At 36.4% G+C, this 72089-nt stretch overlaps 4 protein-coding genes and 2 long non-coding RNA genes across 6 annotated transcripts in view; 2 read left to right on the top strand and 4 right to left on the bottom strand.

The window, feature by feature from the left end:
- LOC143621196 (uncharacterized) overlaps positions 1 to 3844 on the bottom strand; it is a 4379-nt gene extending 535 nt beyond the window's left edge. The window contains exons 1-4 of the mRNA XM_077092706.1: positions 3610 to 3844; positions 1144 to 2383; positions 456 to 716; positions 207 to 362 (exon numbers count right to left, since the gene is read on the bottom strand). Of these exons, the coding sequence (XP_076948821.1) occupies positions 207 to 362; positions 456 to 716; positions 1144 to 2383; positions 3610 to 3617 (1665 nt within the window). The 5' untranslated portion in view covers positions 3618 to 3844. The remainder of the gene's footprint in view (positions 1 to 206; positions 363 to 455; positions 717 to 1143; positions 2384 to 3609) is intronic.
- Positions 3845 to 17513: 13669 nt separating this feature from the next.
- On the bottom strand, positions 17514 to 19060 carry LOC143621115 (transcription factor MYB102-like). Its single transcript, XM_077092633.1, has 3 exons — positions 18867 to 19060; positions 18626 to 18755; positions 17514 to 18490 (listed from the first exon to the last, which is right to left on the bottom strand). The coding sequence occupies exons 1-3, from the start codon at positions 18997 to 18999 to the stop codon at positions 17689 to 17691; spliced, it is 1065 nt and encodes a 354-aa protein (XP_076948748.1). The 5' UTR covers positions 19000 to 19060; the 3' UTR covers positions 17514 to 17688.
- Positions 19061 to 43452: 24392 nt separating this feature from the next.
- Positions 43453 to 44815, bottom strand: LOC143621237 (F-box protein At2g35280-like). Its single transcript, XM_077092734.1, has 3 exons — positions 44613 to 44815; positions 44137 to 44329; positions 43453 to 43890 (listed from the first exon to the last, which is right to left on the bottom strand). Exons 1-3 carry the CDS (start codon positions 44813 to 44815, stop codon positions 43453 to 43455), a joined length of 834 nt encoding a protein of 277 aa, XP_076948849.1.
- A 2025-nt stretch (positions 44816 to 46840) lies between these two features.
- Positions 46841 to 48393, top strand: LOC143621114 (uncharacterized). The gene is made up of 2 exons (XR_013151457.1): positions 46841 to 47137; positions 48101 to 48393. It is a non-coding gene; the product is annotated as an uncharacterized LOC143621114 (long non-coding RNA).
- An 8633-nt stretch (positions 48394 to 57026) lies between these two features.
- LOC143621113 (vesicle-associated protein 4-1-like) lies at positions 57027 to 60196 on the top strand. Its single transcript, XM_077092632.1, has 7 exons — positions 57027 to 57495; positions 58502 to 58572; positions 58656 to 58737; positions 58816 to 58934; positions 59035 to 59112; positions 59197 to 59316; positions 59875 to 60196. The coding sequence occupies exons 1-7, from the start codon at positions 57093 to 57095 to the stop codon at positions 59932 to 59934; spliced, it is 933 nt and encodes a 310-aa protein (XP_076948747.1). The 5' UTR covers positions 57027 to 57092; the 3' UTR covers positions 59935 to 60196.
- A 317-nt stretch (positions 60197 to 60513) lies between these two features.
- On the bottom strand, positions 60514 to 61439 carry LOC143621112 (uncharacterized). Its single transcript, XR_013151456.1, has 2 exons — positions 61101 to 61439; positions 60514 to 60867 (listed from the first exon to the last, which is right to left on the bottom strand). It is a non-coding gene; the product is annotated as an uncharacterized LOC143621112 (long non-coding RNA).
- Between the last annotated feature and the right edge of the window lie 10650 nt (positions 61440 to 72089).

Below are 72089 nucleotides of genomic sequence, written 5' to 3'. Positions count from 1 at the left end.
CATCCATTAAAAATAACTTTGTGCTATTTTTAGCCCGTTTAACCCATGGACCCATCCCGTTTATACCTAAACGTGTTTGTAACGAATGCACTATGCCTACAAGAAGAAATCATGCATTCGCAAAACATACCAAACTTCCATTCCGTTTCTTATTCTAGACTTTTGTATTAAAATCCACATACAAATGAAAAAAAATAACAATATACCTCGAGAACCAAAGTGGTGACCATGACAGTAGATACATTTCCATCCACATTGACCCGATGACGTCTCACTTGCTCTAACAACTGATGCATTGCATCCGCAGGGTGAATAATATCTGCTTCTGGAGTACCCCAAAAATCAAATGATTCTTTCACTTCCTATCAACATAAAAAGTCCCAAGATTAAAAACAGTTTCTATCTACTAAAAGTCTAAAACAGTATATCATACAAATAAAAAAAATTCACATTACCTTAATAAACGCTTGAGGATTTGGACAATTCTGTTTCTTTGACAGACTTAACATGCATTTTGCTGCAGTGGAACCATCTCTACGAGCGACCGCTTTGAAAAATTCTATTAAATTTATTCTATCGTTACTTGAAAGTTCAGCAGTCATTCCCACATCAAGAAATACAAGATGTGGCTTTGATTTGAATATCCTTTTACGAGATGTTTTGTTTCGTACTAGAATGTTTCCAGGATGCATGTCTGCATGAATGAAGTTATCAACCTGAAACAACAAAAATTAGGATTTTAGATTTAATTAACATATGATCACACCTGTAAGCGAACCGAACGTTCAATGAACAGTTCGTGAATCGTTAATAAAAGATCGAACATGAACACAAAACTTTGTTCATTTATGTTCATGAATGTTTGTTCATTTATGTTCATGAATGTTTGTTCATTTTCGTTCATTCATGTTAGTTTACATTTTTTTTAAGTTTGCTTGTTTACGTTCATTAATATATTCATTTAAAAACTTTCTAGTTCATTACAAATTGTCTAGTTTTATTAACGTTTTAGGCTCAACATACTCTTCCCTTTATTTTAACCGTTTTTAGCTTTGTTCAGTTATGTTCATTCGTTTACGTTCATGAACCGTTCACTGTTAACGACCGAACATAAACAAACATGCAAGCAAACAAAAGTCATACCAAAAGCATCTTTAAAAGTGCATGAGTCCCGATATGAGCAAGAGAACTTTTAAGCCGTTCGTTTCCTTCAAGTTCATCAACATAATACGCAACACTCTCTCCTTGCTCAAAAGTTTCAACCAAAACTGCAGGATGCACAAGTGGATAAACCGGTTTCGGGAACGAAACATCTTTCCATCTTCTAAAATTGTAAATAAACCGGCTCAAGTTAGCAGCTTCACGAGCAAGATCCACTTGAGACATCATAAATACCGCAAATTGTTGCACACTTTCATCCAATCTCAACCATTTTAAAGTGGGTATAAATTTTGAAACCTTTGCAACTACATTAATAATCTCAAAATCCCTTCTAATCGATTCACCGACTCCCGGATGTCTAACTTTCACAGCAACTGTTAAAGGCTTTATCTGTTTACCACGATACGTGTATCGCAAAACCGCTCGATGAATTTGAGCAATGCTTCCCGAAGCTACCGGAATCTCCTCAAAATGATCAAAAATTTCATGAATTTTACGACCAAAAGCCTTCTCAATTGTCTTTCGCGTGTAGGAAAAGCTATGTTCGGGTGCTTGCGAGTGAAGTCTAGAAAGTTCAGTGCACAGGTCCCGAGGAAAAAGATCGGGTCGCGTAGCTGCCCATTGACCCCATTTTATAAAAGCAGGACCCGCGATCTCTAACGTACGTCTTACAAGGCGTAGCCAGTTTTTTCTTGACGAGGTACCAAAATACGCTGCAAATGGGGCTGTTGCTATCGTGGGGGAGAATAATATCGCTAAATATATAGCTCGGATTATTAATATCGCACTTTCGTATACTGAAATAACTGATGAAACCAAGAATGCGTGTCCGTTTTCTGCATGCGTGTAAAGAGTACTTGTAGGCTGAATATATTCAAGATTTTTCCCTGTTTGTGCAAATGCAGCCTTCCCGCTTACATACGCACAAATACCAGGAATAATGAAATACGAGCGGGTTGTTGCTAAACTAAACGCTTGTGAAATCTTACTTAAGGACGGAAAAGAATTCACATTGTGCGATGAATTTTGGGAAATTGTTCTCCAAGCGTTTTGAGCATGATTTGCTATTCTATTATTGGTTGGAACAACGGAATAATTTCTCGGGGATGAATATAGACTGTTTCTACCAACTGGCACATGTTTGTTGTCTCTGTATTGAATTCTACTGTTCTTTGATCGAACCGATTGCACGTATCTTTTAAAGTTTCTGACTGCCAGGAGCCTGCATTTGTTATATAATAAAAGATTAGTGTTACCGAACTTAAAAACTATGGAGAGTGATTTACATTATGAAATAGCATTAAAATCATTCAATCAAAGTCTCTAATTCATAAGGAGTTTATCTTATCAAGGGATAGAGCAACTCCCTTGAATGATGTCAGAGAAAACGGACTCAAAAACTCGTTACAATAATTCTTTGTTGATCGCTCGTCTAAAGCCTCTAACCAAGCCCTATATTTATAATCTAACCCTAACTTGGTGACCAAGATATTACCATAATATAATTAGGAAACCAAACCAACTTGACCAACTTAGGTCCTTCGGTCCTTCCACATTCACCGACTTGTGAAAACGGTCAGAATGACCAACACGATGTTCAAAATCTCATTATATTGAACATAGGCCTGGCAAACAGGTTGGGTCGGGTGGATTCAGGTTATGAGTCAAAATGGGTTCATGTCAAAATGGGTAGATTCAAAAAAAGTTGTTTTTGGCTCAAGTCGGAACGGGTTCCGGTCAGAATGAGTTGGTTTAAACAATAGGCAAAAAAAATCATAACTAAATAAAATTTCAACTAAAATTCCTTCATTTAAAGTATTTCACAGTTCCAAAATGTTCGGGTCGGAATGGGCATATTCAAAAAAGGGTTATTTTGGTTCAAAGTCGGAACGGGTTCGGGTAGAATGAGTTGGTTTAGCTGGAACAAAAATCATAACTAAAGAAAGCTCAAATAATTCGACTACAATTCCTTCGTTTAAAGTATTTCACAGTTCCAAAATGTTCGGGTCGAAACAGGTTTAGTCACCGGGGATGCACGTGCAACGAAAATGCTTCGGGCCAGAATGAGTCGGTTAACAATCGGCACACAAATCATAACTAAAGAAAATTCAAATAATTTGACTAAAATTCCTTTCCAAAATGTTCGGGTCAGAACGGGTTTAGCATCAGACACATAACCCAGCACTCGCTCAATGTGTAACGGGCGCCGGTTACTCGTCAGTCACGCACATTTCATGGCCCAGTAATACTAGATAACAAAGACATAAATTCAAGGTAACTAGCTAGCTAATGCACATAATATAAACTCACAAATCACAATGAATAGTTGAATACAACATATTCTGAAGCAAACACTAGCTTAATTAATTCATAAGTAAATCAACAAACAGGTATTGCACAATAATACTAATATGTAAAGCTAACAATATGGAAGCATAAAAATATGACCTTGACATAGCGAGAATAATTATAAATTAGGGCTAATAATAATAATAATAATACGTGCAGGATGTGAGCTGCGAGCATCTTCTACAGATTCGAATACCGTTGTTGATCATTTGACCACACAACACACACATTCAATTCAAGCTTCAAGCTTCAGCTTAGATCATCAATGGCGGTCGTTATAATATTATTATTAATAATATCATATGCAATTGGAAACCCTTTTCTTGTTAAAGGGGTTTGTTTGTTTTTTTAAGCAAGTTCTATAACTACTAATATATTATCAAAAAAGTTTTAAAAAATAACCGAAGCAAGCATGATCCGGTTAAGATAATATAGTTTAATCAGATGAAAGTGAGAAATGCGATGGTCTAACACACAAGAACGTGGTTGTTTCAAAAAATATAAAATTGTATTTAATAATTAATATTATTATAATAGTTTATGCTACCAGATATGATCATCGTCATCATCATCGTACTCAGTATATCCCACCAATAGCAATGCTATGGTAGGGTCTGAGGAGGGTAAGATGTAGACAGCCTTACCTCTATCCCATAGGAATAGAGAGGCTGCCCCCCGGCTCGATAGTAGTTTTGCATCAAGCCTTGGACATAAGGCACATAGCACTCAATCATCGGGACACCGGCTGATCGGTGCATGTGTCCTTGTCTTTCGGCTATCAACGCCACCACATGATGCCTGATTAACCTTCCGCCACTTTTAACGTTATTTTCACGAGATTAGTAAAATAACGTCAAAATTAGTGCAATTTTACTTTTGCCCACCCGAGGGTTCACACATATATACATTATATGCGCGCACCGCAAGCAGGGCGTAAGAAGGTTGTGTGGATTTTCTTCTTATATTGACTTGTTGATTGCTGAACGGGATGGTGTGATCTCATCATTGGTTTATGTAGCCGAAAAATATGTTTGCTACTTACGGAAAGTGTCTAGTTAAATATGTTGAAAGGAATCATATAAGACTAATTTAAACGTGATACAGATATCAATTGAGTAGCTTAGGACTGTATAGCTCAATGGTATCAAGGTGAAATTCATCTCAAATGATATGGTTTAAGTCTTGTAGTAGATAAAAAAAAGTTGATGTTAAAAAAAGTGGAGGAACCAACACAAGTGTATTTTGTTACATTTTGTTTTTAGTACAATATGAATTTGACATTTTACAACATTAAATTGTGTGTCTATGAATTCGGTTTTAGTTTTATATAATATACTTAACTTCATATATAATTCAACTAACTTTTTTAACAAGTCCATGTCATCACAATTATTGTTCTTACAAAAACGATTAGCCAATTATCGGATATATTGAAGTCTTGCAAATTCATCAAACCTAGTGAAGTAGTGACTGAGTTCAAGCGAATCGTGAACTAGTCACTGGGCCTATGGGCTGTGGAAAAAATTAAGAGCTGGCCCAAACTCCCCAATAGGCAATAACAAATTAACATATACATATATAAAGGGCCCTGAAAACTTGAGAGCCCAAAGCTATAGTTCAGTTTATTTTATTAGTGGACTGAAACTAGAGGTGGGTAAACTGTGTTTTTTCCGGAACCGGTTTCGAGTTTGGTCAACAAAGTCAAACGATGTAGGTAGGATTCAGTTACAGGTATGGTTAAGTTTTTGACCGCTTTTGCGATTTTCTATTAGGTTTTGACTGGGTTGGGTCCGGGTATTGAGCGTATCAAAGAGGAACAGGTTATGTTCCAAATTCAAGTATAGTTTCTCTGAGAAACTAAAACTTTGTTCATACCCATGGGTAGGGTATACTGGTTTCGAGTTGGGTCTGGAACTGGGTTTTGTGCCCCCCCCCCCCCCCCCTCTAACTGAAAATGGTCATGCTTCATGCCGGTGTCTACAAGGGTCTTAGTAAAGTACCATACATGTCTCCAAGGGTCTACCGCGTCTCATGTACCGGAATTTCCGATCCACTCTGAGCGTTCATCCTATTACCACTCATTCGAACAACGAGAGAATATTAATGCATATGATAGTATTGACTGTAATTATTTTTGAATTTTATCTCCAAGAGACATTCTTTCTATGTATTGTACCATATATACCGGGTCATAGATTATATCATGGTTATCAATAACCGGGATCAATATATCATAAACACTTTTAAAATCAAGTGTAAATCTCACGTTTATTCTCATACATGATAAAAACTTCTTACAAATTACATATGAGGATTCATGATACACTTTGATACACACATTTAGGATATACTTATATACAAAACATGTATCACACTTAATAAAAAAAAATAACTCATAAAACTCACCTTAAATGAGTCAGCCTAACAATTTATGTTATTATGTATCATACTCATAACTCATAAGTTCACTACAAGTCATAACTATTGTTAATTCTTTTTCTTTTTTCTCAGTTTCTATATACATCAACTATCTAGCTAATACTAAAAATAACTTACGATACTAACTTCGTTATTTGACAAAGTATATGAATAGAAAAGTGGCGGCTATCATCTAAAATTTGTCAAAGCATTCACTTCAAAACTACAATCCAAAATGTCACATTTCTCAGCAACTTGGTAAAAAATATGCCTAATTATATAAATACATATTATTTATACTAGCCGATGCGAATTTTGGTGACCCTTGCTATTGTTAGTCTTTATAATAGTCTTTTCTTTCACATAATCATACCTTATTTGCATGAAATATATATTAATAACATGTTATATACTTTGTAATCCCACAAAGAGCAAAGCTCAGACCCTACCATAATTTGCTAATGATGGAATTTACTGAGTACGATGATGATAATGTTATATACTTTGCATAACTTGCAAATTTCTAGCTAGTTATTTCCCATTGTGGTCCCTTTTTAGAGTTTTACTATTTCTAAGTCACCTCCAATTCTCCAAAGTCAAATTTCGCACCCCAAACTCAAATGGCCGTTTGACAAATTCTCAAACTGGCGCTAGAAAAGTAGGATACTACGAGTTGAGATTCTATATTGCAAACAGTTGTTTGAAATGTGTGTGTGTGGTGGTGGTGGGTGGGTGGGTGGGGGGGGGGGGGGGTGTTATGGTTTACCATCCTAACATTAATTCTCAAACGATCATTTGAAAAAACGGTGAGGGATTAGAAGAATATAAACTAATTTTGCAAGATCGTTGATTAGATTATTACAAGTTACAACCGGTATAAATGTTTAATAGTAACGTACTTTAGCAATTGGATTTGGATTAACTAATGCACAACATGTTTATTATATACAACTTACCGAGTAATTTGGATTGTCCTAATTCATCCAACATTAATTCTATGTTATAAAAACAGAAATTTAGTGAAATAAAAATAAATTTATAGAAAATTACGTGACAATAAAGGAACATATACAAGAGTGAATCGAATCTAATGCTATATTAGTTTCCAAACAAATATATTTACCACTTCTTGGCTTCTTGCCTACCTTCTCCAAAGAATCCTAAAAGCACCAACAATTAATTCATATATATGATGTCACCTCACCTCATAATATAAAAAATAATATTTGAATTATGTTCTTTTAGATATGTATACATGTGAAAACATTCATGCAAGAAGTTTAAATTTATTAATTTATTTTAATGTGTTCGAATCATTGTCATAAAAGTCACAAGTCCTTTTATAAACTAGCTTTACTGCATTAAACTTTTAAGTCTACAAAATTATGATTGTAGCATTTGAAATTTGGTAAAATTGAGATAAACACAAATCTTTGTTGAGCCCGGTTTTGTTTTCTTCAAGATATAAAATGTTTGGCAAATAATAGTGAAGGATGAGTCATGTTATCAAGTCGAATTTGTGTTTTTCTACCCACTAAATAAAATAATTGTATACAATAATGATTATACATATAAAATTATAAAGATTTGACTAGATTTGTATTTTACTATGTGAGAATTTCACAAAGAATTAAATTGTTTCTGAAACAAATTCAGAATGAATGATATATCGATGATCGAAACCTTAGGAAAAAGATACAGAAATAACCTTAGAGTATCATATATAAAGTACTTAGATATTGTTTCCTTAAAGGTCGCACTCTGACTCACATGTCGCATCCACTCATGCACAAACAAGCGCGGCGAGGGTAAAGGGGAGACTCGCACAACAATATACATCCATTGATATCAGATTAAAAGCCTTCGATCACAAAGTTTCCCCGAAAGCATCAACAATTCATATATATGATGTTAATATTTTCATTTAATATTTTCAACCTAAGTGTTTTTAGACATGTATACATGTGAAAACATTTATGCGTGATAGAAGCTCAAAATTATAAATAATACATATTATTGTGTTCGAATCATTGTCATAAAAGTCACATGTCTTTTTTAAACTAGCTTGATAACATGTAAGAAAATATAATAGTTTAAGCTTACGAATTCTAATAGTGGTATACGAGTTATTTATACCGAGTATGTTTGTTGTACTAGAGTTCGGCCAATGAACAAGTAAGATGATTGGCTCGATGACCAATCTATTTATGAATAATTGACTGTATCATTTATATAACTTTATAAGCTTTTTGATGACTGATCTATTTATGAAAAACCGTTTGTATCTTTTATATATCTATATGTTTTTACTTACATACATGCTTATCTTGTATAAATCACTGAATTCAGCGTTAATGGGTGTTTCTCAAAGCTTTGCCTCTACTCACCTTCTAAGTTTCCAACGAGTTTATTTACATATTGCAGTTTGTATCTATGATGAGAGTTGTTTAGGAGCACTGGTAACAACTGAACCCGACATTCAAGCCCGACCATTATTAGGACGTAACATACTACTAACATCACATAATCTATGATATGTTTATATCTTGTTCTTATTGGTCTTAAAATTTAAAATATGAGTTTTAAAGCACACATTTAATAAAATATATTTATATTTAAACTAAAAACCTCATGATTATTTTAAAAAGTAATTCATCATTGCCACAAGGAATCATCAAAGTATGAAAACACAAAAAGTTGGAAAATTAAAAAAAGCAAAAAGAGGACAAAGAAAAATTCAAAAAATAATTTTTGAAATTAGGAAAAAAGAATAAAGAAAACATTTTTGTTAATTATATAAATGGAAAGACAAGACATAAGCCAACTTTTGAATATCACCTTTTTTTCTTTGGGCGGTCGGCGACGGAAAGCGATGTTAGTGTAAGTTGTATTCTCCCGCCGGGACGGTGGTTTGGTCAAAAGAACCGCTACACATTATCCTTTGAATTTAATTTCCTTTTTAGTTTTTAGATATATAATCTCACTTTAATGACTATTATATTGTTTTTCACCTTTTTTTTTTGTAACGGCTAACGAATCTTTCAGATGAGGTACTGATAAAATTCATCACGTCAGGATACACTCGCCTTATGATCCGGGGAAAATCCTGACCTAAGGCTAATACTTGTGAACACTTGCCGAATACACGACGGTATGGTGAGATTAAACTTGTTCAGTTTTATGATCTAGCTAGTGAACGTCACCTACTTATTAGAGGATAAATAGAAATACATATTTATTTATGAATAGAATAGATTTGGAGATTTCGTTTATTAGTTTAAATTGATTTGTGATTATCTCTTTGTAGTCTCCCCTATGTAATGGGGTTGTTTATTCAATAGTGATTGATTAGATAATTCTATTCGTCCAGTATTCTCACATCATCACCTTGTGTCGTCGAAACTAAATGATGAGGGTCAGGAATCGAACATGGGTTCTTAATAACCATTCCACCATAGCTCATTGGCAAGCATTTGGGAATATCAAAAACTTGGGGCTAATAATCATTAATCAATTTCATCTAGACATGCTATTAGAATTTAAAAGAAAAAGTCTTGATGAATATGTAATAGTTATTTGCCTCTCCATTTGTACTCTTTACCTTGTTAGATGCATCAATCCACTCGTAAAGGACATGTTCGGTCAAAGAAGTGATGTCTTTTGGCATCCAACGCATCACATTCTAACCCGTCTCTCTCACTATTCTCTTCTTACTTCGTTTATACTTTTATAAGAACAACTAACTTATTCTTACGCTGGAGGTTAATCGCGAGAGCCCACCTCATGCGATGAGCTAATGGCTTGTTTATCTGTGTGCGGATCCATTAAACCCCTTTCAATGGAGCCGTCTATACCATCCCCTATCACTACTTTTTGTAGCAAACTAGCAAAAATTATAATTGCTGGTCTCATCCATAAGCTTAACTTTAATGCTACCATTAGACATTTAGACCTTTACTCACATGTCTCTTTGATACAACAAAGCATGAAGAATATTGTGTTCTAGAGAAAAAAGACTTTATCCTGTTTCTAAACCACTCATTGTGAGTATGTTTAGATCTATGTAGTTGTATGGACTTAAAACTTAATGCAAATGGTCCCTTTACATGATATCATGCTCACATGATGACTAGTTTAGTCAATTACTTTGCATTGATTGTTCTAAGACATTAATTTAGTCTGATTGTCAAACTCACCATTATTTGAACCTTCACAATTTTGGTTGTCTTTTGCTAGTGGACAACTAATAGGATTAATGTTGTAACATCCTAACTTTATGCCAAAGTTTTCTAAATATTTTCATCGAAAAAACGATGGCTGATCAATTTTGACTAATAAATTGTTTCGACTAATTAATGTTAACAAAAGTGAGTTATGAGTGGTATTGGTCAGATTATATGTACGGATTATTATCGACTAATAAATTATTGTTTGGGTTACTAAAATCTAGCTTACCCAACAACACCACCGTATGATAAGTATTTTCATAATGAGTGAAGAAAAAACAATTATTGAAGCAACCATTCGCTCAAAATTCAACTCCTTAGTCGCCAATGTTGTTGTCATTAACAGGGTTTTGCATTACAAAAGCTATTTACCCAGTTGATTGGTCAAATCCCATCAAATCAAATGAACATAACAAAATATTTATAAACCAATGCTATGTAGATATTCAATAGGTAATTTCCAATCTCTTTACTTCAAAAATTGCACTATATATTCTTTTATAATCACAAATATTTATTGTTTCTAACTATATTATATATATTATATGGTTATCCACAGTTATTACCAGGTTCCAATTCAGTTATAAACCAAACAACACCTTAATCTTAGTCCATCTATTATGGTACATCGTACATACGAATGCGACAGTGTGCTCAGTCTCACAACCTCAACAGTTCAGGAGCTCGATCTACATCACCACAAATGGGCGTGAAAGAGTAGATTTCAGGCTCATAACAAGTGCAAGAGAGGGTCGTTTATTTTTTAACTATCAATCAATAATATACCCATTTTTAATCTCTTTTTTCATATTTCACCCCATCACAACACATATTCTTATTGTGAAATGTAAAACCCAAATTACCTATGTGACGGTTACTTAACGACTACGTTAGCATTCAAGATTGACAATCAATAATTAATGAAGAACTCACAATATAAACTAATCTCACTATTATTATAATCAAAAAAATATAATTCAAAAAACCCGATTCCAATAACTCATCTACATAATCCAAACTCGGTCGATGTAAATACCGACACCTGATTTTTTAAAAGGGCTGTGGGGATCTTCTTGATAGCAATTCTAGAACGAATTAACTCATCAAAACGAAAACACACACAAACGAGTATTGAATAACTCTAAATATATTATAGAACAAATCTAACTAAAAAAACCTTATACAATAGCTTATGAAACATTTAAACCATAACTCGATTATATCTCATATGTTCTATAATGTCTACCAGTAACTCGGTTTATATAAACTAACCCTAACTGAATATTAACCAAAACATTACCAATCTTAATTACAACACAATAAAATTCATAATAAATTATAACCTACTTGTCAACAATGATCTCTCAAGTGTATCGACCGAGTCCGAAATTACCAACAAGCATTTCGTATTTCACATATTTCATAACGGATGTCGTTATAAAACCCTGTTATTACAACTGGGTGTGGAATTTTGTTGTATGGTTCGTGTGGAAATTGGATGATAGTTATCCAGCAGCCAATGGTTGATTTTATGTCTAAAATTGTAAGGTTCTAATTTGCTAGGGGTCCACCAGATGTCAATCAAATGAACCAGGTGTCACCTTTGATGACGTGACAGTTGTGACAATTAAGGAAAGCTCAAAATGTCACATGTTTTAAAATTAAAGCACACACAAACCGTGTCCGCCACTACAAGGATGACACGTGTGTGAGTTGAAGTTTATACATTTTTATTAAATTGCAGATGTGACCTCTAATATTTATGAGTTTCTCACTTTTGAACCTTAAAAGATCTAGGCAAACTTTCTTCGATAGTTCTTGTTCACATTGCAATTGGCATTCTGGTCAAATGACATGAAGGTTATGTTTTAGGCTTCATGGTGTTTTTGAGTGAGTTAGGTCTGCAAGGTTAACACCAATATGGATGGTTGATATCCTGTCTTAGAAAGACTCATTCAGGTATTGAGGGTGGGTTCAAACGTTGTTAAAAAAGAGTTCAAGTTCACATTACTTTCAATCTGTTAGATGCTTTACTTAAACAAGTTAAATGTTAAATATTTAACGTGAATTTTTATTAAACGGGTTAGACTTACGACCAAAAGCTTGATTGTATTCATGTTGTGTCAGAATTAACACACCTAGATTACACAATAAAGTTTTCATGTATTAGACCTCTCACTTTGTGATGAAACTTGAAAGTACTAATATTTAAGCATATACATGATATTAGCATAAGCTACTAATTTACCTGAATTGATTCCAACGTTGTATATATTTTATTCTTTTGGTAATTTTCACTTTGACCTTTAATTATTAATCCAAGACGCTTGGCCTTAGAAGCTATAACAAATAGTTTATCATAACGATTTTCACATAAGGACTTTAAACCTTGTTCGTAAAACATCTTTAATCAATGTTTGACGATAACATATTTGATGAACTAGTCCCACTATCCAAAATGTCAAACTTATTCATTTGGTCACCGAGTATCGTAACTACACTAGCCAAATATGTAGAAGAAACGAACGACAAAAGGATTTAACGAATGTTGTTTTGTTAGTGCAAGGACCAAATCGCCAATAGCCATATCTACAAGGACATTCAAGGAAACTTTACTTATCCAATAAAATAATCAAATTGCATAAATACAAACACATGAAAAATAAAAGTAAAAGTTTTTTTTTTTTTTTTTTTTCAAGTTTACTTAAAAAGGAAGTTATCTTTAGCCTTTAGGTAAAACGTGTCCATCTGTGTCACGCCGGCCGGTGGACTGTGGCTGCAAGGTCGCCGGGATTTGACTGTTGGGAAATAAGAAACCAAATTGTAGATTAATATGTAAATAAATTTTTAAATATTTAATATTTATAGTGTGAAAATCCCATTTAGAGAGTATTTAACAAAAATAGTTTTTGAGTGTTATGATTGTGTACTTCATTTTCTTCTTTGCTTTTCCAAATTGTATATGCAAAGTCTTTGTGATAAGATGTTTCGGTTTTCATGTTCTTTTTTTACTTGGTTTATATTATATTTTGAAAAGCAGACAAATATAGTAAGTATATAATAAGGGTGTGGATGGTTCGGCTCGATGCCACAACCGAAACTGAAGTTATGGTGATCTATTTTATTAACCAGTCGGTTCGGTTTATTTGTTAGTTTTCAGTTCGGTTTGGTTAATTGCACTTAACGAGGGTACAAAATAAATGACTACCAATTTACGGTTAATTCGGTAGTTTTAAATAATGATAATAATAATAATAAAATCACACTATTTTAGTCCAATCAAACGTGTATTTCATGACCTTTGAAGGGTATGTCTTTTTTTGTTTTAAAAAGATTGTCGTTGTGCGCCTTCTTTACAAACCATAGTGTAGTTAAAAACATGTTTCATTGTTTTCTAGATACATGTACCATGCCCAAACCTAGGTAGTTTCAATCTAGAATGTTGGGGTCTTCGGATATGACTTGATATAAGTAAAGCTTGGTCCACATATTAATTATAAGTCACTTACCTTCCTTGTTTTTACTTCTAGCAATTTGTTAGTTTGTTAATAGATTTGTCTCTAGAAACTTTTTTTTCTAATTTTAATGAGGTTTATACAAACAAGGGGACGGTTATATATCCCGCGATCTGCAACAGGGTACACCTTTTAAATATATAAATAAAATTGTAGTTTAACCGAAAATGTATCGAAATATGTTCATTTTGTTGTTCTTTTGTATCACGCAACGTCCAAACTTGCTCTAACAAATCCGTGCACTATGACTGTTATCAAACGAAAAAAGCACCCCCCCCCCCCACCCCAATATATATATAACGTCTTCGATTAGTTGGTTACTTAAATACGTGAGTTTATTATAATATAAAAATTAAAATATTTAAAAAGAAATAAAATATTAGAGTATGGCACCAAGATTTTTTAAAAGTAATTGGATAAAACAAGGGGGTTGAATCATCAATCATGGTCAAGCGGCATCAAAGAAGATCGGTGATGTTTGGGTGATCAAAGAAGATCGATGGTGGCTGAACAATGGTCAAACGGCTAGGCACTGGTAAAGTCAAGAAAAACGTGTGTGCATGCATGACGAGAAAAATAAAAGGAAAAAAACCGGAAGAACCTCAAGATTCTGATATTGTATGAAATAATTAAAATTTCATGAGATATTATGTAATATTAATGAATTATATAATATAAGAACACAGAAAAGATGATTACAAGATATTTAATAAAATATCATCTTCATGTTTTAATTTGGTACAATGAATTAACAGTTGAATGTTTCTATTAAATATACGAATGGCAACATTTTGGGACCAAAGAAATTAGATATGATATTTGCAAATAAAGTATGTGACAGTAAATGCTATAGAAGAAGATAATCGTATTATATGTGAACGTACATCTGTCAAGATCACCATGCATAGTCAACTCTAAGGCTGAGGGGTGCGGAGCGCGAGAAGGGGCGCGAAAACCCTTCCGCTCGCGCCCCGGGGCGCGAGCACCACACCACCGAGGCGCGAGAGGGGCGCGAGAGCGGAAAAAGAGGCAGGCGCGGATGGGCTAGCGGCTGGGAATGGCGTGAAGGAGGCTTGGGATGCGTGAATAGAGCCGTTGGGCTCGTTTTTTATTAAAAAAAAAAATTTTTTTCTCTATATATATCTATATCAAATACAAGTTTTAATATTTAATAAAGATTAATATTTTTATGCATAGGGGATAACTTATTCTTTTTTTATATAATATATAATTAGATGAATGTTATCTTGAATTGTTTTTTATTAGACAAAACCGACCCTAAATTTCTTTTTAAACGTTTTACCCACTGTTGACAAACGTGTATTTAAATAAAACTAAAAATGGTGGTGATTATATTATAACAAATAATAAGTTAACTCGTTTTTTATTAAAAAAAATTAAAGTTAACTTTAATTTTTTTTTTAGATATTAATGTGTTTTTTTAATTAATGTGTGTTTTTTTAAATAATTTATGAGTTTTTTTAATAATACGTTTTTTTAATACATTTATAAAATAATAAAAAAAAAAACCGCTCGCGCCCCCTCTCGCGCCCCTCCACACCATGTCCCGGGGCGCGAGCACCACTACCAACACCCATCTTATCAAGTTTCTCTCTCTGCCACACGTCACAATATTATTGGCTGGCGCCCCCACTCGCGCCCCCTCTCGCGCCCCCCACACCCCTCAGCCTAAGATACAAACATTGGTCTAAATATTTTATGATTTTTTGGTCTCTTTTTATTAACAGAATGCATTCTTTATAGGAAATATTAATTATTTTATGTTGAATTAATAAACGACACCTTTACATATTTGACAAACAATCAATCAGTCAAATTGTAGGTTTTTTTATAAACGAAATCAATCAGATACAGTTAATACAAACTAAAACACATCATCAATAACGAAACCTACAAAAATTAAAAAAAACTTATTATCATAAGTGGTAATAATGAAGAAAAAATATAGAAAAGGACCATCAAAAGGTTATTTTTTTTATTTTTTTTTGTTTGAAATACAACATGTCATTAGAGAACGACTAGCAAGAAACTATACAAGAAAAGAACTTATTGTGTTATAAATTTTTAACTATGATCTTCTATCGAAGTCGGGTAAAAATAACAACATATTATTTAATAGTTGATCATAAAAAAAATTAATTACCATATCTACATGGACATGCAAGGAATTTTACTCTTTACTATAAATTTACTTGTATAGTTTTTTTTTTCTTATTACATCAAGGGACGTGACTTTAGTTATTAAATTATTATACGTGTTTATTTTCCTTTGATGACTTTTATTGTTCGTTATTTTATGCATAACCAAAATAGTGTTGCAATTTATTTATTTTTATCTAAATAAAACGAAGATACATAAGATATAAAGTTTTATATTGAAAACGGAGTTTTATATTTAGTGCCGCTAGCGAAGCTAAATGGAGAACCCCCCCCCCCCCCCCCCCGAATTCGGCACTGTTCCAAATTTTTAAAAAGTTATATCGAAACTTAAGGTGAACAGATTGCAACAACATATGTATATATACTTATTTATATATTAACTAAATTTATGTTAAAAAAAATATATTGATACATATAATAGGACCATAAAGACTCCAGAGAATAATTAGTACATTACATGAACAAAAAACTCATCATAAAAAGTTTATCAACCCTTTTCATGTTTACTTAACATTAAAGCCGGCAGTCCCCTTAAAATCAGATGGTTGTATGGAACACGTAACACCGACTGCTAGTGGGCTGTGGCTCAAGGTCGCCGGGATTTGACCGTTGGGAAATAAGAAACCAAATTGTTGATTAATTTTTTTAAATTTAATATTTATAGTGTGAATGACCAAACGAGATAAATGATTTGGTTTCTTATTTCACACGTAACACTGGCAATTCTCTCATGTTAACAACTAAAATCGTTTATCCCACTGGGCATTCACACTAAAAATATCTAAATTTTAAAAATGTGAGAACTGTGGTTTTTATTCATGTGGTTTGTTCAAATTTGTATTTCAGTCAAAAGTTTAAAATTTGTTATTTTCGCTCCTAAGAATTCATTCATGTTACATAAATGAGTTTTGAGTGTTGTGATTGAATGCTTCACCAAGACTTTCTTCTTTCGTGCCAAACACACGTCTTCGTTTTTTACACTTTATTTTTTGTTTTATTATTTTATTGTGTTGTTTAAGTAACACTTTCTATATTTGAGAGGGAAAAGTAGGAGCAAATGATGACCATAAATAAAAGATTATTTATTCGCTAACGGGAGACCAATTATTGACAGTTTTTAATTGATTCACGGTTTTAAAAATGGTATTTAATAGAAATAAAAATAATGCAATATTTTTTTTTCCCTATAAGCTCAATTACATTTCATATTTTTGGAAGATAGAAGCATATACACTAAGTTGATTAATTGTTATGTGCTTATGTGTAACAATAAACGCTATTGAACGTAATCGTGTCCTCAAGGATCTCATGAGGATTGAACGTTTGCCTTTTATTCGTGGCGTGGAGAGTTTAAAACTCCTGTAAGGTATAGTTACATAAGGTTTATTTATATAAGTAGATTAGAAGCCGTTAATAGAAAAAAAAAGGTAATTATGTGTTGTTAGTTTAGACGGTTTTTGTGTTTCGCTTAAGTAAAGGAGAGAGGACTCAAAAGAATGAGCAGTGTGAGAGTGATCCAACATTGGAGAGGTCTTATGTGAACTTCAAGATATCATGCATAATTACATAGTCAACTCTCACTTTACAAATTGGTTTAAATATTGTATGATAATTTTGAATAACTTTTTCATGTTGAATTAATAAACTATACCTTTCCACATTTGACAAAGCATCAATCAAATATACATAAAATAAAAGACATCATCAATAATGGGAACCTACATAAATACAAGAACTTAATATATATGTTGATATAATGAAGCAAAAATAATAGAAGCAGGAATATATAAAAAAAGAAAAGAACTTCTAGATTTATGATCATGTATATAGTCATAAAATTACATAAAAACATTAGGATCCAAGATTTCTTGATATTCATATTTGAACAAGTTGCTATAGTTGCTAATTTCTCTATCATCTTCTGTGCTGCTTCCGTTAACATAGCTAGTTGAATTCGAGGTTGAGTAATTTAGAGAAGCCGGACTTGATGAAGGTGTTGATAGGTTCGGTAAATGCATGGGGACGTCAAAGTCGCTCGAGGTCATATTTAACTGAGGATCAATAATATGTTGTTGGTAACCTTCGTTGGCATTAATAATGCTATCAAGATTGTTTATCCAGTCATTTAAATTGGAAGTTTGCTGGTCAAAATGGGAAAAACTTGAAGGAAGTTGGTCAACATTTGGTTCCATGAGTTGGGAAGATTCATTAGCATATGGTGCACAATTAGTGTTTTGCAAAGGAGCACTAGGGATATCTTGAATTAGTGTTTGGTGATCTTGGTTTTGAAGTTGGGGTAGATTGTTGTCTTGAACTTGATACGGATGTCCGAATTGGTTTTCTTGACCATTTTGTTGAACCAAGTTGCTATTTTGGGTCTGTTGAGACGAGAGGAGTGTAGCTGCTAATCTCACGAACAAGTCAGGGTTCACAAGATGTTGAACCCCGAACATGTTTGCATGAGACGAGTTATAAAAGGACGAGCTCAAAATAGATGAGACGTCTAGCAGATCAAGCCGAGGGGTGTGTGTGACCGGATCAATTCCCATACGAAGAAGCTTCTTTCTAATATGTGTGTTCCAGTAATTCTTGATCTCGTTATCCGTTCTTCCTGGCAATCGAGCAGCAATAGAAGACCACCTGTCGAATCACGAAACATCAATGATTAGACAACTCTTGACATATATCAAAATTTCAAAACTTCAATAAAACTCTTTCTATAAATTAATATAATGTTGCTTTCATAACCTAACTAATGTAAATTATGTAACATACTTGTTCCCTAAAACACGGTGCAGCTGAATAATTGTTTCCTCTTCTTCAAACGAGAACCTTCCTCTTTTTATATTTGGTCTAAGATAATTCGTCCATCTTAACCTGCAACTCTTTCCATACCTTTGTAACCCTACACACCATCAAATTGAACCGCAACATGATCAATAATCACATATAGGTAAAACCTTAAAACCGTAAAACAAGAAAAAGATTTCGCTAGTCGATAAGTTCAAGAACTTACCAGCATTCGCGGGTAGAGTTCTCCAATTTCCATAACCATTCTTTTGAATGTAATCAATAAGTTTTTGATCTTCTTCCGCGGTCCATGGACCTTTCTTTAAACCATTCTTTTCACAACAAGGTGATCTTCCCATGATGTTGATCAAGTTTTGTAATGTAATTGATTGTATGTTTGTTGTTTCCAAAAAGTGTTATTGTTATGTATGTATGTTGAGTGTGTATGTACTAATGTGTTAATGTGTGTGATATATATAGAGACACATGTGGTAGGAGAAAGAGACAAGAAACAAAAGTGGAAGTCAAAGGGGGTTCGGTGGCCGTCCGCTGTTGATCAATATGGCGACGTGTCCCCTCTTTTAAAGCCATACACAAAAGCACACGTAAAACACACACTTGTGTGTATCTGTGTGTGTATCTATGGCAATAAATGTTTTACAAAGTCAAATGCCTTTTGAGCTTCTAGTAACTTTACATATATGTCAAGGTGGTGCTTATTGCTTAAGGAAAATATATAACAATAGAGTGATCATGGGATCACGGTTTGAATATATACTCAAGTACTCGCAACGATATTAACGAATGCAATGACGGATCTTGAACAAATAATCTGGTTGAGCTAGAAGATTTGAATAAACAATCTAGATGAGTCGAACTCAATACATATATTTTTTTTTTATTTTTTCAGTTAAATTGTACTGCTGAGTGAAAAAGCTAGGTGAGCTGAGGCCGTCAGTACCAAAAAGCAACTGGCAATACTAATTGACCCTCTTCGAGCAAAATTAACCCTCGTGAACTCACAATGAGCAATCCTGACCGTTATGCACCCTCGTCAACTGTCACGAATCCTCAATGCGAGTTTATGTTGCCTATATATTACCTACATTTTTTATGATGTATCTAATGACACTCGAGTGAATGGTGATAGACGACTACTTGATGCGTTGCGTTTTTCTTATAAAGTTCACAAATTGATAATACATCGATATATATGTATGTTGTGTATGCCAAGGATTTGTAATATTCTGGTTTTGTTAATATATTAATTCGTGGTTCCAAAAATAGTTAGTAAAAACTTTATATTTATGCTACTTGCTTTTACTCTTTGCAAGCGAGTCAAGCCGCTAAGGAGAAACTCAAACTTGATCAATGAAAAAAGCTCGAAACTAGCCCAGTTTTTTCAAGCTTAAGCCGAACCTGAGCATAAAATAAAGCGCATTTAGTTATCGGTCCCATGCTCTAGCCTTGTATGGGAAACTCGTATAAGCTTGTTGAGCTTTAACCAGTGTTGTGAATTTTTAAGTTTTTCCTCTTTGAACTCCAATATATATTAATTTTGCACTGTACAACCAAGCTCGAGCCGAGCTTGGTTTGTTTAAGGTACTGCCCGAACTTGAGTCAAGCTTAGGCTTGTTAAAGACGCATATAAGTTAACTGAATTAATTAAGAACGAGTCCAGACCGAGTCTGAAAAACAACTTATAATCCGAGCTTTAGCTTAAGCTATCTTAAGTAAAATACCGAGCTCAAACCTAGTCGAGCTCGGTCTTGAATCAGCATATTACACCTCCATTAAGTAAAAATGAGAATAATAATAATAATAATACAAATAAATTAAAAAAAACACACGTTTCCGGCGGAGTGGGGTGGTGAATGGTGTGGTGTCGTGGTACGGTGCTGGTGGTCAATGGTCAATGAATTACCAATAGCTTTCTAACCGATTAGATTCATATTAGCTGTGTTTGCCAACACTAAAGAGCCACGTACGTATATATCCCATAGGCCATCACATTCACAACTTTGTTTCACTAAAAGTTGTATTTTAAGACGCAAAAGAAATAATTAATATTATTGCAAAACATAAAAATTAACCTAAACAAAAATTGCATGCATGATTGCATGGTGTTATAGTTTTATGTATAGAGTTGTTTATTCTAACTAAACTTATAAGGTATGATCAAAAAATGGGTATTAAAAAATAAAAATAATAAACTTATTTATGTTATTTTTGTTTTGTTTTGTAATAAACAATCAAACAAAGTATATAAAATATATAGTGCATTTATATATACTTTGTTTTTAATGTAAAAGTTTTTTGCAAGCAGAATGAAAAAAATCAAAATTGACGAACCACGTAGAAGATAAACGTTGTTAAAATTCATTTTGATTCCTCACGAAATGTCAAAACCATTAGCTTCTCAACAAAAATGTTTGCAAAACACAATGGAAAATCAACGTTGGTTTTAGGAGATCTCGAAATTTAGTTTCTAAGTTGAGTCTAAGTTTTCTAAAACGACTCTCAAACGCCTATAAAATCACTACTTTTCTGACATTTCATATAGGAATATCAAAATACAAGATTGGAATGCATACAAGAGCAAAAGATTTAGGATGATATGAACAAATATTGACGAATTTTGTGGTTCTTCTTATGACTGGTTTTTTGACTTTTTCATAATCGTTAAAGGCGTTCTTACCACCCACAATCATAACAAGGAATATTGTGTTTAAACTTTGATTGATGATTGTATTTAACACTACTAGTAGTTATATTTAGTTGTAACGCTACTAGTAGTTATATGATTTATTGAATTTTATTATTAAACTCAACATTCAGAATGGTTAACATCAGTTCACCAATCATATCGAAAAACCATTGATACGAGACAGATGGAAAAAACATCATGTCCTAACTTCCGAGTAATTGTGAGACCACTTTGTAGTCCTAGCTAGTTAAGATTGATAAATTTTTTATCATTTTTTCTTAATCAATCAAGGGTAAGACTAATTAAAATAGGATTCACCGGTCAACATCAAGGTCAACATTCATGTGACGTCATGTATGCCATCACATATTGCTAAATTAATGATAACAGAAAAGGTTGTATTATATTAGAAGCCCATTTAGCAAAACTATTGTTACAATGTTACATGTATTAGTGTATCACCTACTTACGATGAAAAAATGTATGAAAGTTGACTTTTTTTTACTCCAAAATTTTCATTGTGTGGATTTTGAGCCTCTGGCCACCATCTTCATTCTCCACGTTGTTTAGAAGCTTTCTAGCATATTCTGTTAGGCAAACCATAACCATATATGTTTTATTTTATATTATATATCTTTTGAACTAATATTAGTCATAAATCATATATTCAAACCTTAATATGGTCAACAAATTTAAAATACATATATATATCTACAAAAGGACCACGTACTTATTATAAATTACCACACACTTAAATAAAACTTTCGAAATTTGAAATGTTAATAAAAATACAAAAGTAAATTAGCAGTTTTTCAAGACTTTAAACATTTATATATTTGAGCAAGTGTGAAGTGTCATGTGAAACCATTGAAAATTAACTTTCACAACTCAAAAGTCTTGACCAGTCATTAGCTCTCCATATTTGGTCAAATATTAGTTTATTCATCAATAGCAGAATTAATTTATAATTAAGATTTATTTATCATCCCAAAATAGCATGAGTAAGCACATTAGTCACCATTAATCTCTATTAGTTTAAGAATGTATCAAACTTTCATACTCGAATTGGGTAAGGCCAGCGACAACTAGTCGAGTTGGTTGAGGATATCGACGAAAGATTTGTTAATTACTCGAGTTGGTTGAGGATATCGACGAAAGATTTGTTAATTACTTTATTTAGTATTAATCCAACAACCATTGAATTTGATTTAAGAAAATATATATGTGTATAATCTTGATGTGAGATCCTGACCATGTGATGTAAGCTATGCTTATATTATTGATTTAATTAAGCAAATTGTGTGCTATGTGTATGGTGGTGAAGAGGTAGGTCCCAGCAGAGCCCAGTTGGACCCGCAGGACTCACCTTGAATAGAGACGTCTGCGCGGAAACCAACTGGATCCGCAGGACCCACCATGCTCAGAGACGTGACGTCCTTACGCGCAGTACGCAAGCTGTTCCCGCAGGAAATGCCTCCTAATGGTGAAGGACTCCGCCTGTTCCCGCAGCTTCGGATACAAGCCATCAGGGAAGGCCACCCGGTCAGCAAGGCTACACGCACAAGGCACTTAGCTCTCAATCATTCAGTGTCACCTGAAGGAATGAGCAAAGCCGGGAACAATCCCGCACAGTGGCGGGAGGGGGAATACTCCCGCCCAAATGAGCCAGTCCGTACGATACTGGAGGATCTTTTGTACTGTACCTGACGAGGTATGGGCAAAAGATCTGACCAGAGATACGACAGCTCATTGACAACAGTATGGCGAGCAGCATGCTCTTGTACTGTATGTCACTATTAGCCGCTGCCTACTCACCAACTCCTGTCATACCACGTGCATAGCCTGCAGTTGGTGGAAAAGGAATAGTACACAGCAGGCCTGGTCACTGTCAGCCGCTGCCTACCCACCAACTACCAGCATGGCACGTGCGTAGGCCACAGTTGGTAGAACAGGAATACTATTCAGCCGGCTACACCTTCTTGGAAACCTACCTTCGGCTATAAATACCCCAAATGGTATGATCATCTTATCTTATCTTGTATCTCATATCTTATACCTGATATCTGCTCTAGCAATCTCTTAATATACACTTATATTCAAGAGCAATCTAGTCTGATTCTCACGCCGGAGGGTGGTCACAAGGAGGTACCCCCCCCCCCCTTTCTCAGTGACGAGCTCACGGTGTCTGTTTTGCAGGTTATCAGAAGAACAATCTTTGCTGGGTCTAACCCCTCGTGAGAAACATCTATTTAACCCCCAGATTATCCGTAATCTGCCCGGTCGATTAGTGTTTCTTCATTGGCGCCATCCGTGCATAAAAGCTAGAACTTAATCTTTTTCAGTTTTCTCAAAACTTCTGGAAAGATGGTTAAAGAAACTCCGGTAACCACAACCCCAGCTACTGGGGGAATACCGGCGACTACACAGTTTTTATGAACACTACCCCGGTTACCCAAGCCGGGGCAAGTGCAGTAAATTTTACGAACACTACCCCAGTTACCCAAGCTGGGGCAAGTGCAGTAAATAATCGCTCACTGGGATTCACCGATACCCAGTTAGAGAAACAACGAACGAGGCTCCCCCGCCAAACACTCGATGAAGTTAAAGCGTGGGCGGAAGCACGTCAAAAAGAATTCCAAGCTGAGTTGGATGAACGCTTACGTTTACTCCAACAGGCTGATGAATTCGTAGAGTACTTTGACGATGATTCGGAGGAATCCGATAGTGACGCAAACCCTCGTCATAGGGCGAAAGGGAAGCGTAAGGAAACGGACTCCCAACCGAGAAGGCGTTTTGGAGAAACCTTCAAACCAAAAAACGCGGGTGGAAACCCACGTGACTTCTCCAAAACATTTACACCAACTGCTGCAAAGGCGGGAACGTCCAAATTTGCAAGGGACATTGCGAAAGCGATCGTCCCGAAAAGTGCCAAACAGATGTCCAACATCGGCACCTACGATGGTATATCTGATCCAGACGATCATTTGAACAGGTTCATAGCGGGGGCAACCGTCAGTAGTTGGACGGAACCTACGTGGTGTTACATGTTCCAAATGACGCTTGTTGGGGCAGCTAGAGCGTGGTTCGATCGTCTACCGGTCCACCACATATACGATTGGGAAGACTTCCAGCAGAAGTTTAGCCAACACTTCAGCCAACAAAGAAAGTATACCGAAGAACAATGGACAATCCTCAAATGCATTCGAGAGAAAGATGAATCTTTGCCAGACTTCATCACTCGCTTCAACTCAAAGAAGCTAAGTCTGGGTAATATTAGCGAAGATCTTGTTCGCGCTGCTTTTATCCAGGGCGCGAACGACACAGAGCTCATCCGCACCTTAACGGGTAAGGATGGCATGCCATCCACATGGGATGCCATCATGACAGCAGCTAAACGCTTTGCGGAAACGGAGAAGCAACTGGGTAGAGATCTCCCCCAGAGCACAAACCTCTACACCCAGAAAACAAGAGAAGACAACGTCCTTACCGCCCGACTAAACAAAAAGCGGAAGCTAGGCATTTGGCAGTCAAGGGTAAACTTTGACACCTCATCCGGCTTGCAACATCGGTTAGGCGGAAGAGATAACGTACAGTCGAACCAGAACAGATGGACGCCACTCACCAAAAGCGTCACCGAGATATTCGCCACTGAGGAGCTCCCATATCCAAAGGCTCCAATAATCCGACATCGTCACAATGCTGATCGGAGCAAATACTGTGACTTTCACAGGACAAAAGGCCACGACACTGAAGAATGCACAGACGTAAAGGACATCGTCGAAGCATTTGTCAGAGATGGGACGCTCGCGCACCTCGTGGCGTAACGAACGCTGAGCAGGCTGATGCGTGTAGAACCCCAGTTGGGGAAAACACGAATAAAATTGCAGCTTCAATGTTGGAGACTACATACTGCGTAAACAACGAGATCCCGAACCAGGTGCATATCGGCTCGATGGCACTCCCATCCCAACAACATGGAAGGGAGATCAATTACACAGTTTGCATGTAGATCAATCCCAAATTTGTAAAGAAAAGGCCCAGAGCCACTTCTAATGGAAATGATTCTCCTTATCACATTGACGCTGATGATTTTACATTTATACTTATGAACACGGATATGCCGGTCTTCACCGCATACATAAGTGTGAAAGTCGTTGCGTGGGGAAGGCGGCAAAACCCACATAACCCAAAAAACGGCAAACCTTCACGCAGGTCAGTTAAAGTAAAGTTCAGTCATCCCACTAAATGAAAGTGCCGGTCTATCCGCACGAATCATGATAGAGGAAACTGCACTAACCTATTAACAACCGCGCGAAGAACGGTTAATTTATTCAACACTGATGTGCCGGTATTCACCGCATAATTACGTGGAAAGTCGTTGCGTGGGGAAGGCGGCAAAACCCGCATAAACCCAAAAAACGGCAAACCTTCACGCAGGTCAGTTAAAGGTAAAGTTCAGTCATCCCACTAAATGAAAGTGCCGGTCTATCCGCACGAATCATGATAGAGGAAACTGCACTAACCTATTAACAACCGCGCGTCGAACGGTTAATTTATTCAAAACACTGATGCCGGTTTTCACCGCATAAATAAGTGTAAAGAAATCGTTGCTTGTGGAAGGCGGCAAAACCCGCATAAACACAAAAAACGGCAAACCTTCACGCAGGTCAGTCATAGGTAAAGTTTGGTGATCCCACTAAATGAAAGTGCCGGTCTTAACCGCACAAATCATGATAGAAGAAACCGAACTAACCTATTGACAACCACGCGTCGAACGGATACCCTATTCTAAACACTTAGAAAATTTCTAACAGAAGGATGAGGAAAACCTCCACGCAGGTCAGATATAGGTGAAGTTTAGCCATCCTACCAAGTGCAAGTGACGGTTTCACCCGCACAATCACGAAGGGGGAAGCAAAACTTCAACCTATTATCTACCACGTTCAAAGGTTAACTTATTCTAAACACTTAGAAAATTTCTAACAAAAGGATGAGGAAAACCTCCACGCAGGTCAGATATAGGTGAAGTTTAGCCATCCTACCAAGTGCAAGTGACGGTTTCACCCGCACAATCACGAAGGGGGAAGCAAAACTTCAACCTATTATCTACCACGTTCAAAGGTTAACTTATTCTAAACACTTAGAAAATTTCTAACAAAAGGATGAGGAAAACCTCCACGCAGGTCAGATATAGTTGAAGTTTAGCCATCCTACCAAGTGCAAGTGACGGTTTCACCCGCACAATCACGAAGGGGGAAGCAAAACTTCAACCTATTATCTACCACGTTCAAAGGTTAACTTATTCTAAACACTTAGAAAATTTCTAACAAAAAGATGAGGAAAACCTCCACGCATGTCAGATATAGGTAAAGTTTAGCCATCATAATAAGTGCAAGTGACGGTCCTACCCGCACAATCACGAAGGGGGAAGCAAAACTTCAACCTATTATCTACCACGTTCAAAGGTTAACTTATTCTAAACACTTGGAAAATTGCTAATCTAAACTAAAGTATGCATGAGCAAGTCATATAACGTTTATAAAGCAAGTCATCCAGTGAAAGTAGCGGTCTTACCCACACAAAGATTTATATTTCATAATAATTCATTACAAGAATGGCCGGGTAACTACCCGCCTACAAGAATATAAATCTATACAAGCTAAACCTATCCTAACAGTGGGAAGGGATCTTAAGGTTCAAGCTTCAGGACCACTCCCTCCAAACCCACTTGTACCCGCACCATCACTTGGCTGTGGCGGTTCAAGGAAGGTCTTTAGAATGGCTAGCCCATCATCAGCAGCAGCAACTTCGTTCACCTTCTCCACCACCGGATGCGGGAAGGCGGCATACTGATTCACTGCTTGGTCATATACAGCTTCGGTATCAACATCATATAAAGGGAAGTTGGAAGGCGGGATGCCTTTCTCAACGAACCCTAGACCAAGGAGGAAGCCGGCCTTTTCCCCATCCTCGTGAGAAGCGTTGAGGGCTGCGCTCATGGCATCGTCGTATGATGTGTCCGTGAAGACTCGATGCACAACCTACAAGAAAAAAAAATACAAGTATCAAAACCTTTTCTATTTACAAAGAAAAGCGTGAAGACATTATGAAGCTAAGCTTACCTGCGACAACGCTTCTCGAAGAAGCCATTCCTTGGTAACCAGAGCTTCCTGGAGGGCAGCTTGAGCTTGGTTACGGGCGCGTTCGGCTTCACTTTTGTTGAGGTTGGCAAGCAACACTTCTTTAGCCGCAGCCTCTTCAACGCCCTTTAACTTCCGCTCAGTGTGGTCAAGCACCCCCCTCTGGTCCAAGATCTCTTGGAGCTTCTTGGCGTCTTCCATCGCCAAGGCATCATGAGCCTGTTGGAGCGCCTCTAATTTGGCTTTAAGTTCCTCATTCTCGAGGCGTAGAGGCTCAGCAACAGCTTCAGCCTTGGTGGCCCTCTCTGTTGCGTTCCGTGCAGTTTCCTTAGCCAGCCGAAGCTGTTCGTTAACAGCTTGGGCAGCCTTGGAACGGGCCTCGAGCCGGGCCTGAACTTCAACCTCGAGGGCCTTGAAGGCCTTCTCCTTTTCCGCAGCCACTGCGGTAAGCCTCTTGTTCTCCTCCCGGACAGCCCGCGCCTGAGCTACTTCTTGAATTCGAGCTGCTTTTAACTTGTCGTTTTCACGACATAGCAGCTCGACGCGCGGCTGCATCCGGGCCAGGAGAATTCGAAGCTCGTTGGTTAGCCTACCATCCTGGTAGCTAGCCATTGCTTCCCCCAACGCACCACTGGGAGCTGCGTGACGAGCCCATTCCACGCACTCCACAGGCGTGCGAAGGGTTGTTCCTCGGCGGATGTTCCATCGTGGAACATACACTTCATTGGAATCCGACACTGCAAAAAACAAAAAGCAGTTAGGAAAAGATGATATATAAAAAATAAAAAAAAGGCCAAAAGAACCCTACGCACCTGTAGGGTCGACAATAGGCCGATAGCCGCCAAACCCATCACCTGAACCCAAGGGAAATCCATCCAAGAGGTCAGGCAGATGGGAAGGAGGCAGAGGTTGGCGAGAAGCCCCAAGCATACCTGAAGGATCGACCGTAGCTGCCGACGTCGGAGGAGGCATGGAGGCCGCCGCGGTAGAAACCAACGGAGGTGAACTCACCGGAGGTGAACTCACAACCGTGGTCGCCGCTGCGGAAGTACCCGCAGAAATAGTCACCGCCGGCTCAGTGAAAGATTCAGTAAATATGGCACTGACAGCCGGCGGAGATGTCATCACAGTTGGAACAGTTGGCTCAACTGGGTGAGCAACTGATTCAACTGAAGCAGGCGCAGCCGCCTGGGTCATCGCCTCAGGTAGGTTGACCAAGCCTACCGTCATGGGTCCGGAGGTGCTCCTCCCCGCTCCACCCTGGAATGCAGTAGCATCCACGCCTGCACAAAGAATATATAAGTATAATGGCGGAAAGATATGAAAAAAAAAAAAGTAAAGTTTGTACTTACGGGTTTTCTTGAGCCTAAAAGTGCGAACAGGCGGGGACGAACCCGATGGAGCCGGCCTCTTCACGCCGCTCACCGACGTTGTCCTGGGCTGCTCGGAGGTGACGGTCGTCTCAGCCTCCGGAGCAGTGGTCTTAGCACCACCAGGGTTCCCCGCCACCTCCTCGCTTTCGGTCTCTGAATCAGACCGATGCACCGGATCGGCAGTGGAGGCAACCTTCGCCTTCCCCTTCCCGCCGGCCTTCTTCTTCCGCACCAACGGAGGACCATCTGCGGATTCCTCATCAGAAGATGACAAGATTAGAGGAATTCCAGCAGAGGTTTCAGCATTGAGAGGTCGAGGGTTGAATAACGCCTTACCTGGCCGCGTGGCGCTCAGAATAGGGTGGCCTGGCGGGTAGACCTCCACAAACCGATCCCTCGTTTGCTCCAAGATGGGCAACTCGTTCTCATCGAGAGCACGAGTACCCATCCGAGCGGGACCATCACTCTCCCGCGGCCGCAGGAGAGACTGCAAGTCGTTCCCCTCTGAAATAAAAAAGAAACAGTTAGAAGAAAAACCTATATCAACAAAGAAGACAGAGCATACCGTAAGGAACAGAGTTCAAACCGTATTCGAGGACGATGGGAATCTGGGACGCCTCCTTCCACACCCGGCTCATCCCAAGCATCACCATCCCAGACTCCGCAAAGCGGTACACCGGAGTCTGGATCCGGGAGATCTTGGCGAACCATTCCGCCTCCTGGTAGTTTGGGGCGTGAAGGGCGGGGAGTGCTCTCCCATTCTTAAACGTCATCGCTATCGGGATGACGCGAGCGGAGATATAAAAGAACTCCCGCTTCCACGAACGAAGACTGCGCTCGGTTGCGCAGATCTTTAACCCCTTGATCCGATTGACCAAGGTGTACCACCCCTGGATGCACCTCCAGGAGTAGAAAGTCATCAACCGATCAACGTGGGGCTCCACGCCCAGAATGAGGCACACCCACTCAAAGGGGCGGATCTTGGCGATCGCCATCGGGTGTACCTCCGTCAGATGCACACCGTGCCTCTCCAAGACACGGTATACAAACTTCGTCAATGGGAACCTGAGATTCCCATAAACGAAGGATGCAGCGTACACCCCTATCTTGCCCTTCGGTGCATCGTACACCGTCTGGTGTGGCTCCGGAAACTCAGGCTCGAACGGCTCGAGCATGAACTTCCGGACGATGTACTGAAAGAGATCGGCAGGAAGAGCGCACTGGCACTCGCCAACAGTGCTCTTGTCGTCCTTATCAGAAGTGGACAACGGATTCTCGACGAACACGTCAGACTCCTCGGCAAAAGAAGACATGTTTGGATGAACAGAAACGATTTCAGTAGAATGCTCGACGGAATAGTGAGTATTCGCCGGAAATCGTTTAGAAGATAAAGAGAGAAGTGAAAGTGTGGATTGCAAAGGACCCTCTCCCCCTTTATATACTCATCGCAATTAATGCGATGAATTTAATGCGGAAGAGAGAGAAATCGCAGGTGCAATGAAACTATGACACGTGGCAAAGAGCAAGCTGGCAACAGCTATTGAAAGGACGCGTGCCATTAATTTCGCGGCCACGCGCCCGAAAAATCGCTCCCACGCGCCTGAAAAAGCGTATGGAATGACCATGTACTGTCACGTCACCATAACTTCTTGCACGTCCTGACACAGTCAGAAGAAACCGTCGGACGACGTTTCAACAGTTTGGACTGTTCTTATCCTTTCACCAACTCTTCGAATTTCAAAATTTCAAAAAGATTCAAAAGTAAGCGGGAATATACCCCTTACCTTGGCAACCAAGTAACTATAAGACAGGTGCGAGTACAGTGTTAAGGCAAAACCCTTCACATACTTAGCACCTGCAGGGAATTGAAGCCAATAATACCTCGGCAACCAAGTAACCATAAGACGGGTGCATGTACAGTGTCAAGGCAAAACCCTTCACATACTGAGCACCCGCAGGGAATTGACGCCAGGAATACCTTGGAAGTAAAGTAACTGTAAGACGAGTGAGGGTACAGTGTCAAGGCAAAACCCTTCACATACCTAGCGCTCCGCAGGGAATTGAAACCAAGAAGGATCTTCTGGGCAATGCTTGCGGAAACGGGAATAACATCCCCGCATAGCGGGAACGTCGAAAACTACATTGTTTGAAGCTCCAAGATGGAATTGGTGGTTTTAACATAATTGATCACTATGTTCAAAACTACCAAAACCTCATGGAGAATCTACACAAGTGGAACTCAACGCTCCTGACTTGCGAGGAGGTTACAGACCTACCCGCATCATACCCAAAGATCAAGCAGGAAAGTCGGGAATTTCTGCTAGTGACATTAGGACTTCCGCGGGAAGAATCCCCATGGAAAACCTTAAAACTAAACCCTTTTCAAAACCCTTTGCTTAAGTCCAAAATTTCACCTCACTTATTAAACATTCATGAGAAGAACATTGGACTGGGGGGACTTGAAGAGGTAGGTCCCAGCAGAGCCCAGTTGGACCCGCAGGACTCACCTTGAAGAGAGACGTCTGCGCGGAAACCAACTGGATCCGCAGGACCCACCATGCTCAGAGACGTGACGTCCTTACGCGCAGTACGCAATCTGTTCCCGCAGGAAATGCCTCCCAATGGTGAAGTACTCCGCCTGTTCCCGCAGCTGCGGATACAAGCCATCAGGGAAGGCCACCCGCGCAGCAAGGCTACACGCACAAGGCACTTAGCTCTCAAATAATTCAGTAGTCACCTGAAGAAGGAATGGGCAAAGCCGGGAACAATCCCGCACAAAGGCGGGAGGGGGAATACTCCCGCCCAAATGAGCCAGTCCGTACGATACTGGAGGATCTTTTGTACTGTACCTGACGAGGTATGGGCAAAAGATCTGACCAGAGATACGACAGCTCATTGACAACAGTATGGCGAGCAGCATGCTCTTGTACTGTATGTCACTATTAGCCGCTGCCTACTCACCAACTCCTGTCATACCACATGCATAGCCTGCAGTTGGTGAAAAAGGAATAGTACACAGCAGGCCTGGTCACTGTCAGCCGCTGCCTACCCACCAACTACCAGCATGGCACGTGCGTAGGCCACAGTTGGTAGAACAAGAATACTATTCAGCCGGCTATACCTTCTTGGAAACCTACCTTCGGCTATAAATACCCCAAATGGTATGATCATCTTATCTTATCTTGTATCTCATATCTTATACCTGATATCTGCTCTAGCAATCTCTTAATATACACTTATATTCAAGAGCAATCTAGTCTGATTCTCACGCCGGAGGGTGGTCACAAGGAGGTACCCCCCCCCTTCTCAGTGACGAGCTCACGGTGTCTGTTTTGCAGGTTATCAGAAGAACAATCTTTGCTGGGTCTAACCCCTCGTGGGAAACATCTATTTAACCCCCAGATTATCCGTAATCTGCCCGAGGTCGATTAATATTTCTTCAGGTGGATATGAATCTATGATCATTTGCTATTTGTAGGAGGTGCCAAGTTACCATGGAGGCTGAATTTAGTAACACATAATTATTCTATAGTGTATGTATCCAATGGTATAATTGTAAGTATTGTATTGATAGTTGTATACTTAACATATATTTATATAATACTAACTCTAGCATCTACTAATAGCATTGTGTCTAATACACATGCGCGCATATGTGTAGTCTTGAGACATATTTTGTTTATGTAAAATGTACAAAATCACACATATTAAAATAATAAAACACTTATATCTATAATTACGCACCACTATTATAGTTAAATATAATATAATATCACACAATATGTAAATTTATAAAGTTAGAAAATACAAAGAACTCGAATTTAAACAATACTTAAAAATAACAAATAAAGTAATTAAAAGTTACTTGCACATATGTAGATAAACGATTAAAAATTTAAACTATGAATACGTTTGTTTATTGTTTATACGCGTGTAAAACCTATAATGATTTTTTTAAAAAATAATCATCAGCCACAAATTAAACTATTCAAATTCTCATCGAATTCTCATCGAATTCGTTACGAACTTTTCACACCAAACAACAACTCAAGTTACTCAACGCTGCTTAGTTACACAAATGTTTATTTCTCTGTCCAAATTTTATATATAACAAAATTGAAAAATATATCTTTCTAAATTTGTTTAAATTTTATACTAAATACTAAACAAATTTTACGACCGAAGTTTCATACATAACACGAAAGACATGTATATAACTATAGGATGAAATATAGACGAATCAACTAATAATTAATATGTTTTACTTTCAAATAATAAAAACAATAATGATAAAATTAACAACGTTCAAAGTAACCTTAACCGCCATCTAAGTGGCTGATTTCGGTGTATAGTTTACTCTTTAGTTATAAATCATTTGTCTCATATATAAAACATAAAAAATAAAAACCTTCTACTTTTTTATTAAAAAATGTTTTTTTATGATCAATAATTTACGGAAAAGATATAAAAATCGAAAAATATTAAGCTTATGTTACATGATAGGTGATAAAAAAGACAACTCAAGTTACTCAACGCTGCTTAGTTACACAAATGTTTATTTCTCTGTCCAAATTTTATATATAACAAAATTGAAAAATATATCTTTCTAAATTTGTTTAAATTTTATACTAAATACTAAACAAATTTTACGACCGAAGTTTCATACATAACACAAAAGACATGTATATAACTATAGGATGAAATATAGACGAATCAACTAATAATTAATATGTTTTACTTTCAAATAATAAAAACTGTCGAAGCACGAAATGAATCTGACCTGATCCATGACGATGTTTCCACGGATTTTCGAGATGAACGAACCACGTCTTGCTCTTCTTCTCCGGCTGCTTGAGACCTGCAATGGTTTTTCGGGGGAGTGGAGGTGACTGCTAAGAGATCCTGAGATCTCTTGTTTACAGACACAAAAAAGTGGTGGTGGCTCTTATTGAGCATGACCCCTTCAATAAGGAGGTGGAGACCTCCTTATATAGAGAATCTCATGGCCACCATCATGGTACCCTAATGGGCCTAGCCCAGTTAGGGTTACCTCCACAAAACCCCCTCAGCCCAATAACATTGTATTAGTCCATATAATAAAATAAGCCAAACATAATAAATTTAGGGTCGTAAAACCGGGTTTAGTACCATACCCCTACAAGCCCCCCCAAGTCCAGTGTTGCTCCTGGACGCGCAAGCGTCTAGGTGGAGCGCTGGACTTTATGAGGTGTGTTAGGCTATGAGGCAGTTTTTTCCCTGTTGTTTGGCCTTGTCTTTGTTGTCTTTGAGTTTTGGGAGGTTTTCTTCATGATGGTGACGAGCTGTAAAACTAATGAAGCTTACGCGTGAGGCGGCTTACGAGCTATAATAATAATGAAGCTTGCGCGTGAGGCGACTTACGAGCTATGAGAATAATAATGAAGCTTGCGCGAGAGGCGACTTACGAGCTATAAGAATAATAAAGCTTGCGCGTGAGGCGACTTACGAGCTATAAGAATAATAACAGCTTGCGCGCGAGGCGTCTTATGAGCTGTATGAATAATAAAAGCTTGCGCGCGAGGCGTCTTACGAGCTATAAGAATAATAACAGCTTGCGCGCGAGGCGTCTTATGAGCTGTATGAATAATAAAGCCTGCGCGTGAGGCGACCTACGGGCTGTAAGAATAATGAAGCTTGCGCGTGAGGCGGCTTACGAGCTATAATAATAGAGCTTGCGCGAGTTGCGGCTTACGAGCTATAAGAATAATAACAGCTTGCGCGCTAGGCGTCTTATGAGCTGTATGAATAATAACAGCTTGCGCGCGAGGCGTCTTATGAGCTGTATGAATAATAAAGCCTGCGCGTGAGGCGACTTACGAGCTATAAGAATAATAACAGCTTGCGCGCGAGGCGTCTTATGAGCTGTATGAATAATAACAGCTTGCGCGCGAGGCGTCTTATGAGCTGTATGAATAATAAAAGCTTGCGCGCGAGGCGTCTTACGAGCTATAAGAATAATAACAGCTTGCGCGCGAGGCGTCTTATGAGCTGTATGAATAATAACAGCGTGCGCGCGAGGCGTCTTATGAGCTGTATGAATAATAAAGCCTGCGCGCGAGGCGTCTTATGAGCTGTATGAATAATAACAGCTTGCGCGCGAGGCGTCTTATGAGCTGTATGAATAATAACGCTTGCGCGTGAGGCGTCTTAGGAGCTATAAGAATAATAAAAGCTTGCGCGCGAGGCGTCTTACGAGCTATAAGAATAATAACAGCTTGCGCGCGAGGCGTCTTATGAGCTGTATGAATAATAACAGCTTGCGCGCGAGGCGTCTTATGAGCTGTATGAATAATAACAGCTTGCGCGCGAGGCGTCTTATGAGCTGTATGAATAATAAAGCCTGCGCGTGAGGCGACTTACGAGCTATAAGAATAATAACAGCTTGCGCGCGAGGCGTCTTATGAGCTGTATGAATAATAACAGCTTGCGCGCGAGACGTCTTATGAGCTGTATGAATAATAACAGCTTGCGCGCGAGGCGTCTTATGAGCTGTATGAATAATAAAAGCTTGCGCGCGAGGCGTCTTACGAGCTATAAGAATAATAACAGCTTGCGCGCGAGGCGTCTTATGAGCTGTATGAATAATAAAAGCTTTGCGCGCGAGGCGTCTTACGAGCTATAAGAATAATAACAGCTTGCGCGCGAGGCGTCTTATGAGCTGTATGAATAATAAAGCCTGCGCGTGAGGCGACTTACGAGCTATAATAATAATGAAGGTTGCGCGTGAGGCGACTTACGAGCTATAACAATAATAACAACTTGCGCGCGAGGCGTCTTATGAGCTGTGAGAATAATAACAGCTTGCGCGCGAGGAGTCTTATGAGCTGTAATAATATTGGAGCTTGCGCGTGAGGCGGCTTACGAGCTACTTTATGTCCCGCGCCACGCGCAGATGTTGCATGCGCGTGCGCGTAGACTTTGGTTTTGTGTTATGCGCCACGCGCAGATGTTGCATGCGCGTGCGCGTAGACTGTGATATGTGTGAGCATGTGATGCGTAAGCATGAGTAATATGCGTGAGCATATGTGATGCACGAGCATGTGGTATGCGGATTCCCAACCCTTGAGTTTGGCGCGTGTCCATATGGGATATTATGAGGATTCCCAACCTTTAAGTTTGGCGCGTAGCCATATGGGATATTATGAGGATTCCCAACCTTGAAGTTTTGGCGCGTAGCCATATGGGATATTATGAGGATTCCCAACCTTTAAGTTTGGCGCGTAGCCATATGGGATATTATGAGGATTCCCAACCTTGAAGTTTGGCGCGTAGCCATATGGGATATTATGAGGATTCCCAACCTTTAAGTTTGGCGCGCAGCCATATGGGATATTATGAGGATTCCCAACCTTGAAGTTTGGCGCGCAGCCATATGGGATATTATGAGGATTCCCAACCTTGAAGTTTGGCGCGCAGCCATATGGGATATTATGAGGATTCCCAACCTTGAAGTTTGGCGCGCAGCCATATGGGATATTATGAGGATTCCCAACCTTGAAGTTTGGCGCGTAGCCGTATGGGATATTATGAGGATTCCCAACCTTGAAGTTTGGCGCGTAGCCGTATGGGATATTATGAGGATTCCCAACCTTGAAGTTTGGCGTGAGGCCTGATGCGCGCATGCACGGCGATGGAGCGGTGACTCGCGAGTGCATGTCATGGCGGAGGTCTCTTGCGCAAAACCCAGATGGTGGTTTCCGCGGCGGCACATGCACGGCTGCGGAGTGAGAATCCGCGGGCGCGCGTACATGGCGGCGGAAGTCTGGTAATTTCTGGATCTGCAATTTTAGAGTCAGACCTGCAACTTTAGACCTAAAATCCAGGTCTGTAATCTAGATCTAGATCTGTAAATCAGATCTAGGTAGATCTGAAGCTCGGAGCAGATTTAAAACCATCACAGATCCGGAGACCTGATCACTCGAATCAGGCTGTTTCTTTTTGCACAGATCTGGAAGCCTCTTTTAGATCTATGGATCTTTTTGAGCTTTAATAGAACAAGCTTTGAAGCCTTTTTCTGTAAACTTCTAGATCTGGGTTTTTCCATCTGACAGCCGAGATGAAGATCGAAGGGTAGTTCGTTGCCGTCCCACGGATGGCGCCAATGTCGAAGCACGAAATGAATCTGACCTGATCCATGACGATGTTTCCACGGATTTTCGAGATGAACGAACCACGTCTTGCTCTTCTTCTCCGGCTGCTTGAGACCTGCAATGGTTTTTCGGGGGAGTGGAGGTGACTGCTAAGAGATCCTGAGATCTCTTGTTTACAGACACAAAAAAGTGGTGGTGGCTCTTATTGAGCATGACCCCTTCAATAAGGAGGTGGAGACCTCCTTATATAGAGAGTCTCATGGTCACCATCATGGTACCCTAATGGGCCTAGCCCAGTTAGGGTTACCTCCACAAAACCCCCTCAGCCCAATAACATTGTATTAGTCCATATAATAAAATAAGCCAAACATAATAAATTTAGGGTCGTAAAACCGGGTTTAGTACCATACCCCTACAAAAACAATCATGATAAAATTAACAACGTCCAAAGTAGCCTTAACCGCCATCTAAGTGGCTGATTTCGGTGTATAGTTTACTCTTTAGTTATAAATCATTTGTCTCATATATAAAACATAAAAAATAAAAACCTTCTACTTTTTTATTAAAAAATGTTTTTTTATGATCAATAATTTACGGAAAAGATATAAAAATCGAAAAATATTAAGCTTATGTTACATGATAGGTGATAAAAAAGACCAAAATCCTTTTTAGGAAATGCCTAGCGTTTGGGCCTAGGTAGAGGTTAACAATAACACTGGACTTTGAAGTTTATTATTGGGCTTGAGCTAGCATCATCATGTTTATGTATACTATAGTATTAACTATTAAGTAGTAAGTTTAAAATCTCATAGCTTATAAATTATAATACCATGTCAACTTAGAGAATACTTACTCGACAACGTCATGTCCATCCTTAAACCCACTTGAATTAGTTATACATAGACCGTTAACTATACGTTGAATAAAATTTGGGATAGTGTGTGCCAAATGATATGTGGGTGATTTTATCTAGTGGCGCAGCTTCTTGATGTCTTGTGCGTTTTCATCTAAGCTTCGGCAATGGTTTTATTCATATATTTAACTAAACATTTTATCTGTATTTAACTCCTGCCATATCTAAAAGTGTAAAAGAACATGTTTGTAACCGTGAAACGCAATTGATTATGAACCATGTTGACGAGAACATTTTACGTAATCTTTTACAATTTCTCTTATTTAGATAGTTAAATATTTTGGTAACGACTATTTCATTTAGTGTGCTTAGTTTAGACGATTTTAAGACATTGTATAAAAATTTAATACTTAAGGTTTAACAACAATTTGGTATCAGTATTTTCGATGTCAGTATCAATACGTTACCGATCTCATCTCCACCTATAACTCATTCTTAAAGTTCGAGAGAAAGTAACATGAATTCTCTAAATAAAGGGAGTTATTATAATTGTTCTTTATAACATTTTATTAGGGTCATGAGTGAGAAAAAAAATAAAAGTAATAAAAAAATAAGAAATATATAATATTATTTAATCATATACGAATAGACACGAATATGAAAAAACATTTTATTAAAGCTTTACGTTCTATGAACGTTATATTCAATAGACTTAGTTTTGGAATATGAAAATGACTCGTGACGCAACTTATAGCCCGTCTGCTTTGCACGTATATAAACACAACCTTTCTATAAATATATATTTTTACATAAAAAAAGTTTTTATTAGATTACGTATGTTCTTAAATGATGTTCTAAGTGAACAATTCACATTTATTATAATATCCATGATTACAAAAATGAAACCGACAGATGACGGTTACAACCCCGGTTTTCTGCCTTTTACTTGGCCACACAACCGGTAACTGTTTTCCACAGCCGGTTGTTTTTCTCCAAATCTTCGTCTGCAGTCTCACAGTTTTTAGTGGCCCCTTAACTTCACTTTAAACCCCTAGAGTATTAATTTCATACAAAAGGATCCATGCATTTATTATATTATGCAAATGGGTTTATGATTCATATATTAGCAATTTAGCATTGTTAGATATTTACGAGCTAGCACAAAAATACGTAGAATTAGGGCTGTAAATAAACCGAGCGTTCAGCAAACTGTTTGTGAAACGTTTGACGGGAGTTCATTTATGTCCCTTTCAATTAGTTATACAAATTAACATGAGCAAAGCCCCCATTCGGTAATGTATTCATAAACGTGTCATTCATGTTCGTTTCTATATGTTGTTCATAAAAGCTTTTTGTACATTTATTTTATTTAAACATTTTATATTTTATAATTAATTAGTCTTAACATAAAATAGAAAACCAAATTCGCACATTATTTTTGCATTGTTCTCATTTCTTTCTCATCGTTCACATGGGTGAATAAATTGATCTCAATCTCTAGGTTTTGCCGATTTTATTTGTGTTTGTGAACACATTCATTCCATAATGAACGAACATGAACCTAAAAATCTTGTTCGATAAGTTTTCGTGAACACATTATATCCTTAACAAACAAACGCGAACAAGCAGATCACACAGATAACCTTTACAAGTAAATCACAATATTTTGATGGTTGAAAAAATCTAAAAAAAAATGTTGGGCACAGCTAGAGATAACTCACACCACTAACACACAAACAATTGATTAAAAAGGAAAATGAATATATTTTAATTATATCAATTTTCATGACAAGAATACTTTCTATGTCGAGTTACATACTTACATCTCATTGACTAGTTCTTACTATGAAGATAAATGTCGAGTTCACGTACTTGTTATAGTGTATCATGTTACCTCAACTCCCATATCATATGAGCACTAGTATTTTTATTATTTACTCTATTGACAAAGTGTAAGGACCTTAATGTTTAAAATAGGAAATTAAAGACTAAAATGTGAACAGGTATAACTACAAGTGGTTGAAGTGTAAGTTAAGACTCTATATATGATTCCAAACATCTTCATGATTTGATTGATATCTTAAAATTTCTAAACCAATAGTAAAATCTTAAACTTACAATACACTAGCACACATTAAGAGAGGTTATTGAGAATGACACAAAAAGATCAAATGACTTCAAAGTGTGAGAGTGTGGTTATCAAGAAGTTAAGGCACTTAATTACAACTAGCTCAAAGCAAGCATCAATGGTGTATTCTAATCACGGGGTTGATTCTACATCGTCCGGTTTAAAGAAGTCGAATCAAACGGAAGAATCTTTCAAGACCGTTATGTATTTGAGCTCTTGGGGACTGAATTGAACTACCTTTGACGAGGGAAAAGTTGTCATATTATCCTACAATTGGCTTTCTTTGGACTCTACGCTTGGGAGTTTTTAGCTGCATGACATACTGACGTGAAAGAGAGAGGGAGTAAGAGAGAGAAGTTGTGGTCTGTATAGGGGCAAAATGGTCATTTTGACATGATATTTTCCTTCAATAGAACAAGTGGTTCGGTAGTTTAGTTGTATTCGAAAGATTATATGAAGCAAATTAATTAATATCTATCGAGATATGTTTTACGTTTTTTTAATTGTTATCTTGGTATGACAATGTTTTTCCATTTTTTGTTTCTTTTAAATAACCTAATATGCAAACCCAAAGCGTTATCAAACAACAAAGAATTTTAGCTAATACTAAAATTATACCATTGTAAAAATTGCAGATATATTGTCCCTGTATATCATCGAGGTCGATGACGGGAGCAAATAACCCAAGATCAGATCAAGTTCCATTCTTTGGATTAATTCTAAGTCAAATATATTGTTCTCTGCTATAGTAGGAGACAAGGTATGAGTTTTATTTATTTAATTTTCTCTTTAAACCCTAGAATTTTGGATATAATGATAGAGTTCATGATCAAGTTGAAATCCGAGTATAGTATAAAATCATCTAATCTTGTTGACTGTTATATTAAGGGGTGTTTGAGGATTATAAAGCAATTTTAATGTTTATTGTTGGTGTGTGTCTGTATCTAAATATTTATGTTACTAATCTGTCTTTGAATTTTTGTATATAATCACATAAAATTCTAATGGAGACGCACGTACCTTATATGGTTAAAACGCCCTCTCAGTTTACTAAATTTCATCTTTGAGTACGAAAAGCTGCTGATTTGGATCTTAAATGTGATCTTTTACTCAGGTTTGTATTGGTAAAAGGGGTATTGACATACGAAATAGGAAGAGGGATGCTGAGGATGATACGGTTGGCATTACATGTTTTATTTAACTCATACCTGAGAGTTACTATACGTTAATAAAACTATAAAAGTGTAATATTGTGAGTCTTACACTGCCTAAAAGAATTTAGCTGTTTTTTTTCATTTATGCTGAGTTTGTCTTTTATCAACTTACATAGCAGTTGTCTTTCTTCAAAGATACATTTGTTACTATTTTTTTTAGCTATGATAAAGTTTAGAATGTACAGCCTTTCAAATAATAAAAATATATATATTTTTTTAGTTTTATTTAAAATGATAAATTTAGAAAACGTTTACAATAAAGTGGCAGACAAACAGGCAAACGTTTACGATAAAGTTACAATTAGTCAAATAAAACAGGAGGCACAACTTTGGGTGGTCTATGCTTCAAGACACGAACTTACAGACACTGAGTCAAGACTCAGGTCTCACCCTTAATTAACCTCTACAAGCTGGAGATATGATCATCAGAGAACACTGCATATATATATGGACACATTGGATCAGGTACCCTAGCTGTCATATGCACACACACAGGCTGATGATATAGAAACTAAGGCTATGTGTAGTGGAGGGACTACAAAATGGGCGTATTGTGCCATTTGGCGCCCAGTCAGCAAAGGGTGGATTTTTGTTTTTGGGGTGTAATGATGTTGTGGCCTAATATATATATAGGGTCAAGATACTGAACAATAATGTCTTAACGTATGAGTCTTAACGTATGAGTATGATAGGTACGTGAGACGGCAAAAATATTATAATTAGTTGTTCATAGTTAATAATAATATTTTCTTCTTCTTAACCAATGTTGCAAAAGTCGCTAGGCGGTCCCTAGGCGGCCGACCCCCTTGGAGAGAGTACTCAGAGTACTCGGGGAGTACTCGGACATGGTAAATATAAAGAAAATTAATATTTGGTTATTATATATGTATCAAATATCACAAGTTTACTGATATTTATAACAAAATAGGTGAATATTAATATAAATAAAAAAAATACATTTTTAAATATAAAATATTCTAAAAATTACTAATCATTAATTAAAAAAAATGATATTTGTTCTTTAATATTATTGAAATAACAATTATGTTTTATTTTTTTAGTCAAAATCGGCCCAAGTTCACCGATATGATGTGATTCTGGCTAAGGTTGACCACATTTGACCGATTCTTAGTAACTAGGCGGATTTACAGAAACTCGCCTCGGTAACATAGCTTGTAGCGAGTATTCGGAGAGAACTCGGCCTTGTAATCCTACTTTTACAACATTGTTCTTAACCATCCATCCATCCATGAAATGAATGCTGGATCACCCAAATAAAAAAGCCCGGCCCGGCCTAGTTGTTGTTCGGCTCAGCAGCAGCATCATTATCTTTGACTGGGCGGAGAACACAGTGCGGGAAATTAAGCGGTTTGGCGACGCTGTAGAGCTTGAGAGATTGTTCGTCGTAAGCAAACGTTGCGTCAGTGGAGGACATAAAAGTGCCGAGGAGGACCCGACGACCATCGGGGTAGGTTATTCGAGCCCTGAACAAACCATTGGACGTCCGGTACACACCCAGTAACTTGTTCGGGTCCTCCATCATGCTGTAGTTGTGCTTTATCTCTTCCTCATTCATGATGGAGGACCCGAACAAGTACAACCATTAAAACCGAATCTTATCATAGGTTCGGTTAATCATTTTTTCCTTTTGTGGCTAGTGAGTAGAAGCAAGCAAATGAAGGTAATTTAGACCGAGTGGCTTAAACAATCAACTTAAACATATGTTTACCTTCTTCCTATAACAACTTTATAAGTTATTACAAACGTGTGTATTGTGACAACTGACAACTAATAAGTTTATATAACAAGATATATTATACAGATTTAGTTGCTAAATCTTTTAAGAGTGATGAAAGAACTAAATGGGAAGGTGTGTGAATAGTTTTTTTTAAAAAAAATTGGTTTATGTACTTCAATGGGTTGAATATGATTTAATTCCAGTTATAGGACATTTTGATAACCTATTTCTACACTTGTAATCTATGTTACAACCTATGTTTTGGTTAATTTTTTAATCTTGTTTATTGAAAAACATTGATATTATTAATTTTCACAAGCACTTGTTCGTATCTTTATATGTGTTTGTTTTTCTGTTCTAAACAGATTTAATCCATAAATTACTCATTGAATAGATTACATTACCAATATATGTACAAATATAATTGTATACGGAAGGAACCAAATTAAAGTATATATAAAAATAATAAACTTGAAGCATTAATAACCATCCATACAATTAAAACACACATTCTTACTTGTTGATGCTAACTAAACTTTAAAGATAATATTCATAGCTCTACAATAAACCAGCTCTCGATACCAACGACACACATCACAACTTGTAATTTCCTCATCACGTTCAAAAGACCAACCTATTGTTTCAAAACGTCTAACGTGATCTTGTTTCTGACATTTTGTGTATACTTTTTCTGGAGTAACCGGGTCGTTGCCCCGAATTTGATCATATATTGATTCAACTTTTTTTCTAGTTTCTTTCACATTCCAACACCTTGATCTTGAGTGGTTCACAGAATTCAAAAGATTTAGTCCTTGCTGATCAGATTGATCATCCCCACGTGAAAGAAGAATCATTCCATATGCATATATCGCCTCTGTGTGTCCTTTCTCAACCGCTCTTTTCAAATATTCTAACCCAGATTCAACATCAGGTATGTTGAAATACTCAGTGAGGCAGAAAATATCAAACTGCTAACAAAAATCACCATTGTAGTTAATTAAAATTATCATCGTAATTTTTAGCATTTTATATTGAAAATTTAGGATTTTGAATGGTAATGAACATATTTATTTAATGATAATGAACACAATTATATTGTCAAAATAAAAAATCATCATTGTAGTTAATTAAAATTTCGGATGATAATGAACTTGATTATTTTTAGCATCTTAGATTGAAAATGTAAACCAAACTAGCAATCACGATTACAGTACCATGTACATCTTGCTTATTCTTAACATTCCTTGTCTGAACAACGACTCGGGATTTCCTTTGTTGAAGCAATGAGTTAAGAATGAAAAACGTGCTCTATCACGCGGCGGGGTCCACTGGATTATTGTAAATTTGTCAATGGAAATACATTGAAAGATATAATCGTGTGAAGCTAATTTAAGAAAATCCTTGCAACTGCATAATAAAAGAATTTGATTAAAATTGATAATCCAACTTAATCTTATTCCTAATGCTAACAGTATATTTAAATATGAGAATAAAATATATTAACAAAAAGGTTTATAATCAAATTTTATTTGTACACAAGTATTTATTTACCTTTAAGTGCACCAACATCAAAAGAAATTGTACAACAAATTAAACCGAATACGAGTACAAGAAACACGTTGTATGCCGATGAATAAAATAATAGTCGTTTTAAAGTTAATGAGTTAGATAATGAGATTATGAAACTTACCATAGTTTTGCATTAAAAAGATCTGTGAAAGAAGACGATGCAACCCGGGCAAGAATGTTAACTAAAAGATCTTTTGGAAGCGATAGAATAGTTCTCTTTGGTTGGTTAACGAGTTTACCGACTCGTTTTTCACTATGTCTACGGACACTTAAACTCTTACGATCATCTTTGGTATTTTTTGCTGTTTTCTTTGGAATGCCCATTGCTATTACAAAGAAAATATACCAAGTAATACATGTACCTATGACCCTTATGGGCTTATATGATATAGTTGGAGATTTGAATATGATATAGTTGTCGGGAATATCCTTACCATATATTAACCTTTATTTAATTTTTTAAAATAATGTTTGGAACTACCATCAATACCCGAGTGAGTCTTTTTGGGACGTGATGTTAACCGTCCATACTGATTTCGACGCTTCATGTCTAACTCACTTAAGAACACCATCAAAGAGAAATCCGTTATTACTGGAAAACCCGATTAAGTCAGATTTTACACCTAAAACATTGAGATCTCAAGTTTTAACCATCACCCCATGTCACTAGTTAGCAGCCAAATTGCCATTGGACCAATGTCTTAATCAAAATAAAACTTTGACTAGTAATTATTGCTAATCATTAATTATTTAATGTAAATTTTTTAATGCATTGATCCAAAACATTAATTTTTAGTTAATAGAGTAATTTGCAGATTATTTAATGTAAATATTTTTATACCATATATACAATTTAAAGATAACAAGATTGATACGATCAGTAACAAATTCTAGTTGTATCCAACTGTCTGCGTTTTTTACTTGCAAATTGATTATTAACTAATTTTCTTTAATTGTAACTTGTGATATCAATGTAAATATCCTATGATTAATGTATGTTTGAAAGTACAATATGATTACTTTGTAACTACGTAAATATTAAAAAAGGAAAATATACAAAAGAACAAAACCTAGTGATCCTAAGGCTGGTAATAATATCAAGTTAAGTGTATCGTAAAGTCGTTAACTTATTCCCCGGTGAAAATTGATGTATCTTTGTGAGTAAGGTTTGAAAGTACAATATGTTTCTAAAACTTACCTAATAAAGAGTATTCCAGACAACTAAGTTGTTAAGAGTCTTGATCAGTCAAGATGCAGTCTTTGAATAAATCAACATGTTTCAAAAACTTACCTATTAAAAGACACCATAAACCATTGAGATGTGTCTTTTAAGTTAACCAAACATATTGTAACTCTGAACAATTCAAATGTAGCATCTTAATGAAACTATCAAACAACCCCTAAGAACAAATAAGATGTAGCATCAGATGATAGGAAATGCTTTGTATCAGGTTGAGGCGAACGACTTTGATGAACCTATTGACGAGGCATTGCTCTTAGAAATTCCGACGGGGGATTTAAATTCACTCGGATTAATACAGATGTATCTACACTTAAACCTAATTATTTGGATCGTTTTCTTGTGAAATGAAGTATTAGAGACAAATTACCAAATCTTTAAGATTTAGCTCTTGATTGTAATACAGCGGATCATCGCCCGGTCATTCTTAACCTCACTTATTCCCAAAACCAACAACTCAACATTCATTAGATACGTTCGGTCAATAAGTTTGATCAATCTCCAATATGATTTTTTTTGGCAAAAATCTTAGTGATTCGATTGGCAAAAGTCGTGGAGAATCTAGTAAATCTGGTTTAATCGACGCATGTTTCATTTATTTATCTCGGTATACCAGTTGAATCTTGTTCAGGCAGATAAAAGTAAAGATGAGTTGGGTCTTGGAAGTCGTTCAGCTCTTAATTTGACGCTAGTGTTAAAATGGAAATGGAGATTAGACAATTGTAAGGATGCTCTCTGCGTTCGCATTTTTGAATCCATTTATAAAAAGGACATGTTCGATAAACAAAAGGTGTCCAAAGGTAGGGAGTTTGTAATCAAATCGTTAAAGAGTGTTCATGGTTAATAGTTTTATGCGGAGACTTGTGAATCTCTGCATGAAACGCTAAGATATTTCTTTCATCATGTGTCCTTTTGGTGTAAACAAATAATGTTGTAAACAAAATAAAATAATTAATAAAGACGTGGTATATATCTCAACATTATATTTTATAAAATATTGTTTATTTGAGAAAAAAAAAGAGAGGGTAGGGTTATCCACATCCATATCTTAACGTGCACCACATACACAACATCAAATAAAATAAAACAAAGTTGGTTGTTTGTATCATCTTCTTCATCCATTGAAGGACCCTAAAACTATCATGAATGCACTCAAAATTTGCAAAGCTACTAGTTATCATTCATCATTACTCTCTAAATATTCGACAAATGCTCGAAACAAGAATATAAATTACGAGATTGGTAGAACGTCTAGTAGAAGAACACATTTTGTATTGAAAGCTAGTGTTGATGGGCAAGAAGATACAACAAGCTCGAAAAGACGAAGCTTCTTGACCCTCGAAGAAGCCGGCATTGTAGAAATGTCCGGGTTGAGCTCTCATGAAGCGTTTTTATGTCGCTTGACGGTATGAATGTCTTGTTCTTGTTTTCAGGAAGTATTTTATACTACGTATTATGTCATGTTATATTATATCATATATGAACTCGTTAAATAAATAATTAAAAGACCTCTAATCCTAATTGTTGATTGTGTTTTTTTTACATTTATTTTATCCTACATATATTAATAATTTGTAGACCAGTGATTAAATGGCTGCCATGTCAGCAGCTAGTAAACATTGCTAGGTAAATGGTACTTTATAAATAGAGTCATATGAGTTTAAATTTTAACCGTTTGATATGTGTTTAATTGTAAACGAACTTAGCCGAGCCCGAGCTCTACTACGCTCGAGTTTGATAGACTTATGAGAGTTTGGGCTCGAGCTCAGCTCGTTTATTATTTCTTATTTAATTTACGTATGCCTTTAAATATTTTTATTTATTTCGAGAAAAACCTTAAACAAGTCAAAGTTCGGTTGTGCAATGTGAAATTAATATATCAAAGTCTAAAACACTTAGAAATACATAAAGTTCGTTAAGGCTCGATGAGCCTAAACGAGTTTCCTTTACAAGCTCGAACTTAGACCCAATAACTAAACGATCTTTATTTGAGGCTAGGACTAGGCTCATTTCGAGCGTGTTGTCAATTCGAGCTCGAGTAGCTCGTAAGCAGCTAAGATAGTTGCACCAATAGTGTTTGTGTGCTATATAGTTATTTTGTGGTTATTTAACTTCTCACATACAATTTTGTGCACATATATTGATAATTTTATTGTTATGGATGAGTAATTACAAGGAAGCTAGCAAATTTGCATTAAAAAATTTAAACACAAAACTACACAATTTAAAACCCCGACTATGTTATGGATGGTGTGTTTTCACACTTCATTGTTTAGTAAAGTTTTTTTTTTCTATAACATTTTTAGTAATCATTAAACCCATGTATCGTGACGACTTAATAAGTTTATATGACAACTTATACTGTACAGATCTCATCGCTAAATCTTTTGAGAGTGATAGGAGAGCAAGAAGGGAGTAGTATCGAAGAACTAAATGCGGGGAAGGTGTGTGATTGGTTTTTGAAAGACAAACTCAAAAGAGAACAAAATTTGGATCCTGTTCTTCAATGGGATGAATCTGATTTCATATTATAGGACATTTTGATGATTTGATCCTATATGTCTACACTCATAATCTATGTTACATCCTATGATTCGGTGATATTTTGTTATTTGTGAAATTATGTTGGTCAGGTTTATTAGATGATCATGATTTGATAATTGAGATGATCATGATTTGATAATTGAACTTGAGTTATCGAGTTTAGATGTCGAAGTTGTAATGTAGCCACGGTTAGGAGATATATGTCGAGCTTCTGTTTTGTGGAGCCAGTTGCTCCGGACTAGTTGCTTTGGAGTGGTCACCCCTTCATTAGCATTGCGTGTAGCGGAGACTATAAAACTTGAACCCAACAGCCAGATTCGAAACTTTTGAGATATACATGTGACATTCGTTAAATTTAGGTCTCGAGTTATATTCGTTTTGTAAACTTTTATTTTATAAAACCGACTCAACATTTTTGTTTCCAAATCTATATTAATATTTCCTAAGTTTAATACCTCTTCGTAAAACCATTAGAACTTGGGGGGCAAAAATATAATATACATATGCCATATATACATTAAAATACCCTAACCCTAAACCCATTTAAAACATTCAGCCGCCCCTCCCTTGGTAGCCGTTTTCCGGCGGACCTCGAATTTCCGGCGAGAATCCGGCGACGCCAAACACCTCCGGCCATCACCCCCCACTGTATCACCACCATCTCAGCCACCCCCTCTTCCACACACAACACACACCCGCTACCTTTTTCCCTCCCTCCTTCCCTATCGTTTTTCTGGCTACCTCGGATGTCCGGAGTCGATCTCCGGCGAGCTCCACCGACCTCTCTCTCGCTCTCCGTCTCTCGGCCTCTCTCTCCCTGTCGTACTCTCTCTCTCTCTCTCTCTCTCTCTCTATCTCCGTCCTTCTGTCTCTCTCTCTTTCTCGTATCTCTCTTTCTCTCTCGCGGACTCCCTCTCTCTCACAGTAAGTCTCTCTCTCTGTTTCTGTTTTCCGGCGGCCGGAATCAACTCCAACAACCATGTTTATTATCTAGATTATTGTAATTATTATCATTATTATTATTAACTAGATTATTATTATTATTATCATTATTATTAACTAGATTATTATTATTATCATTAATAACAAGATTATTATTATTATCATTATGTTCATAATAATAGATTGTTATTATTATGATTATTATTATGGTTATTAAGGAATATTACTAAATCTAATATTGTTAGTATTATCTACTTGTTTTATTAAATCGAAACCCATGTCGGACATAGTTACCATTTAACGTCATCGTCACTCGAGTTATATCATTTTTATCACTACTACTACTATTATTAAAATGTTATAAGTATTAGTTATTATTAATATGACACATATAATTATTATAATAACAATAATAATTATTATTATTAAAACCTATAAATATATTAATAATGTTTTCAACAATAAAGTAATAATTATTATATTTATTATTACTACTACTATTATTAGTTTTAACAACAATTCTCGATTAGTAGTATATTTACATATTATTATCGTCATTATCATATATATATACATATATAACATATCTTTATAGAATTATTATTATCATTAATAATATTACTATAAACTTTATTATCTATTCATTTTCATAAAACCGAACTCTTGATTTAAACCCGTCTTGTTTATTTTAATATTGGTTTAGCTATTTAAAAGCCCAATAAAATAATATTTTATTATCAATTAAGTACGAGTCCCTAATCGTTAACAAACTAACCAGTAATCCGATTAACCACCGAACCTTCTCATTCAATGTTTCAAATGAAGTTTCAACTAAAGTTCAAGCTCATTAATATATTTTATTTATTCGTTTTCATTTAGCTTTCAAGTTGGATTCGTTCGTTTCGTTCGCATGCTTTCTACATTTCGATCATTTATTATTTTTCGATTCGTCAATCGAGGTGAGTACATTTCATCCCCTGTTTTTCCTTTTATGTTTTGGGGGTAACATGCATACTTATTCAAAACAAGAATGATTTATTATACACTTTTCTCAAACCACAAACTTTAGGGTATATGATACTTGGAATACTTGTTCTTTTGTGTGTTATATGCCTCATATGCTTTACGTGCGCGATTGTTTATTTTTATGTTGTTGTTGAGCCTCATTAAGTATGATCATACGCTCCCCTAACTACCTAGCCTTGTGCTAGTAGAATAGGGCCTCATTATCCGAGTATGTCGGTTGTTACCGAGTAAAAAGGATCATCATTTACATATGTTTTATATGTCACGATTGATGCTTTTATTTATAGTCTCATATACGTTTGTGGATTTCGCTCATATTATATATACTCAAACTATGAAATTGCTCACCAACATACGTGTTGACAAAATATTATTTTATGCATTGTTACAGGTTTGACTTTTATCGACTTGAGGACTTGACGGAAAACGTTACCAAGACTATTAGGATATTAGTAAAACGAACAATATATTTGTTTACTTGTGTTCAATTTGTTTGTATGACCAAGATGTGTTGTTTATTGATTTGTGAAATAAATGAGTTGATTAAATATTTTCACTTTAATAGTGTCTTGTGTTTTGGGCAATCGGTTGCACTCCGGCATGTTCCGCCTTTGATCGGGGTGTGACAATGCATTTGGGGTATTATATTAATAAACAACTTTATCGTACTCAGGTACGGATACGGTAATAAGGCGATACCGTATATCCCAATTTTCTGAAACATACATACACATTTGCCTAAACCATGTCGAAAAAGATATTTTATTCTCTTTGCCATTAGGTAATAGAGTAATCTTTTTATAGCTTTCATATTTTAAACATTAGCTAATATGAATTAAAATAGTAAACAAAATGTACTTGAATCTTAACTAACAACGCACATACAGTTTAATAAGAAATTAGTAGTGAGTACCTAACGGTGCCAAACACGGTTTTATTATCGGATATCATACACGATTATTAGAAACTTGAAAATAGCCGAACCTTTTCTAAAACAAATTTATTAGTTTTTCTTTAGAAAAATTATGTTTATCGTCTGTGTAATTTGGCTATTATAACTATTTTAGTTCTCTATTATTAATTCTTGACAATATTTGGATTGCAACTTTCTTATATCGTGTTAAGCCATGTTTGACAGATTTATATCATGTCAGCATGCTTTGATGAAATAATCTCAACTAGAAAAAGCAATCCATATGTTCTCTAAACTGTCAATAAAATAACAAAAACAAATTAGTTAAAAGGTTATATTAATCAAACCTGGTGAAGTTTTTGATTTACTTTATGGGCTACAAATTAGGGCGAATTGCAACATGTGACGCCCAATCAGTAAGGGGTGAGAATTTGTTTTGGGGTGTAATGGTGTAGGGGCTACAAACTGGGCCCATAGTATCTTTTTTATTATTTTCTTTTTATAATTAAACTAAACAAATAAAAACCAATTTATTTAAATGATTAAATAAAAATGCATTAAAATTAAAACGAAATACATAAAAAATACATAACAAAAAAAAAAAATTACTAATATCCATAATATTCGCGCATTTTTTCGACTTGTCGTCGTTGCAACAATGTGGCCTCTTCGTGTGACCCGACAACTTTGAGGGATTCGTATTCTTTACTCATTTCCCGCAATTCCATCATATCGGCAATTTTTTCGTGTTGTTTGTTGGTTTCTCTCATGGTATCGTTGAGTTCCTCGGCAAACTTTTCGTGTTTTTCGATGATTTCTGTCATGATAGCGGTGAGTTCCACGGGTTTCGATTGGTTCGGGTTGTTTGTAGGATTCATTTTGCTAGATTTTTTGAAGAATTTGGGTATGAATTGTGTATGAAATTGATATGAAATGGAAAAGAAGGTGTATATATATATATATATATATATATATATATTGTTTTAATTATTTTTTTTTTATTTTTGACCGTTTGAAAACGGTCATAATAATAAAATAATATTATTTTTAAACCACGCTGGTGACAATAACACCCCACCCCGTCCCTTTTCGCCCACATATCGTCGAGAGGCGGTGTTCCCCTTCTTCTCGCCCCAAGTCGCCCCTTCCTCTCGCCCCACTAACACATAGTCTAATGTTTTACTTATATGTTGGGTCGAAGTAAGATTGGAAGCCCAGTATCTTATATCATATAATAGGAAGCCCATGATTTCTAGATGAAGCAAGTAATTAGTGTTCAAGTTGAATAACCAAACAATAAATTCAAATAAATAAGTGTAAAGCTATAACAACATCATGAACATGAAGTTGCTTTTATTGCAAATCAGAGTTTAACTAGGGTCCATATTATGTTGGGTATGTTTGGCAAAACTAGCCGCTAGCTGTAGCTGGAAGTTGGTGACTAGTGGCTTGAAGCTGATAGTTATAACTTTTTAGATATATTTATATATTTGGCAGAGTAGCTGGAACTTTTAATAAAGCGTATAAAATTACTAAAATGGGCATAACTAAAAACAATAATAATAAATGTATTTATTTTGGAAGGTTATTTAAGTAAATTAAAATATTAAAAGCTTGTAGCTTTTTCTAAATGTTACTAGTAGAAACTTAAAACTTTTTCTCCTGACCTAAAAGCTTCAAGCACCTTGAACCAAACAAAGTTTTTAATTGAATAGGAGCCTTTTCTTAAAAGCTCGAAGTTAGAAGCTCCTAAAAGCTTCCTGCCAAACATACCCGTTACCTTTGAAACGAGATTCATACGATTAAATATCACATCAATTCCCACGGTAATTAGTAAAAAAAATTATACTCTTAAATATACCAAAAGAACTTAATCCTATTTAAAATGATATCATACTCTAATTCTAGAATTAAGCATGTGCATTAAGTGATTGATCCACTTTTATAAAGTTATTCTAATGTAAATGAACCTTTAATAATGATTTCACCCACTATACCCAACTCAAATGTAACCATCAATCCTTTGGTAAGATGATCGTAATTAAGTGTAAATGTCAAACCGGATATTTCTCGACGAGTTTCTCTCATACATATTTATATACGAGGAATTGATATGTCAAAACCTTATTTGTTAAATATGTATGCGAGAGAACTGAGATATGGATTTTCTTTTCATGAATGTTTCTATTTGAAACGACGCGATGATTATAGAAAAAGGGTTTGTGATCTAACAACCCAACATTCTTTACCTAAAGTTGCTATGCATTGAAGACTTGAAGTTGTATTCAAAATAACCAACAAACCAAAGCACAAGTGATTCATGAAAGTTACTATACCTTTTATGAATCCTTATGCCATCTGCGTTAAATGAAGTACTTATAAAAGTTTCAAACCTTTTGTACCGAAAATCAAATTCTTTCTAATTGATATAAATCTTAATATATTTTAATTTAGTTACCATGCCTTTTACAACGTGACAAGTAAGCAAAGTTATAATTTGGCGATTAAAGTTTCATTTTTTTTTGAACGGTGACTTTCGCAGTTAAGATATATCACACTCCTCGGTCCAACAGGAGGAGGAGCCCCGCCTTCCCACTCGGGCCAGACTATGTTGACATAATCGGGATCCACGCTGGCATCTGAGTTTGACTTGGCCGTTCCCGGTAAAACCCAGTTGGCTCACCCCGCCCAAAGGCACGACATGTTTTTTATTGCTCTGGGAAACTACGGTCGGAATCATAACTCGAACCCGAGACATCCGGGTCATCCATCATGTTCCTGGCTATTGAGGCAAGCTCCGCTGGTTTAAAGTTTCATTTGCTACTATCTCATAATTAAATATCTCACGGTTAAAGCTTTTCTTAATACATATTATATATCAATTAAATATTTTTCCTAAGCTGGTTACATCATAACTACGAGTATCTTTCTCATTTAAAAACTTTAGAACACATAGCATTACATGCGATCTGGCTAACTTTACTTGGAGTAGAGTTCAACAATGGTGTCGGTTACCCGAACTTCCCATGAATTCTCTCAATAATCTCTTTGGATCACCAGCATGCAGCTTATAATAGCGTATAATAACGATAAAGGAGGAAGTTAATATCTATACGATCACATTTTGCAACAATCTCTTGGATCCCTAGCATACAATGTATATATAATAGCGTATAATAACGATAAAAAGAGGAAGTTAATTCATGGTATCTATATGATCATGTTTTGATGTATTTGATTATCACGTTAACGAGAAGGTGTTTCAAACCGATTTTAAGATATTCGAATATATCAAGGCTTGCTCATTCTTGTGGATTAAAAATAGAGTGGGAACAACATGTTGATTTGGACAAATTAATGTAATTTGATGTTTTGGTTGGGATAACATCTTGCTAATCCCGATAGGTTTTCTTAGACTGAGGGGTGTGGGGCTTCAACGGGGGCGCTAGAGCCCCTCCGCTCGCGCCCCCAAGCGCTAACACCACACCACCAGGGCGCTAGCGGGGGTGCTAACGCGAAAAACAAGGCAGGCGTGACCCGGTTAGCGGGAGAAGAGAGAGAGCTGCACAACTTTTGATGATTTTTTGACCGTTGGGAGCCGAACAAACCAAAAAAAAAATATTTTTCCTATATAATTATACCCCATTTCACCCATTTTTATACCAAAACTTCAAACCTTCACCCAAAATCAATTCAACTTCTCAACTTTTTTTTAAAAAAATGGCTGGAAATTGGTTCCCAAACCTTGATTCAGATTATCTTGACGACGATTTATGGTCGTCACCGCACCAACCGATGTTTTATTCGGAGCCGCAAGAATCATCCGGCTTTCAACCATCCAACACACAACCGTCTCCTAACTTTGTTGTTCCGGAGACACAAGAATCACACGGTGAAGCTATGGGACCAAAAAGACGCGTCCACCGGAAAAAACCAGTTGCAACGGACGGGTCGGGACCGGCTTCGACTCCGAGGACGAAACGGAAAGCCACTCCGTGGTCATCGGATGAGAAGGAAGCCTTGTGTCGGGCTTGGATAGTCATTTCTGAGGATCGGCGTTGCGGTAATTGTTTTAACGTTTTTAAAAAAGATTTTTAATAAAAAAGTTAAATAAAAAAGTTAAATGGAAATCTAATTTATTTATTCATTTTGCAGCCGACTACCAACAGAGAGATTTTTTGGACAAAGGTTAGGGAGACGTTCTACATGCTCGTTGGGAGTACAGAGCGGAACCCCGATATGATTTCGGGTCGGTGGTCCGAAATCAGAAAATTTGTCGGCCTGTTTACTAATCTTTTCAACAGGAACAGCGGTCGTATGAGACCAAGTGGCAGTGATGATTTGGCGGTTTACAATTTCACGGTCGAAGAGTGGAAGCATGAGTGTTTGCGGAGGTATGGGATGGTGAAGACGTGGGACGATTTAAAGTTGTGGGACAGGTTGAAAAGGTGTTCCAAGTGGGTTGAGCTGGTGGCGCCGGACTTTGATGCGGAAGTAGGGCCGAAACGGACTAAAACTAGTTCGTCTGGAGCGTATAGCACTTCAACCGGGTCGAATTGCCGCGTTAGATTCGACCTAAACATTGCGGAGGAGGAAACGTCTTCACCACCGAGGAGGCGGCCATTGGGAAGGGACGCCAAGGGGAAAACACCGGCTGAGGGGGAAGCCGTAAACATCACCAATCTTGTTGAATCCCTCAATAAATTCAACAAAACCATGGAGGTGGTCTCTTATGACAAAAAGGAAAAAAGTCGAATGAGAGATTTGGAGTTTCTTACTAGAGACTTCAGTAACCTAAATCCGGTCGATCAAATGCTAATGGAAAAGCAAAAGGAACTTATCCGAAAGAGGTTGATCGAAGAAGACCAAGACGAAGAATAAAAAGAATGTTTCTTTTTAGTACTTTAATTTTTATTTTATTTTTAGATATTAATGTGTTTTTTTATTAATGTGTGTTTTTTTAATAATTTATGGGTTTTTTTAATAATACGTTGTTTGAATATATTTATAAAAAAATAAAAAAAAAATTTCGCTGGAGCCCCCTGCTCCAACAGGGGCTCCAACATCCCCTTATCCTGTTTCTCTCTCTGTCATACGTCATAATATTATTGGTTGGAGCCCCCACTAAAGCCCCCCACACCCCTTAGTCTTAGTGTAAGCCCGTCATTCAAAAAATAATAATAACTACTAATATGTATTATTTATAATAGAAACGTTTTATTGAAACTATAAATATGATTATTTTTATTCCAAACTTTTACAAATTTATATGTGTTGGTCATAAATGGAAAGATATCTCATGGGCTGTTCTAGGGGTGCGAATGATTCGAACACTCATGATCATGCTACCCAAGCTCGAATCAATTAAAAAAAATTGTAATATGGAAAAAAAAACTCGAAACGTGCCAAGCCTTCTTAAGCTCTACCAGAGCCCGAGTTTCAAATAAATATTGTTTAGCTATCGAGCCTAAGCCCGAGTCTCGCTGAGCTTTAACGAGCCTTATGTATTTTATAATTTTACCTCTTTTCGACTTATGCATTTATATGACATCGCACCACCAAACATGAGACGAGCCAACCTCTGACTCGTTTATAATATTACACAAGTCCAAGCTGAGCTTTGACTCATTTAAATTTTATTTCTCAAAATATATACAAAAACAATTAAAAAACATATTATAAATCGTTTAATAAATAATAAACAATCCAAACTCAAGTTCAAACTCTCGTAAGTCAAAAATAAATCAAGCTCATGCTCAGCTCGTATCCACTCGTTTACACCATAGGTGGTTCTAAACTCGAAAGTAAAAAAACTAAAAATATATAACTAAAGTTAAAAAAATATATATATACAAATAAAAAAATCAAAATACCCTCCGACAATATTTATCCAAAATCTGTTATTTCTCACTTTACAATTAATTCTTTTAGCTAAAATGCCTCCGCGTATTGAATGCTCCAATGACAAAAACACAAACACAAAAGTAAACACTAAACAACACGACCTGTTCGAAGTCAATACTCCATCCATTCATCCATTGAATTTTACTATTATTAATATATTTAGAGAAATAAACAAACTTCATCAATCAATCAATAATAATAATAATATGCCAATACTCGACCAACAACAACAACAACCTCCGGTTCAAGTTCAACGCCGTCGTAAATTTTGGGGCTTATTATTCAACGCAAGTCATCCAACAACAACAACCTCGAACCATGTGGAGGAACATCATGGTACCAGTTCCAATGTTTCGATGTCTTTGGTTGTTAGATCTTTGCTTCCCACACGACGTCGTTTAAGGCTTGATCCTCGCTCTAAACTCTACTTTCCATGTATGTACTTACTATTAGCTTCTTTTTTATTTTATAATAATTCATTATTATTATTATTAGTATTATTATTGTTGTTATTAATTTATTATGACTTATTTTATTTGTGGTTTCATGAGATCCAGATGATTAGTTATGTAAGTTTTGTGTTATAATATTTTGGCCTTTTGCTACCAAACAACTATTTATTTATTTATTTAAAAACTAGTTAATAATATACTTATGATAAAATATTTCACAAATAAATGAGCTATGTGAGACCCAAGATCGCTTATTTTTTTTTACCATAAAACTGTTTTTTATCATAAATAATATTTAAAAAAAATCAGATATAAATTTTTAGTATCTCTCTATTTTATAGGATTTTCACATCAAACATTTGATGAGATAAAATTTTAATTTAATGAGATGTTATAACCCGTTTAAGGACTATCTGAGTTTGGTGAGACCCATACCCGTAAATTCGGGTCAAATGTATGAGAAGTCTCCATTTACAAATAAAACAATTTGGTGGCTTGTGGTTTCGTTTATATATATATATATATATATTTAAGATTGTTGTTGTTATGGTTTATAGAGTTAAGGTGTACTATGTTAAGTGACTTATTAGAGGTATTTTTAGTAATGGTTTGTGGAATTTGTTTTGCCCTTTTTGTTACTTTTGAAAGTAGATAAGAGTTGAGTCATGCAACACAAGTTGTATGATGTTAGCTGTTTATATAGCGCGAAAGCGTTTCTAAATTTGGCTAATAACACTTAATGATCTTGAAAGTTAGAAATCATAGTAGGAAATCAAATTAAAGAGCTAAGATAACGAGTGAATTAGTGACGAGCTTGAGATGAAAGAATTGTCATTTATAAACTTGGTTCTTCTAAGAGCCTGCTTTCTTAATACTACTATTTAAACAGAACAAAAAACTAGTCTTGTATATGTGAACATGTTATATTTACTTAAGTTATATTAAGTGTGTTCTTTTTAATTTTTATTTAATTGTATTCAATTTTGTAGATGAACCTGGTAAGCAAGTCCAAAGTGCTATTAAGATAAAAAACACCAGCAAGTCTCATGTGGCTTTCAAGGTATGAATATATGCTTAATTTTAAACATATCTTAAGTCATTAGTTCTGACTATGTTGTTTGTTGTGTACTTGTGTTACTTTAGTTTCAAACAACTGCACCTAAAAGCTGTTTCATGCGTCCTCCGGGCGCTATTCTGACTCCCGGCGAGAGTATAATTGCAACCGGTAACAACTTTTGTTCTTGCAAGTGTAGCCTCTATATGTTCGTATATTAAAGTTTCGGTTTTGGTTTTTTTATGAAAGTTTTCAAGTTTGTGGAACCTCCTGAAAATAGTGAAAAACCGATAGACCGAAAGAGGAAAGTGAAATTTAAAATCATGAGTCTGAAAGTGAAAGGAATGATGGATTATGTACCCGAGCTAGTAAGTCATACACACCCTCTTTTGAGATATTATTACATATATATATATATATGTATAAGTTTGTATTATTGTATATGTATCAACTTGTGTTTTCACTCAGTTTGATGAGCAGAAAGATTTAGTAACCATGGAGCAGATACTGCAAGTTGTTTTCCTAGACGCGGCTAAGCCAAGCCCGGTAAGTTTTTAAAAAAGTTGCCATTTTTATAATATTTATACGCGTTACAAGTTTATTTTAAATGTTATTCTGACATGATACAAGGCACTGGAGAAACTGAAGCGCCAAATAGCCGAGGCAGAGGCCGCCTTGGAAACCTGCAAGAAGCCTCCAGAAGATACCGGGCCAAAGATTGTTGGTGATGGGCTTGTCATAGATGAATGGGTGAGTTACTGTACGGGCGGGTCAACGAGCTGGGTTTGGGTAACGGGTTAGGTTGGCCCATAAACATTTTTTTGTCAAAACATTTCAACCCGTTTGCTTTTTAGCTCATTTCTTTTACCCATTTGACAAGATATAGATAAAATTACGGGTGGCAACGAGCCAAGCCGCTCTTGAGCTACTAGAGCTGAGCTCAAACGAGCTCGAGCCTAAAAATGAGTTTTTATCTAGTATATTACTTATATTTTTATATAATAAGTATTATATATAAAAGTAATGATAAAAATAACCAAATAATATTTATTATATTATAATTAAAATAATTACATGTGTATATAAATTAATTAATAAATAATAAATGAGCCAAGCCTGAGCCGAGCTTGAAAAACTACTCATTAGCCGAGCTCAAGCTTTAGAAATAAAGCTTTAAACGAGCTGAGCTCAAGCCTAGTCTAGCTCGGGTTTAGCTCGCCTTGTTTACACCCTTGGATAAAGTATAACGAAACCGATTCACTCAGAAGGTTTATAAAGTACCGATAATAATACAATTGTTCATTGCAGAAAGAGAGACGGGAGAGATACCTGGCCCGACAACAAGTTGAAGGAGACGACTCGGTATGATAATAAAACATTTATTCCCTAAACCGCGTGTACAATGTTGTGGATTCTATTTATGTTGTTTCTCACTGTAAAAAGTTTTCCAATGTTGAATATGTAACTCGAGAGGTAGATTACAACACGTATATAAAACTACACCGGTTGGTGGTTACATGTAGTAGGTACAAGTCAAAACAACTTAAACTATTGTTTGGACTTGCGCCCGACAGTTCCATCAACAGGCAGAACATTTATATTCTTGTGTGATTCACAATTTGTACGTGTATTAGAGTTGTTTTAGCATATGGTTTATCGAGTATGAAACGAATTCTGTAGTACACTTTATTTGCATAACAAACATCAGTTTATAATTTGTTAAAGCACTTGGATATTGCTCACTTGTATAAATTATAGAGCATATAATGGATGCTAGATATTATTCTCTTAAGTTTTGTCATAGTTGATTTATTAACACAAGAGTATTAATACTTAATCGCGTCTCATTAGGTTGTCTTTACACAACTTCTTAGCCACAAGCCAACAAATTCATTCCGAATACTTGTATCACGAGTACATGTATCGTATAGATAGCGATACTAACACGAAACAAAAACAACTTCCTTTATTAATAAACGAAAAACACATGGTACAAAACCGTTATTTCTATCCACATGAGGTTTTAACACATCTTTAAATGTTTAGTACGTATTTCAATCTTTATAAGAAAGAAACATTTATTAGTCAGATCATATCATATCGCTCATAGATTGAGTGACATTGATTAGATTCCATCGACACAAATCCATTCACCCACGAACAACTTCTTGCAATTCAAATTCGGGTTGATGTAATCGAAGAATCCAGAGCTCAACTTGTACTGCTTAGCTATTCCAAAGCATGAATCTCCGGTTTGGACACCGACAACAGATGTACAAACCGGCTCTCTTCCTGATAACTCTGAATCATCGTATTATTAGTTCATGACTTCATGTAAGAGATTTATTTCAATAGTATACACTATGGTCAATGTGAGTAGGACACTAGCATTTTTCTTAACGATGTCAGTAAATGTGTAATTTAGGAGTAGATTAGAGATTGTTTGAGTTGTTAAAAGAAACAAAACAATGTTGTTTAAAAATCAGTAAATAGTAATTATCATTCTTCATTTAAGAGTTAAGCATCTGACTTACCACGGGACATAGTTCTGGTTGCGGCTGTTATCACGAAACCAACATAAACAAACACGAAAACCATGAAAATGACGGTTTTGATGTCAATCTTAGCCATTGTTATGATGATTATGTTGTTTGTAGGCGTTTAAAGATGGAGATGATTTCGTTTTGACAAATGTTAACCTATTTATAGAACTTGAATCCTACATGAAACCAACATATAAACCAAAACAACGTTGGTAAAGCTCGGTTTTGATCCAACCAATGAAAGTAGCTAGTGTAAAACCAAAAATATGCATCAAATCTGCATGACTACATTTGTTTAAGATTAGGTTTTCTTTAAGTTGATATAAACAAGAGAAACATAGTTATGCATTGTGTCTCGTTAGTTTGTACTTAACCCTATTGCATTAACGCAAAATGACAAATGTACAAGGAACAAATAAAAGAAACAACTCATCGAATGATATGATGAGGCTAAAATGGTTTAAAATCTAAGTCTATTAACCCTATTGCATTAACACAAAATTACATCATGGTACACTCGCATTTCCATTCGAGGAAAACATCACCTAAGGTCAACACACGTGAACACTTACCGAAGGCACGACAGTACGGTGAGAAAAAAACTCGTTCAATTCAAGGATCCAACTAGTGAATACCACATACTAATCTAGCATCCCATCATCACCCGATGCCTCCGAAACTAAATGACCGGGGCATGTTTCGAACATGGATCACATGAAACACCAAATTTCTCCCTTACCATTCCACCACCATTACAAAGCTGTCGAACAGAATGCTACGTGTCTTGGGAGTTTATCATATAAGTCTAAGAGCGTTTAGTCCATTTAGCTAATTTATTGGTTAATAATATGTCCACCAAATGTAACCCATCCTAACTTTTTTTTTAAATGACTCATCATGACCGAAATCCATTCTTATCCAACAAAACCTAACCATTTTGCCGCCTCTAGTTAATAGTTAGTCTTTTAATTTAAGTATATTTATTTTCATCTTCATCTATCTGTTTCTTGTTGCTAGTAACTGATGTTAATCAATTACATCGACCCATACTCAGTTTTTTCTCCGGCTCGTGTACATACCCTTTTGGCAATAGTGACAAAATTTCGAACGGGCCCAGGGGTAGCGTGTAACATCCTAAATTATTCTAATATTAAATAAAGACAGTCGCATTTAGTTATTGTGTGCTAATAGTTAATAAATATTAAATGAAGAAAGATCATGGGCTTGGATTAACTATGGTGGATTAAAGGGTAATGGGCCTTAGGTCCATGGGCTTTAAGGGATATAAATATCCCCTTAAACCATCCAAAAACCCTAACTATCATTTCCATCTTTCATAAATCTCTACACACTCAAAACACACACACATCTTACACCACTATGAACGTTTTAATCTTAAAGGCTCAAACTTTATGCTTTTTCGAGCCGTGTTTTACCCGAAAAAGACCATGAGAATGAGCACGGGTTTGCTTAATACTATATTCAAGAATTTCGATGAAACAAAGATGATTATGGGGGGTTAAGGTAGACCAGCGGCTGTTGCAGGGCAATTTCGCCTACAGCTAAGCTCGCTGCATAACTTCGCTGCAGCTGGGTTCGCCAAATAAGTTCGCTGGTGGCTGAACTTCGCTACATGAAAGTTCACTAGTGGCCAACTTCGCTACATGCTAAGTTCGCTGGTGGCTAACTTCGCTTGTATAAATACGCTTACAATTAAGTTCGCCTCACATAAGTTCGCTTGTATATAACTTCGCTTGTATATAAGTTCGCTGATGTTAAGTTCGCTCGAAATAAGTTCGCCATTGACATGTTCGCTTAACAAATCAGGTAGCGAATCAGACTTAATCCGTTATGAGGAATGAGTTAACGAATTAGAAAATAAATTAAAATCCTAGTGGAAAATGTGTTAAGACAGTTAAGGTAAATAAAATTTTTCCAAGCTGACCTGGCAGCTCGACCCCAGCCAGGGGCTCTGCCCCTTGGACCGCGCTAGGGGCTTCCGCCCCTAGAATCCCGCTGCCAATGGCTGCTGCCCCCGGACCCTGTTCGTTATGGGTTATATAAAGTTAGAAATACTATATGAGTAGTATTAGTAAATTGATACGTGTAAATATTATACAGTTAGCCGTGCACAGCTCAAGAAGGGAATAACCATTAACGGTGAACGTAATCGCATTCAGGTGAGTTTCTAGCTCCATTTCTGTGTTATGTTTTCGGGGCTGTGTGCATACTCGATGTGATTGTTAATCCATTTATCCTAAGTGATAAGTGTATGTCTTATGTGATTATGTGAAAGGTAAGAATGATTGCTTGCCGGTACGTGAACGATCTTCGGATATTGCACGTACTGTCAAGTTATAATGCTATGTACGAAATATGAATGATATGTATGTACGTAATGAAAGGTAAGAATGATTGCTTGTCGGTACGTGAACGATCTTCGGATATTGCACGCACTGTCAAGTTATAATGTTATGTATGGACTATGAACGATATGTATGTATGCTATGAACAAATGTAAGAGATAGAAAAGTAGAAAAAGGGACTGAACCCTAATAATATCCAAGGCAAAAAAGGGACTGGACCCTAATAATATCCAATGCAGAAAAGGATTGGACCCTAATAATATCCAAGGCAGAAAAAGGGACCGGACCCTAAATATATCCGAGGTAGAATGGAATAGAGTAAAGTAGAATTTGAGTTATGAAAGTATGAATGAAAGGATGTATGTATGTAAAGTATGTGATGTTATTAACTAGAACTCACTCATCGTAGCTGACTTTTAGTATGCACGCTGGTAAGTAGGATGAGACAGCTGGCTTGAGCGGGGAGGCATGGCAGAAGAATAAGAGTCTGGCATCTGAAGACCTGTTATGTTTTGATTTTGAAAGACAAGAAGAATGTTTTAAGACATGTTACGTTTTATAAATTTTTATGTTCCGCGTAAAGTTTTAATTAACTCTGATATTTAGAACTGTGTATTATGAGTAAATCCAACACCAAAGTAGGGCTACCGATAACGGGGCCTTACATAGCGTCAGGGCATAATTATTGATCCGATTCTTTCGTCGGGTCATAAAATATTGTATGGCGACTGATATTTTATGACCCTACGAATGAATCGGATCAATTTGATGTCCCTAGATCTTTCCAGTGCCCGGTTTAAATTTTTGCTACTACGACCAAAGGGATATGTTCACCGTCAGCTCGAAAAAACAGAGTATTTGGCTATTCACCGAAAATGACCTTATTTTCGGTCCTGGAGACCTACATCGAATATTTTATTACCCTATGAAAGACTCGAATCGATTTGATGTCCCTAGAGCTTTCCCATGGCCCGTTCGAAAATTTGCTACTACAGCCAAATAGGTATGTTCACCGTCAGCCCGAAAAAACTAAGTATGGGGCTATTCACCCAAAATGACCATATTTTCGGTCCTGTAGACCTGCATCGAATATTTTATAACCCTACGAAAGAATCAGATCGATTTGATGTCCCTAGAGCTTTCCCGTGCCCGTTCCAAATTTTGCTGCTACGGCCAAAGGGGTATGTTCACCGTCAGCCCGAAAAAACTGAGTATGTGGCTATTCACCCAAAATGACCATATTTTTGGTCCTGTAGACCTGCATCGAATATTTTATGACCCTACGAAATAATCGGATCAATTTTGTGTCCCTAGATTTTCCCGTGGCCGGTTCGAAATTTTGCTACTACGGCCAAAGGGGTATGTTCACCGTCAGCCCGAAAAAACTAGGTATGGGGCTATTCACCCAAAATGACCATATTTTCGGCCAGGAGACCTGCATCGAATATTTTGTGACCCATAAGAAAAAATCAGATCGATTTGATGTCCCTAGAGCTTTCCCGTGGCCCGTTCGAAATTTTGCTACTACGGCCAAAGGGGTATGTTCACCGTCAGCCCGAAAAAACTGAGTATGGGCTATTCACCCAAAATGACCATATTTTCGGTCCTGTAGACCTGCATTGAATATTTTATAAACCTACGAAAGAATCGGATCAATTTGATGTCACTAGAGCTTTCCCGTGGCCCGTTTGAAATTTTGCTACTACGGCCAAAGGGGTATGTTCACCGTCAGCCCGAAAAAACTGAGTATGGGGCTTTTCAGCGAAAATGACCATATTTTCGGTCCTGGAGACTTGCATCGAATATTTTATGACCCACGAAAGAATCGGATTGATTTGATGTCCCTAGAGCTTTCCTGTGGCCCGTTCGAAATTTTGCTTCTACGGCGAAAGGGGTATGTTCACCGTCAGCCCGAAAAAACTGAGTATGAGGCTATTCACCGAAAATGACCACATTTTCGGTCCTGTAGACCTGCATCGAATATCTTATGACCCTACGAAAGAATCGGATCGATTTGATGTCCCTAGCGCTTTCGCGTGGCCCGTACAAAAATTTGCTACTACGGACAAAGGGGTATGTTCACCGTCAGCCCGAAAACACTGAGTATGGGGCTATTCACCGAAAATGACCATATTTTCGGTCCTGGAGACATGCATCGAATATTTTATGACCCTATGAAATAATCGGATCGAATTGATGTCCCTAAAGCTTTCCCGTGGCCCGTTCAATATTTTGCTACGACGGCCAAAGGGGTATGTTTACCGTCAGCCCGAAAAAACTGAGTATGGGGTTATTCACCGAAAATGACCATATTTTCGGTCCTGGATACCTGCATCGAATATTTTATAACCCTACGAAAGAACCGGAACGATTTTACGTCCCTAGAGCTTTATCGTGGCCCGTTCGAAATTATTCTACTACGGGCAAAGGGGTATGTTTACCGTTAGCCCGAAAAATTTGAGTATGAGGCTATTCACCGAAAATGACCATATTTTTGGTCCTGGAGACCTGCATCGAATATTTTATGACCTTACGAAAGAATCGGATCAATTTGATGTCCCCAGAGCTTTCCCGTTGCCCGTTCGAAATTATTCTACTACGGCCAAAGGGGTATGTTCACCGTCAGCCCGAAAAAACTGAGTATGGGGCTATTCACCGAAAATGACCATATTTTCGGTCCTGGAGATCTGCATCGAATATTTTATGACCCTACGAAAGAATCGGATTAATTTGATGTCCCTAGAGCTTTCCCGTGGCCCGTTCGAAATTTTGCTACTACGGCCAAAGGGGTATGATCAACTTCAGCCCGAAAAAACTGAGTATGGGGCTATTCCCCGAAAATGACCATATTTTCGGTCCTAGAGACCTGCATCGAATATTTTATGACCCTAACAAAGAATAGGATCGATTTGATGTCCCTAGAGCTTTTTCGTGGCCCGTTCGAAATTTTGCTACTACGGCCAAAGAGGTATGTTCACCGTCAGCCCGAAAAAACTGAGTATGGGGCTATTCACCGAAAATGACCATATTTTCGGTCTTGGAGACCTACATCGAATATTTTATGACCCTACGAAAGAATCAGATCAATTTGATGTCCCGTGGCCAAAGGGGTATGTTCACCGTCAGTCCGAAAAAAACTAAGTATGGGGCTATTCACCCAAAACGACCATATTTTCGATCCTGGAGACCTGCATCGAATATTTTATGACCCTACGAAAGAATCGGATCAATTTGATGTCCCTAGAGCTTTCCCATGGCCCGTTCGAAAGTCTGTTACTACGGCCAAAAGGGTAAGTACCGTGTGACATTCGTCAATTTCGGGTCACTTTTGTTATGTAAACTCGAACCGTTTGTAACCCGAACATTTCAAATATATAAAATATCGGATCTTGTCATTTAAAATATATAAAATATTGGTTTTTTTTAATATATGCATTGTTTGACCATTTAAACATACCCATTTTTATGCAAACCATAAAAGAATCTTTATACCCAACCCTTCACTCCTTCCCTATATATACACACCCATCTTCTTCATTTTACTCTTGCTACATCTCAAAAAACTCTCTCAAAACTCCATAGTATCAAGGTTGTTATTTCTTATGTATTCTTGAACTTTTGACTTCTCAAGTCAAACTAACTATAGTATTTCATTCTAACTTGTTCATCTAATATTACTAACTCTTGAATATGGTGGTAAAACATATATATAATACACACCCCTTGTTTCCTTTATTTGTTACTTCACCGACTTTGGTTGGTTAAGTTTCGAATGTCATAAGGCAAGGCTTCATGGAGGACTTCGTGTTCTTGATATATATTTACACACACATAACTTATTATACATATCACTTATGACTAACTTCTAACCCTTTTGTTTGTTCATCTTATTTACAAGTTCCATGGTGTGGGTTTGTATAAGACTAACCTCGGTTTAACCGAAACTAGTCCAAACCGGAAACCGAACTTTTGTTTACTAGTTTTGTTAAAATAGTTGTTTAAACATGTTTATTGCTATATTTGAGTTTCAAAAATCATTTTTACAAGTTCTTTGATATTAAGCATATGGAATCCATCTATGAACTCGTTGGGAGATGGAAACCGAACCAAACCGAAACTTTTGCTTAAAAGACTTGTAGTTAACTTTTTTTGTTGTAAAATTTAAGTTTTTTTCATTTATAAACCAATATACAAGTTCTATGATATTTGGGCATGTAGAAACCATTTATTAACTATTTGTGAGATGGAGACCGAACCAAACCGAACTATACCGACTTTTACTCGCTTAAGACACACAAGTGTGTTTTTAGCTATCAAGACTTGTATATTTCATTAAAAAATAGTTTACAAACTGATTTTAATTATTTTCTTAAGTACTTGGAATAGTTGGATCCAACTTGATCTCATAACATAGTTTGGACCGACAAAACCGAACACTCGCTTAACGTGCGTTGTTAGTTCTAAACAATAGATCTACATACTTGGTTAAGTGTTAGTATGTTTTAATGAGTTATCTCATAACAATTAATATTTTGGAAAGTTGACTTTGGGTTTGACCATTTGTCAAGACCCGAACCTACAACCCGAACACTCGTTAAAAACCCGTTTTAGTATCGTTAGCCTAATGGAACTTGCATTTTAGCATTTTCCCCACCTTATTACTTAACATTGGTTAAGTAAATATTAAGGTTAGATACTTTAACCCGGTTTTGAGCAAACTTACATTTTTTAAAAGGGTTATTATTATAAATTCTTAAATAGTTACATTTTAAACCTTGAACTTTAATTGATTAGTTTTTGCAACAATTATTTTATTTAAATATCTTCAAGACAACCTTTCTAAATCCAAGACTTTCTTTTATTTAGGCTTCATACGTTAAACTTGTCGTTCCGGCAAATCTCCAAATAATCAATCTTTCAAGTTTATTACTTGAACGTGAGTAACTTCATATCCCGTTTTCTATCTTTCATTTTGGGGGTGACATTTCAACTTATCTAAACTAAATGTTTTATACTTGGGTCTTAAACCACAAACGTTGTTGTATACCTTACTTGAATAATTGCTCGATTTAGTGTTCTATGCTTATTTGACTATCTGTTTATCGCTTTTGGATGGTGGAACTATAAATCCTAGACCATTTGGCAACCCCTCATGGCAAGGTGTCGTTAACGTAATGCAATTAACGATAACTATAAAATTCTAAACTATTTGGCAACCCCTTATAGTTGGGTGTCGCTAACTTGTTAGCGATAACTATTTATCCAAGTTTATAGCTATTATTTATGGTTTTGTATACTAGTTTTGTGGCTTTTCATACTATATATCTATTGTTTAAACTTATGAATTGCTCACCAACCTTTGTGTTGATAAACTTTATTTTATGAAATGTTACAGGTTTGCATCTAGGTTGATTATGGAGTTCGGTGAAGAAAACGTCACAAATACCGTTAGGATATTAGCAAAAATGAACAATATTTGATTTGCTATATTTTGTTGTATTTGAGTTATGAATATTTGGTTATGTGACATTTTCGATGTTGTGAAATGAAATGAGTTTGTTAAATATTGTCGCTTTAAATAGTGTCATGCGCTTATGAGCAATCGTTGCACCCCGGCATGTTCCACCGCCTTTGGTCGGGGTGTGACACACCGTCAACCCGAAAAAACTGAGTATGGAGCTATTCACACAAAACGACCTTATTTTCGGTCCTGGAGACCTGCATCGAATATTTTATGAACCTACGAAAGAATCGGATCAATTTGATATCCCTAGAGTTTTCCCGAGGCCCATTCGAAATTTTGCTACTACGGCCAAAGCGGTATGTTCACCGTCAGCCCGAAAAAACTGATTAAGGGGTTATTCACCGAAAACGACCATATTTTCGGTCCTGGAGACCTTCATCGAATATTTTATGACCCTACGAAAGAATCGGATCGATTTAATGTCCCCTAAAGCTTTCCCGTGGCCCGTTCGAAATTTTTCTACTACGGCCAAAGGGGTATGTTCACCGTCAGTCCGGAAAAAACTGAGTATGGGGCTATTAACCCAAAACGACCATATTTTCGGTCCCGGAGACCTGCATTGAATATTTTATGACCCTACGAAAGAATCGGATCAATTTGATGTCTCTTTTACATTCTTTACTTTTTTTTTTGACATATATACCCTCACCCACATGATGCGTAAGATTTGTACGTCTGTTATTTTGGAAGGAAAAAAAATTATTTTTATAATTGTCTTGGTAAATATGGTCACTTAGTAAAATAGACTATTTTCAATTTATAAACTTATTACTCTTAGTCATTTACAAAACTTGTCTATATACTTTTATTATTTAGTGTATAAGACATTGTTGTTTTGGTTTATGTTGTTGGCCTCACTATAAGCTATGACTTCTATAAAATAGGGTTACATTTAGCACATTAAATACATCCAGATCATCTTCAAACATTATACATACAACAAGATTGTAATATAATGGCTAAGATCAATAACAAAACATTCGTGTGCATGCTTTTCGTGTTCGTTGGTATCATGACCACAACTGCTCTCGGTAAGTCATAATGTATTTCGAAGTTCTTAATCATTTATTAATTTACCGTCATTTGTCACCAGACCTCTGGTCGATAAGTCTGTTTTCCCTTAGGGGTTTCCTCCTGTAGTGGTCCTAATTGGTTTGAAACTCTAGAGCGTCAAACTAATAATGGATTGTTGAAATTCCTTCCCAGGGCTCAAACTCGGGTATTGGTGATTGGTAGGCCTAATGGCTTACCATAAAATCAAAACGTCTTTCAAAAAATATCACCGTATTTTTCACCTTAAAAAGCAAAATGTTGGTTTAACCTATGTATGAAATAACCGAGAAGAATCATTCTTAACTCACTTCATATAATTATGATCTTTTATCAGATCTTCCAATAACAACGCCTCTTTGTGCATCTGTTATCGGTGTGAAAAGTGGAGATACGTGTTTTGATATCGCGCAAAAGTTCAAGTTGAGTACTAAATTCTTCAACTTTATCAACCCGAATTTGAATTGTGACAAGTTGTTTGTGGGTGAATGGATTTGCATCAAAGGAATATAATTACAATCTTCAAAGTTGTGCCTCAATAAATGATCCAAACAATAATTTGTACTTTCTGCTTGTATGTTTATGTGATGTTTGAGCTGATAACAATGGCTTTGTAATATTGTTTACTTCTCTTTAATAAGAAAGCTGCTTTGTTTTATACTTGTTGAAGTAATGAATGTACACACACAAACACATGCATGCATAAATTATATTAAAAAAAATTCTATTATTATTATTTCAAGCTCATTTGATCCGGTTAACCCGTACACTGCAAATGTGCTCGGTTTTGTTTAATCTCAAAATAGTATTACAAATTTACAATTCAAAAAAGGGTAGTGGCACATCTTGTCACTCGCTTGCCTTCTATCTCGATGTAATCTCTACTTTTCATTTTATTTGGATGCGGAATTATTCGCCTAATAAAAGATAGTATGTATTTGCACTTCAACAAACATCCACTACATCAAAATATTGAAACCTCTCAAGACTGTATCAAGATAGTATTTAAACTCTCAACAATTAAATAACGTTACATCAAGATAGTGTTCCCCTTTAAAATCATCAACTAATGATGAAAAACACACAAACAAATCACTAATACCAAACTACTCATTACCCCCCCCCCCCAAACACACACACACACGCGCGCACACTCACTTATATAAGAGAATATGAATGATGTTGTAAAACTTGTTCTTCTCTTTGTTCTTTCTTCTACTTGAGCTATTTTATTTTAATTGATGTTTGACATAAACAATCTTAAAAAGAGTGTTAATTATGTGTATGTGTGTGTGTATAGGGCAGGGTTATTGTACGAATTCATAGTTTTCTAAAAAGCATAGAAATATATCTAGGCCTTTGGATCAAAGTAGTTAATTGTTTAGATCTATAACATTAAAAACCGTATAGTATCTTATTTAAGAGGTATAATGTCCTATATTTACATGGAAGACTTTATTTTTAAGTCTCCTTGCACTTCCTGTATATGTATGACACTACCTATATATGAAAAACTAGAGCAAAAGGCTAAGGAAAATGGGGGTGCAAAGGCTACAATGTATAGTTCTTGCAATTCTTCAATGTATGCTATGTATTATAGATGCAAGATACGTATGTCTTCATACTCTTGAGTCTTGATATATGTATTGTGTAATTTGTTGTCATGACTTAAGATGGTTCATTAAGTCTTTTGAGACATATGTATGTGACACATAATCATCAATAATGAACAAATAACATTATAGGTTATTTTAATCTTGATTATTATTAAAACCACCATTATGCTAATACTTAACTTATGTTATGGCATGTAGGAAAGGCTCGACAATGATCGATGGGTTTGTTTAAGGTCTCGAGAGTTTATGACGATAAAGGATAAACTTTCATATGACAAGTTCATATATTTAGATGATAAATGTGTAAACAACTATCATGCATGGCCTTGGGACCAACTTTCCGACGCCATTGATTAATCAAAGTGATCTTATAAAAGAAGGGTGTTACATATTGTATTTATATAATAGTTGATTAATAATATTT

This window comes from Bidens hawaiensis, unplaced genomic scaffold (assembly GCF_021521415.1).
Source record: "Bidens hawaiensis isolate Kalapana, Puna unplaced genomic scaffold, B.hawaiensis_p1.1 tig00002772_1, whole genome shotgun sequence".
Lineage (NCBI taxonomy): Eukaryota > Viridiplantae > Streptophyta > Magnoliopsida > Asterales > Asteraceae > Bidens > Bidens hawaiensis.
This window is presented reverse-complemented; position numbering and strand designations above follow the sequence as displayed.

Excerpts from the sequence above, each read along its gene's own strand:
- LOC143621113 (XM_077092632.1), top strand. The coding sequence starts at position 57,093 with ATGCCTCCGCGTATTGAATGCTCCAATGACAAAAACACAAACACAAAA. Across the intron at positions 57,496-58,501 it reads CTCTAAACTCTACTTTCCAT|ATGAACCTGGTAAGCAAGTC; the intron begins GTATGTACTTAC and ends TCAATTTTGTAG. Across the intron at positions 58,573-58,655 it reads AGTCTCATGTGGCTTTCAAG|TTTCAAACAACTGCACCTAA; the intron begins GTATGAATATAT and ends GTGTTACTTTAG.
- LOC143621237 (XM_077092734.1), bottom strand. The coding sequence starts at position 44,815 with ATGGGCATTCCAAAGAAAACAGCAAAAAATACCAAAGATGATCGTAAG. Across the intron at positions 44,330-44,612 it reads CTTTTTAATGCAAAACTATG|TTGCAAGGATTTTCTTAAAT; the intron begins GTAAGTTTCATA and ends TTTATTATGCAG. Across the intron at positions 43,891-44,136 it reads GAATAAGCAAGATGTACATG|TTTGATATTTTCTGCCTCAC; the intron begins GTACTGTAATCG and ends TTTTGTTAGCAG.
- LOC143621115 (XM_077092633.1), bottom strand. The coding sequence starts at position 18,999 with ATGGGAAGATCACCTTGTTGTGAAAAGAATGGTTTAAAGAAAGGTCCA. Across the intron at positions 18,756-18,866 it reads AACTCTACCCGCGAATGCTG|GGTTACAAAGGTATGGAAAG; the intron begins GTAAGTTCTTGA and ends GATGGTGTGTAG. Across the intron at positions 18,491-18,625 it reads CACCGTGTTTTAGGGAACAA|GTGGTCTTCTATTGCTGCTC; the intron begins GTATGTTACATA and ends GTGATTCGACAG.